The following is a 72,089-nucleotide window of genomic DNA, read 5'->3' as shown; positions in this document are numbered from 1 at the left end:
CGAATGTGATTTTCGATCAATCGAAAGTCGCGAATCAGGTTTTTTTAAAACACTGTTCTTGACTGATTCAAACACTTTTTCAAAAAGTTTTTCAAACTTTTCTTCTCTCTCTGACTAGGCAAGGCTCTACAATCAAATTTTTTGTCGTTTTCCTCCAAATTTTTTGCAAAGATTCTCTTTCCTTGAGCTGGTAAGTCTCTTTTGCCCTTCCTTTTTGAGTTTATTTTCATTTTTCATGCATTTTCTATTCAAATTTTTAGACCTTTTCTATTTGGGATTTGTGTTGATTCAAGCTCTATTTTATGAAATTGATCAATGGGTTTTTGTGGGGACATGATATAAACATGATTTTGATGGTTTAATTTGATCAATTTTAGGTTTTGTGAAAATTTGCATTTTCTAGGGCTTGTATTAATTCTGAATTGGGGATTTTGTTCAATTAGGTTGAAAATGATGAAATTGGCTTGTTGTTTTGATGTAATTATGCATTATAATCTGTGTTGTGTTCTGTAATGCTTAACTCATCAATTTGCTTCAAAATTTTCAAGTGGTTTTTCAAATTTTTGGGGTTTTTTTTTTTTGGTTAAAAACTCCATGCTCAAGCCAATTTTATGAAATTGAACTTATTTTAAACTTTTTTTACTGCATTAGTACATGCATCATGACATTGTAATTGTTCATGTATCATATAGATTTTTGCTCTATATATATATATATATATTTTTTTTTTTTTGTGCTAACTTGCAGTTTACCATTGGTTTTTGTTTTTTTTCTTTTTCTTTTTTCTTTTGGTCTCTTTTGTGTGTCTTTGTCCTTTCCTTAGCACTATGCCTAGGAAGACTAGGGCTCATAGGTCTGTCCCCACACCTACTCCTTCCCCTCATTCCTTTGACCGAGAGAAGTTTCCTAGTGAGAAAAACCAAGAAATTTATAAGAAGCTGAACCTTAGGAGAAAGATATGGTCTGAGCGTTCGGTCATTTTAGATGAGCTTGATCCTATCATTAGGGCAAACTTTAAGCGTCGGGGCTGGTTACCTCTGTTGGATGTTTCTGATCCTCCTCCTTCAGCTGCCCTGATTAAAGAGTTCTTCTCGAACATCTCTATTCGTGTCTATGATTCCAACACTTTAGTAAAGAGTTGGATACGAGGCATAGAATACACCATTAATCCTATGGTAGTGGCTGATGCTCTTGGGGTACCCTTGGTCTAGCACCCAGTCTACCCTTATGATGAGTCTCCTGTTTTGAGTGATGTCATGTCTTACATCATTGGGTCTTCTATCCAGTGGGGTTCTGATCCTAGGATCACATCTGCTGAGCTTTCTAAGTTGCATTATATCTTCTTTAGGATAGCGTGTCACTCTATTTGGCCCATTTCTCATCTTCACACCGTTCCTTTCGAGCGGTGTGTATTTTTGTACGCTCTTGTCACTAATGCTCCTATCAATTTTCCTCATTTGTTTCTTCGTTCTTTGAATGAAGTTTATAAGAGTTCATCTTCTTCACATGCTCTTGTTCATCCTATTTTTATTCATAGGATTTTACTTTATCTTGATCTTAGTGGTTTCCCTTCATCTGAGCATGTTCATGTGATTGCTCCTATAGGTGCGTCTTTTCTTAGGTAGAAGGCTGCTCACCTTTGAGCTGGCTCTAAACACCCTAGGTCTGAGCCTTCTGGTTCCGCACCTTCTCCTTCTTCTTCTACAGGTCCTGCTGGTGAGGCTGTTCCTGATCCTGATACTGCTGTTGTTGCTGATGTTCCTCCACCTCCATCGGATGACTTTGATATCCGTCGTACTTTGGAGATTGTCATGACCGTTCAGGCGGCTCATGGTCAGCTTTTGGTGGACTTATTTGACGAGATCCATGCGTTGCGAGCTGATCTGACACATCTTCGTTCATCCTCACCACCTCTTTTTGATGTTGGATTATGATTGCTCTTTGGCATTCCATCACAAAAAGGGGGAGTAGACTTTGTAGAGGAGTTTTGTAGTTAGGGGGAGAGTTTTTTTTTTTTTTTTTTTTTTTTGAGGAGCTAATGGAGATGTTAATTTGTATCTAGGCGCTTCACTTCGTATATCATTTTTGGGGATATTCATGTTAGAGGGAGTAACATGGTTTTTTGATATACATGATATATACATGATTCTTGTTTCTTTGGATTCACTATTTATTGATTTATATTTATGAGATTATTCATTGATATATATCTTTATTATGTGTTCTGTGAATCATACAAGAATGTTATACCTGTTTATTTAATATTTTCTGTCACATATGCGTTTATGCGTTTGTTGAGTATTTCAGGAATATACAGGTTGATTCAATTAAGCTGCTGTCTACACTTGCAACTGATGGATAGTAGTTATGATTGAATTTTAGTTTTTATGAGCATTATTTATGTAAAGGGCTTTCACTTGTAAACTATGAGCTTTTAGTTTGTGTTTTGTATCGGATTACTAAAGGGGGAGTTTATTAGGTTCTAAAGATTTAGAAATTTATGTATTTAGAACTCTATTGTGTAATATTGGCAAATCATGATCAAAACAATATGTTTAGTCTTGATTAGGCTTGCTCAAAGTTGTGTCTTTCATGTAAAGTTGGAATCGAGAGGCTGCAGATGCATTGGTGCATTTCGGTCTGGCTCGATCGATCGAAAGAAAGACTCGATCGATCGAATCTCGGGCAGAATGCTTTTCTGCAGAATTTTTCAGCTCAGCCCTAACTCATTAAACGTTTTGGGTTTTCTATTTTTACCATAGTTACTCCTGTTGTATTGTTGCTTATACTTTTTTGTTTTGTGTAAATCTCTTGTGAGATCTAGAGGAGTTTTTCTTTACACAAATCTTAGGGTTTTCAAGGTAGAGATAGTATCAACATCTTGATGATCAACTCGGTTGCTGCCATTGGAGCTTAAAGAATAACAAGCGTGGGTGCTTGTAGCTGATTGGAGAATCCAAGAAAAAGGAGTTCGTGGATTCGGAGCTTGCACGTGGTCGTGTCAGTAAGTTCTACTAGTGGGTAGCATTAGGAAGTCAAGCGGGGAGCTTGTAAGTCCTTTTGTATGAATTTCGATTCTTTCGCATAGTGGATTCAGGTTTACCTTGAGAATAGCTAGGTCAAATCCTCCCCAGGTTTTTACTGTGTGGTTTCCTGAGTGATCATATCTTGTGTTATTTATTATTCTACTGTTTTATATTCTTGATATGATTGTATGTTTGGGATAACCTAGAATTGCATAATTTGACTAAGTAACAACTTGGCAAATTAACTAAGTTAATCTGGTTAGTTTAAGGGGTCTAAAACCGTTCAAATTTAATTAATGAAAACCACTATGAATATAAAAGTAGGAAGCACCATGTCATCGTCCTCCAAAAATACCTAATAATTACTCCACATATTCAATATGTACAACATTATATTAATTATAACTTGTCACGTGGCTAGAATTATTAATCCATATCAATCTGCCAAATGTTAAGCTTGGAAGGGCTTTAGTTAGTTTCATTTTTTTTTTTTTTTTAAATTATAATGGGACGTCAGATCTAAACATTTCAAATGGAAAACCTTCAACGCTTTTGTTTAATCATTTTTTTTTTCTTTATAGAAAAGATTAGGTCAAAATGCAAAATTCACTTTCTAAGTTTCACCACTTTTCAATCCAATCCTATAAGTTTGCATTTTGTCATTTCAATATTCCGTTAGACATTCCATCCAAGTCTACTATTAGCCATGTCTAATTTTGTATTTAATTATATATTTGTTATATTAAAAAAAAAGATTTTCTAAAAAAAAAAAACTAGGAATTAACATCCCACCCACGTCAGAACTCTTCTTTCTATTCCCTATTCCCAAAACAACCAAAAGAAAAGTCCTAAAACCTCAATCAAACAATAATGAATTCATTCCTAAAAAAAAAAATAATGAATTCATATAGATCCACAAGCAACCTCGATGCTATATTTCTTCAGTCTCTGAATCCAATATGCCTCCACACCAATCTCTTTCCCTCTCAACCCTTAAACCCCAGCCCCAAGAAACTGCCAATGGCAACCATAGAGCTCAAATACTAAAAGAAGAAAGAACAATCAAGAGGGAGATTATCAAGGATTCGAGAAGCTTGACTTGTTGAAGCCCAACTTGGGATAATTTGTACCCATTGGTAAACACTAGATGTGCATTTCGTATCACGAGGATTCTAACTCCAATTGCAGAGTCTGGGAGTGGAACGGGCACGTGGTGTTTTACGACGACGAAAATGAGTACACGCAAGAGTATGTGTATGGGAATTACTTTGAGAGAATGATGATGATGAGGAAGGTGTTTGGGGACAAAAGCGATGAAGAAGATAAAAGCCATGAGGAATGGAATTTGGGATTAATTTCTATTTTTTATATTTAAATTAATGTTTTTTAATATAAGATATAAATAATTGAATAAAAATTAAATATAGTTAACGGCAGACATGGATGGTTTGTTAACAGAAGATTAACTTAAGGAGGATTGAAACTAAAAGGATTGAAATGATAAAATACAAACTTACATGACTAAAATGAAAGGTGGTGAAAGTTAGAGAGTGAATTTTACATTTTGGCCAAAAGATTATATTTCTCTTAAAGTTTATTACCATACACCAAATTATAAAATTGCGAACGAAGTCCTTAAATAGCCTTGCATGGTACAAACAATATTAGAGCATCTCTAATGGCTTATTTAAAGCCAATTTTAGAGCATCAACACCTCCAACAACTTCTTTATCCCTATTTTTTTAGAATAGAGTTGCTATAGTGCTTCTCTATAAGTAGAGAACACTGTAACTTTACTATTCATCCTTCAAATATTTTTTTCTATTATAATAATACAGTATTGAATAAAAAAATGCTGGAAGATGTATAGTGAACAGCTAAAAGGTAAAAGTTACTGTTCATTCTCCAAACAGTACAAAAATTTGGAGAATCTGCTAAAGATGCACTTAGTATTCTTCTAAAAAGTCGTGTATTTGCTTCTTAAATTGGAGGTGGTCATTGCTTATTTTCTTATTAATGTTGTGTCATGCTGTTTCCTTCGTGCATGGGCAGAAGTTACAGATACAATTAGGTGCATGCAAGAGTTTAAAGTGAACAACTAAAAGGAAGATTTAACCTAGAAAAAGACTATACATATATATATATATATATCCTCAGCGGCCTTCTTTGGCAGAACCAGCCCCTCTTTTCTTCTTTACTTGATATTTTTCATCTCTGATTCATTGCACCACTCTTTCAAAAATAATTCTATCATATCCCTTTTCAGCATTTGCAGCTTAATTAGGTAAAACTTCATCCAACCAGCCCCTCCATGATCTCCTGAGCTCCATAAACTCTCCTTCAATCTCATTTTCAAGGACACAAACAATGCCATTCTCAAGCAATATCTACACTTCCCATCATTTTGGCTTAGGTACGTAAAACTTTTATTTTACCATTTCCTTAAATTTTTGTCAAGTTCATGAGTTTGTGTACGCGTTTTTTATTTTATATATTTGTGTTGGTTGATTTTCTTTAATGGAGTTGGTAAAAAAAGTGGAGTGTGTGTACACTTTCCATCTTTCTTTGTATTTGTTTTGCACATTTGTCGAAGAAATAATCTGAATGGAATGCAAATGCAAGTGCTAGGGAATAGGGATGGCCAAACCCATTGGCTAATGGGTATCTGATTCGACCCGAAATTCTTGGTATTACCTGGATTGTTATATGGGTGGTCGCTGTGACAATTTTGCTATTGACCCAAAATTGTTTCTATAAATCCTTGATAATCGGTAGATGGTTTTAATTTTTAAAGCTTATAGTACAAAATTGCTTATGAGGTTTGCATGTTTCATGTTCATGATAGCCTTCTGAAATGATTGATTATTCAGGGTTGTGATATCTAATTGGAGCCATATTACAAGTCACATTTGGAATGCATGACTAGAATCTATTCTTTTGTACTTATTACTCCTCTTCCACTGGCATAAAAAATACCAGAATATACTTTTTATATTTTGCTTTGGAACGCCAACTCATCGCTTATGTGGTCTTAAATGATCAACGTGATAAAGACAATGTTAATTGTTAACATGGCAAATACTGTTTTAGTGGAAAATAAATAAAAATGATCAATTCTTCAAAAATAAAAGGAATACATAATATGATTAGGAGACTATGCTAAAATATAAATATGAACTTAATAATATTATTTTGCTTAATATGCTGACAGTTTAATTACTACTGGTACTGGGAAACTGGAATGACATGTATCTACCCTAAAATGACATGTAAAAATGAATGACATGTATAATCTATCCAAAGATGACATGTGAACACGTGACATTTAATCGTTCTATCTTAAGTTGATATGTGTATGCATGGACATGTGAACAATTTATTTTAGAGAACAAGATTAAACGACAATGCAAAACATGTGATTGCATGATAATTTCTAGGAAGATAAATTACATAGAGAATTAAATATAGCTAACCTTACGCCAAAGAATAGCATAGCATACCAAATGCAATCTTTACAATTAATTTTCCCAAAGCGTTTATCTCATACAAAAAGACACAAAGAAATAACAAGAAAATGTTTAACTCCATATAAAGTATGAAAACAAAGTCATTTGACAAATTTATTATTTTTAAAGTACGGTCTTTTTAGCTTTGGCAAAACAAGGATTAAAAATGAAATTTTGGTGACCGCAAGGGCCTTTGTGGAAATTTTGGAAAAAGTGGGTTCCAAATGCAAATTGTAATGGGAAGGTTAAAAATGTAATTTTGTGAAATTGGAAGGTTAAAAAGTGGGTTCCAAATGCAATTTCAGAAAGTTTTGGGGTCAAAAGGGTATTTTGGAATGTAGAAAGTCTTTAAAGCTTCAAACCAAAAGCTTAGGAAGGATCAAAAGAGAGTGAAATATAGGTGAGAAAATCTGGAGATAAGTTTTTAGTTTATAAACAATAGTCAGTAATTTTAAGCGTAGTAACCAATAGAATTTGTAATATGCAATAACTTTGAAAATTCAACATTGTAAAACTTTTTTACATCTTTTTTTTTTTTTTTTTGATAAGAAAGCACACACACACTTTATATTAAGTGTACGTTTCGTTTGCGCGTTGCGTCTGGCGTTTGCATTTTTACCTTCTTTTTTTTTTTTTTTTTTTTTTCCATACGTTTCCAGCTAAATTTTACCGTAGCAGTACTGTAGGGGCCACTGTTCATGCACAGTAGCCGCAAAGTTTAACTTTTAAGCACAAATTTTACTGTTCATAGACCCACAAATTTCACTTTTCAGCAACTTTTTCATTAAAAATGTGTCCCACGATACTATTCACACATTTAAAAATTATTTTGCTACAGTATTTTTCAGTTTTTAGCTGTATCCAAACGAATCCTAAATCAAATAACAGTAGAGTTTACATTATGAAGAATTGCTAATTCTAAGAAACTAGAGCAATTCTCCATCCAAATACACTGATGAACTATGCCTTTGGTATACTTTGCTAACAAATGAGCTGGAATATTTGCATTGCGTTTGACATGGGAAAAATTAACATTGTGAAACTCCACGACAGCAGATCTAATGCCCATAATCATCGCATCATTTGTGGCTAGAACAGATGAAGATTGACTCAATGCCCTAGAGACTATCAGTGAATCTCCCTCAATTATTAATTCAGAAACTCCAAGCACTTTTGCTAATTGTAGGCCAACATCGATAGCCTTAAATTCTGCTTCAAGAGGCCCCAACGGTGCATTAATAAGCTTGCTCATTGCTGTAACAAAACTACCGTCCCATTTCCTTACTATGACTCCGATTCCCACAAATTGTAAATTAGAAAATATTGCACCATCCACATTAAATTTCAGATACGGTGCAGGAGGCGGATTCCAACTCAGAACATGCTGTATAGGTTTCTCAACAGCCGGTAATAACTCCATTGCAGTTCGATATTCCTCTAGGTATTGCGATGCCCAGTGAAGAAGCTACCTTCCATCTTCACGCTTTCCGCCATGCCAAATCTCATTCATGTTACTCCACAACACCCAAGCACAGGTGACTATCAATTCAATATTTTTCGATTCACAGTTTTCATCCATCATTAAGCACCACATTATCTCCTTAAAAGAACTAAGCTGGTTAAGAACGTTGGGGAAAATCAGTTTTGATGAAGACCACATATCTTTAGCCCAGGTACATCTCCAGAAAAAATGAATAGAGTCCTCTGCCTCCACATTGCATTCATCACAAATATCAACCTGCAAAACATTTATTTTAACCAAGTTAGTTTTCAAAGGAAGAATGTCCCTACAAGCTCTCCAAGAAAAGTGCCTTATTTTATGAGGCACATTGATCTGCCATATTCTCTTCCAAAAGCTCCTGTCTTGACTGCCATCAGATGATGATCCCATGGACTGAACAAGAGACATTTGAGACGCCACCCAATAAGCATTTTTCACTAAAAAAACTCCATTAGAGCTCCAAGCCCAAATCTATTTGTCTTCAGGTAGATTAGTACTTATAGGAATGGCTTTAATGGCCTCTGCTTCACGCAGCAAAAACAGTGCATCAACAACCCCCACCTTCCAAGCAGCCTCTTCCTTGTCTATCAATTCACTAACCTTCATATCTTGTGGCATAAACAATCTTGGAGATGAAATCATAAAAGTTGAAGGCATGGGCATCCATTTATCACCCCAAATCTGAATACTATGACCATTACCAAGTCTCCATCTTGAACCATACTTGATAAGAGGTTGGGCAGCCATAATACTTCGCCAAGTAAAAGAAGGATTATTTCCCAAAGTAGCTTGTGAAAAGTCAAATGTGGGAAAATATTTAGTTTTTAAAACCTTGTACACCAATGAATCTTGACCCTGCTGAAGTCTCCACCCTTGCTTTGCCAATAAAGCCAAATTGAATTCTTTAAGCTTTTAAATCCCATCCCACCACAACTCTTTGGAGCGCATAATTTCTCCCAACTCATCCAAGCTATTTTCCTTTCATCATTTCTTTGCCCCCACCAAAAATTACGGATCATGCTAGTCAAATCCTCACATAAAGAGTTAGGCAATTTAAAGACACTCATAGTATATGTCGGAATTGCTTGGACCACAGCTTTTATCAACACTTCTTTACCCGCCTTAGACAATAACTTCTCTTTCCAACAGCAAGTTTCTCTTTAATTGTCCTTAATAGAATTAAAAGTGTTCTTTTTATTTCTTCCCACCAATGATGGCAAACCCAGATATTTTTCATGGTGCTTAATCACTTGGGCCCCAAACCTCTCCTTGATAATTTCTGAATATCAATAGGAGTATTACTACTAAAAAATAGGGAAGTTTTAGCATGATTTAATTGCCGTCCCAAAGCACCCTCATACACCCTCAACACCTTGAAGGGCATCACACTCCTCCAAGGACGCTTTACAAAATATCAAACTATCATCAGCAAAGAAAAGATGGGATATTTTAGGACCCCTACGACAAACTGTGACACCCCCAACCTCCCATTCTCCACCTCTTTGTTAATAAAGGCAGAAAGTTCTTCCGCACATAACAAGAACAGATAAGGAGATAGTGGATCACCCTGCCTAATTCCCTACTGGAACAATATGCCCTTTAGCACTCCATTAATCTCACCGAATAAGAAATAGTAGTAACACACTTCATAATCAAAGCACACCATTTACTATCAAAACCCAACTTGTGCATAATTTTTTCCAACCAACTCCACTTACCCTATCATAAGCCTTACTCATATCCAACTTTAGAGCCAAATCACCCACCCTTCCACTCTCTTNGACTTGTTCATCACGTTTTGGACTCCATAGGAAGAGTCCTATAAGGAAAAGACTTCCGCATCAAGGAAGGGATGTCAATCTCAAGCCACTATAAAAGCCCCAATACCCTCATAAGCCAAGGGACGCATAATTAACCCTCTCTAGCACTCTAGAGTTGTGAGCACTCTTTCTGACTTGACCTTCGGAGGGTATTTGGCCGGCACCACACCGGTGCTCTCTATTAGGTCCTCTTTTTTCTGTGCAGGTGTCGTCTCGAGGGTGCGAGCATTGTGCAACCCACTGTTGATATTTTCGGCATCATCATATATAATAGTTTAATAACCAACGCTGTTTGGGAAAAACCCCCAAAATTAGTAAACACCACTCACCTTTTAGTTGCAAAATAATGGAAATCAACCTCCCTTGAATCACAACAATTCAGTAGAATTAGAACCTAGAAATACCAAAAATAGATTCATCAATACACAATTTCCCACTTAAAAATCTATTTTCACACTTAAAATGATTTTATCCTAGACAATATTGATATATCTAAAATTCTCCCTTTATTCACCTAACTATCCAATTTACTATTGAAAGCCACGTATTGCCTTAATTTGTTGCTTAGCATTCCCTCTTGATGCATTGGATGTCCATTGACTCTAACATTATATATATATATATATAAATATATATATTCAACTTAACATTGAAGGCCACGTGAGATTGCTTTAATCTATCAATCTAGTGCTAGAATGCTCTCTTGATGCCGCTGGACATCTACTGACCTTAATATTATATATATATAAATATCAATCTAACATGGAAAGCCACGTACAAGCCTTATATCAATCTAGTTGCCTACTGTCCCTTTAATGTTGCGGACAAGGATTTAGACAATAATAGAAGTGTGATGGTTGATTGGTCAACCATTGAGGCTATATGTGAATGCAATAACCATAAGCACTCTTTTCACTTTAACATGATGACAAAGTCCAAGCCTAATACTCTATTTGGTTCAATTTCAAAGTCTGAGTTCCTTCCTGACATATTGACCAAATCTTTATCTAATACAATACAATCGGAGGAGCCCTTTTCTATAGTATAATGATAGTCTAGGTTCATATCAATTGCTAGCTATTGACTATTCAAACTTCTTAAATCTTGAGCATGAGAAAATCATACCTGAAGACTCCAACTCAACGCCACGGTGAAGAAAGAAAAAGTTCAATAGTCGGCTGAAGCAAAAAGGAAGCCTCCATCAGCAAAATACACTTGTGACTAAAGAGGAAGAAGGCTAGGGTTTTTAAGGCCCATATATTTACTTATGCTACCTCACTTGGGCTTTATATTCCAATTGTATTTATCTAATTTTTTAATATCTTAGGCCCAAACCAATTTAATCCATTTAATTGCATGCCTCATTTATAGTTTACATATAATAATTAAATAGGTGTTAAAATTTTGGGGTGTTACAACTTCGAAGTACAGATTTAAGCGGGAGTTGTGTGAGCACGATGACCGTATATGCTTTGAAGTAATGGGGCAATTTTCGTGTTTCGAGTACTATGCTAAGATAGCTTTCTCCAGCGGCAAGTACCTAATCTCGGCCTCATGTAGAGATTTACTCACATAGTAAACTGGCCTTTGCACACTTTGATCCACTCGTATTGGTACTAGACTTATAGCATAGGGAACCACGGCAATATAGGCAAACAAGACCTCATCCGGTTCAGGGCTAGATATAATTGGTGGCCAAGCCAAATAGTCTTTGAGTTGTTGAAAGGCCGAAGCACATTCTTCAGTCCATTCAAACTCTTTCCACTTGTTGATTAGTGAGAAGAAAGGTTTACACCTATCCAAGGACCGAGAGATGAATCGGTTCAGGGCAGCTGTCATCCCTGTTAACTTCTGAACCTCTTTCAGATTCCGAAGAGGCTGTAGATTTTGAATAGCCTTTATCTGATCGGAGTTAATCTCAATTCCCCTGTGTGTCACCATGTAACCCAAGAATTTGCCTAACCGTACACCAAATGAGCATTTGGAAGCGTTCAGACGTAACTTGTGCCTTCTTAGGATTTCAAAAGTGTTGTCGAAGTCCTTCACATGCTCAGAAACGACTTTGCTTTTTACCACCATGTTATCTATATAGACCTCAATACTTTTGCTTAACTGTGATTCAAACATCCTTGTCATCATTTGCTGGTAAGTAGAGCATGCATTTTTCAGACTGAATGACATCACTTTATAATGGTAATTACTAGTAGGGGTAACAAAAGCGGTCTTCTCCTGGTCTAATTTTATCAACTTGGCTCTGATAGCACTTGTTGGGAAATTTAGACCTCAGTTGATAAAATTAACAAGTTTTAAATCCAAGTTGTTAATTAGATTTATTATGAATCAAACTTGTTAAAACAAACAAACATCAATATCATGTCAATAATGAATGCAGCGGAAAAAATAAATAAGATAAGATATGATGACCTAGGAAAACCAATGAAACCAACCAGTTTCACAGTAAAAAACCTGGGGGGAAACCTTCCCAAAAAGCAATCCACTATAGTAAAGAGAAGTTTCAGATCTAGTACAAAACCTTTGTCCCTAGACTCTACAATCCAGTAGATGAACTCACAGCAGAAACCTTCTACCGCTTCAGAACCTTTGAACTTTTCAATATATGAACACCACCCTTTGATGTTGCATGGATCCCAATACGTGACTAACTCCTTTGCACAAATCCTAGTATGTGACTCACTCACCAACTTAAGGAAGAAGAATGTTGGCTGCAAAGTTCTTTACTTCATCAACAATGAAGATCAAGAAGCACTTGGTTACAAAACCCTAAGGCGCAAAGACGCAGTAACTTCTTTCAGAGAGAATAAGGTATCGGTCACATTTTGCATATATTTTTCTTGTATTCTCTTATGTGACGGCCTCTAAAATAAGCCTTATATAGGTCTAAGGTTGTGAGAAAAGAAACCCTACTCAAATACATAAGTCTGGCCCAAAAATAGAAATCTGAATTTCCGTAACCTCGACAGATAGCAGCTATTGAGCAGGTGTCGAGGTTTAATGAATCTCAACAGATACAGCTATCGAGAAGGTGTCGAGGGGACAGAAGCTTTCTTGATCGATCGACCAGCTATTGAGAAGCTATCGAGATTGCAATAAGAATCAGCTGAAGAGCTCGACAGATAGCCAAGTGTCGAGGAGCTATTGAGCAGCTATCAAGCTTTAAAATTCAGCACTTTCTCACTTGATTCTTGGACAGACTTGCATGGTTTTAACACTTGAACTTGAAACAAGGTTTCTTGAAGTATTAAACATATCCTAGATCTACCTAAATACAAGTAAAGTGCATTTTGTCAAATGATTAGCCAACTACATAAAATATATTGACATATGTTCTTAACAAGTGAACCACATATGTCTTAACAATATTGGTTTTGCATTAATTAGTCCTGACTTCGTACACTTTTATGTGATTTATGCAAGGGCACTACTAAATAGCAACACTAGGTCGCAATCCAGGATCATTAGAGATGGACAGATTCTCAACTTCCTTTTCAGTGATCCCATCCAATGCATATATCTAACTGTGATGCACCCATTCCACGAAGTTTCAAAGACTTCAGCAAGTCAAAATTGTATGTTTTTCTTCCCTAGGAAAAAAAAACTAGTATTTTATTAGGGCTGGTAGCGAAGCATGAAGTTCAGCCAAGCATTGAAAAATCCAATTTAGCAGTTGTTCTCTTGGTAGCTTTAAAAGTAGTTCTGCCTGCACAAAGGAAAAGATTTCAAAAAGAAACAGATTGTAAAACTAATCTGTCAAATCCAAAGAGCACTTCAGATGTAAAATTTCAGATGTAAAATTTTAGCATTATTAGTGATGCATAGCAATACAGATGGACTCTGTCAACTTCATGCATGTCAAAACCAATACTAGCAAGAAGGATGGGAAGAGTAAGGAGCCTCATGTCAAACAACACATTAGATGCATGGAGGAAAGTTGAACAATAATTAATTATGGGATTGCAAAGTTGACCATACAGCAAGATGATAACATCTGAATGCAAACTTTTTTTTTTTTTTTTAATCATCAAATCCTTCCTCTAACTGGGCAATTGAATAAAATTTATCATCATAGACTAAAGATGTCGGTTAAAATGCAACGTTGGCTTCTATTGTAGACTCTCAACTCTTTTATAGAACCCCCCCAAAAAAAAAAAAAAAAAATCTATTGCCGTTATACCAAAGAAGATCCTTCAAAATATAAAGTGATGGTTTCTTCATTTCTTTAGTGTCCAAAACAAAAGGATTAGTGACATTGGGAATTATCCTTGATTAGGGATTAACTGCATGGAAAAGGCAAGAGTATTAACGGTAAAAGTGTAAAACCACACATCACAAAGCCAAAAACCAAAAGAAGTAACATAAATTACCTTAATTAAGTCATCCTCTAGAACCAAAGAATTTCGGTGAACATCAGACACCATTGACTCTGTAATCAGCTTAAAAACCAGTTTAGTCATGTTTGTTTTCATACCGACCATCTTTCCTGAAGCATAGATTCTTTTTATCCCTAGATCTGCTGCCATCCTCCTCACATAAAGCTTCTTCAATAGAAGCTCCACGGAGTAAGGCTCTTTTCCATATTGGCGATGCAGATTTTCTGTAAATTGCATCAAACTCCAGATTTCATTCTCAGCAGCTTTCTCAGCTTCATTAATTATTTCCATAGGGTTCTCCAAATAATTTATGTACTCAGAAGGGAGATGAGGGTTTATATTTAGATCAACCTGGCATGAATAAATAGATACAAAAGGTATTAGAAACTAAAGCTTTAATATGCATCGATTCCCATTAGAGACTACTAGTAGGTTTGATTTTTCATGAATCCATAACAGAAATTGAGTTTATGATGAAACCTAAGTAGCTCTTCTTTCTTGTGGACAGTTAGGCTGTTTAAAATTAGAATATTTAGGCAGCCATTATTTCACTTAGGTGAATCAAAACCAACCAAAATGGATATCCTAAGAAAGAAGATATAATACAACACTGACTTCAGATGGCGCAACCCTACTGCTACATGTGCTTTTAATCGATCGTGAAGGATGAAGCTATTACTCTGTCATCTGCTGGGACTATGGTTTTAATGGCCTTCCTGTGTAATCATTTAATGTTGCAATAATAATTCTTACCTATTAATCATGGAGGATAAAGGGGAAACAAAATTCACTTTATCTTGTAGAAAATTTCTTTTTCCAGAACAAGGCAATTTTAGAATGAAAATATGCTCTCTGAAAAACGGGAATAGGGCACAGTTTGAAGAATAGCAAGAGGTCATTGTGCAGGCTGTCACCCTCAGTGATCATCGATCCACTGAGGAGACTAGGGAATTATATAATTTCAATATATTTCCAATTAAACTCACCCCCAGGTGAGCTTGGACTCAACTTCTTTTAAACAGAAGACCAATGTAAGAGTTCCTGGGAAACGATATTTAAACAAAAGAAATACCAATTATATTTCAGAACATCTTAAAAGTTATTGAACTTCATACTATCTGTGGCCATTCAACACAACTTCAAAATTTTCGGGGATGACCTGAAGACCCATTAAGATACGGTTTCATGTTTTAATCTAAATCAGAAACCAAAGTTCATTAGAATCGACTTCTAAAACCTTTGTTATTATGCTACAAAACAAAGTTTTAGGAGTTAAGAAGATGGATTTGATTACCCGTACACACTGGTAAGGAACTGAAGTAATACGATGCTCTTCATCCTGGGAATCAATGGAAACAGTATAAGTCCTATATTAGAGGCACAGCAAGTGAGCTGAGTGTACTAGATACTTAGAAAGCCAAGCCAACAAAAATAGTCATTCTTTTCAGCATACATGTTCACATATATCCATGCGCGCACCCATACAAAATTATAAAACTAGCAGGCTTGTCTGGTCATTAATAAAGTTGAAAAGCATTGTGATATACCATCACACATTTAGATGAGCAAAGCAGAGTGGAAATGGCAAAGCAACTAAAAGACACCAAAGTGGAAGCAAGAAGCTATTATTATTCACACAGCACATCAAACCGAATACTTCTTATAAAGTCAAAACATCTATGAGAGTGGAACATAAACTGGAGGTACCTTGACAAGCTCTCAAAGAGCATCTCAAGAAGAGATCAATGCCTACATTTCCAACATCACCTGTCTGTTGCTGGCCAAAGATGGTGCCAAAACCTCTAATACCCATGTCTCTCTCTGCAAGTTGAAAGCCTTGGCCAAGTTCACGGCATTCTTCTAGAGCAGCAAGCCTCTCCTTAAGCAAAAGCACAAATTGAACCTTTAGGCAATTACAAGTCAGGCAACACTATAAACTAGGAGCTGGTTGATGCACCTAGAAGAAGAAGACAATCANAAAAAAAAAAAAAAAAAAATCTATTGCCGTTATACCAAAGAAGATCCTTCAAAATATAAAGTGATGGTTTCTTCATTTCTTTAGTGTCCAAAACAAAAGGATTAGTGACATTGGGAATTATCCTTGATTAGGGATTAACTGCATGGAAAAGGCAAGAGTATTAACGGTAAAAGTGTAAAACCACACATAACAAAGCCAAAAACCAAAAGAAGTAACATAAATTACCTTAATTAAGTCATCCTCTAGAACCAAAGAATTTCGGTGAACATCAGACACCATTGACTCTGTAATCAGCTTAAAAACCAGTTTAGTCATGTTTGTTTTCATACCGACCATCTTTCCTGAAGCATAGATTCTTTTTATCCCTAGATCTGCTGCCATCCTCCTCACATAAAGCTTCTTCAATAGAAGCTCCACGGAGTAAGGCTCTTTTCCATATTGGCGATGCAGATTTTCTGTAAATTGAAACTTATTTTTCATTTAAGATTGAAAGGTTCTCAATTAAAATGTTCTGACATCAAGAAACATATACAATATTCAAGGAAAGCAGAAAGAACAGGACCTGATACAACTGTGCTAAGCCAAATTGTTGAACCTCCTGAACTATGATGGTGTTTGCATTTTGAATGTCAAGCCCACTTTCCACAATATTGCATGTAAGAATTTTAATTTCACCTTGTGCAAATTTCTCCATGGTTTCCTCAAGCTACTTTGAGTATTGCTGCAATAAGAGCACATGGCATGGTGCATGAACAACCAAAAAGGCAAAAACACTAGTTAGCCACACTAAACAGGTATGACATGATTAGCTGAAAACATATACAGAGCCATACGTTATCCCCAAATATATAAAGTTTCAATGCTGTATTCAAATTCCGGAGTTAGTGATGGTCAAAATTAATTATTTCTGAAGTTGGAAAATGATATGTCCATAACATTTTTATAACAAATTCAAAGTGGCAGATTGTTACTGGTTGTTATTGTTGGGTTAAAAAAGTCATCTCAGTACTAAATTCAAATTTGAACAAATAATAACTAATCACTCGTTATTTGCGGTAAAAATAATGTGGACGTAACACTTCTCTTACTCGAGGATCTTGACATGGAGAATTTAGTTGTTTGTTTGTTTAGTTGTATTAATTAATGATTAATTTCACAAAAAATCGTTCTTTTCTTTTCATCTCCTTCCCCAGCTGACCTGTAAAATTGAATTTAATACAAACAGTCATATCTGAAGCTAACAACATGGGTGGGCCGTGGGAAGTGGGCCTCAAGTAAAGTCTATGGCTACTTTTTTTCTCTTTTTAATTTTTTTTCATCCTAAAGCCGAAGACTCTGTGGCCCATGCAATTGCAAGTTTGCAAACCACTGACCACTCGTTGACAATCTCTCCTTCCCCTCGTGGCTCATAAAAAGGCAACCTTATGGTCCATTAATCAAGGACCAAATTTTCCTCTAATTTATGAAGGAGGAATCTCAATCAAACCCAATCCGTCATGCTAAAATGTACTTATGGAAAGTTTTTGTTTTTGTTTTCTTTGGAGAATCGATAGTAAACTTTATTAATTAATAATCATGTTATAATTAGAAAGAAGAAAATAGAGGTATTCTTCAAACCAAAAAATGGTCTCCTCTTTTTCTTTGGTAACACTAGTAAAAGCTACAGTAACTATTACAATTCAATAAAAAACTAATAAAAGAAACTAAATGAAAATTTTTACAAATTAGATTAATGTCTTCAAGTATCCACGAAAACTAAGTATCAAATTGTTTACCTACCCCAACATTCAAGAAACTCCTAAAGCATACTTCATTCCCAAATTCAGTTTTAGAGATTCAACTTTTCGAAGAAACAAGTTTAGTTTCTGTGAGAAATACAATTTGGGGATCTAAATCCTTCACTAAAGAGTAAAGATCTCCAAGATCCCAAGCCCACAACAATTTAGACTAGGAACTTTCATGTTGGGAAATGAGGCTGAAAGACTGCCCCAACAGAGGAAATTGGAACATGATCTTTATCCAACTCCGTTGCTCTCTTCTTCTCTAGATTCACCTCACAATTGCTGTCACTAATCATTTTGACAGAGGATGAACATTTTTTTTTTGAAATAGGTTCATTAACTCCCCTTCATCAAGCGAAGGAGATATATCTTTAGCCTCTCGAATAAGGGTGAGTTTGATTAAGCTTTTTGAAACTAGGCTTTTTGAAAAAGTGGAGTTTTCAAAAAGTGCATTATGAAAAAGTGTTTTTTCAAAAAGCTGAGTGTTTGGTAAAAGTTATTAAAAAATGTTTTTTAGAAAAGCTGAGTGTTTAACTAGCACTTATAAAAATGACAGTTTGAGGGATAAATTACTAAAAAAGACAATGTATATATAAGGGAGTTTATTTCATACTTAAATCAACTACTTTATATACTTACTAAATAATAATAATAATAATAATTGCCATCATTATTGTTATCACCATCATTATTATTGTCAGCATTGTTATAATTGCCATCATTAAAGTCACCACCATCATGATCATCACAATAATTTTTGTAATCCCCATCCATTAATAGTTCCATATAATAGCCACTCTCATGAGTACCATTATAATCATCTATATTTGTTTAGTCTATATAACAAAGTAACAAATAATCGATTCTCAAAAAAAAAAAAAAAAGGTAACATCATAACAGAAATTGAGTTTATGATGAAACCTAAGTAGCTCTTCTTTCTTGTGGACAGTTAGGCTGTTTAAAATTAGAATATTTAGGCAGCCATTATTTCACTTAGGTGAATCAAAACCAACCAAAATGGATATCCTAAGAAAGAAGATATAATACAACACTGACTTCAGATGGCGCAACCCTACTGCTACATGTGCTTTTAATCGATCGTGAAGGATGAAGCTATTACTCTGTCATCTGCTGGGACTATGGTTTTAATGGCCTTCCTGTGTAATCATTTAATGTTGCAATAATAATTCTTACCTATTAATCATGGAGGATAAAGGGGAAACAAAATTCACTTTATCTTGTAGAAAATTTCTTTTTCCAGAACAAGGCAATTTTAGAATGAAAATATGCTCTCTGAAAAACGGGAATAGGGCACAGTTTGAAGAATAGCAAGAGGTCATTGTGCAGGCTGTCACCCTCAGTGATCATCGATCCACTGAGGAGACTAAGGAATTATATAATTTCAATATATTTCCAATTAAACTCACCCCCAGGTGAGCTTGGACTCAACTTCTTTTAAACAGAAGACCAATGTAAGAGTTCCCGGGAAACGATATTTAAACAAAAGAAATACCAGTTATATTTCAGAACATCTTAAAAGTTATTGAACTTCATACTATCTGTGGCCATTCAACACAACTTCAAAATTTTCGGGGATGACCTGAAGACCCATTAAGATACGGTTTCATGTTTTAATCTAAATCAGAAACCAAAGTTCATTAGAATCGACTTCTAAAACCTTTGTTATTATGCTACAAAACAAAGTTTTAGGAGTTAAGAAGATGGATTTGATTACCCGTACACACTGGTAAGGAACTGAAGTAATACGATGCTCTTCATCCTGGGAATCAATGGAAACAGTATAAGTCCTATATTAGAGGCACAGCAAGTGAGCTGAGTGTACTAGATACTTAGAAAGCCAAGCCAACAAAAATAGTCATTCTTTTCAGCATACATGTTCACATATATCCATGCGCGCACCCATACAAAATTATAAAACTAGCAGGCTTGTCTGGTCATTAATAAAGTTGAAAAGCATTGTGATATACCATCACACATTTAGATGAGCAAAGCAGAGTGGAAATGGCAAAGCAACTAAAAGACACCAAAGTGGAAGCAAGAAGCTATTATTATTCACACAGCACATCAAACCGAATACTTCTTATAAAGTCAAAACATCTATGAGAGTGGAACATAAACTGGAGGTACCTTGACAAGCTCTCAAAGAGCATCTCAAGAAGAGATCAATGCCTACATTTCCAACATCACCTGTCTGTTGCTGGCCAAAGATGGTGCCAAAACCTCTAATACCCATGTCTCTCTCTGCAAGTTGAAAGCCTTGGCCAAGTTCACGGCATTCTTCTAGAGCAGCAAGCCTCTCCTTAAGCAAAAGCACAAATTGAACCTTTAGGCAATTACAAGTCAGGCAACACTATAAACTAGGAGCTGGTTGATGCACCTAGAAGAAGAAGACAATCATGAAAAAATCATACCAGGGCTTGATCAGTCAGTAGTGACTTATCTGGGTAAAATAAATGTGGATGGGCTTCCTTATCTGTCCGCCCAACTCTTCCACGCAACAATGGGGATTAAACAATTGACGACAGTATTAGCAGATATAAAAGATGATTAAAAAGAAGCAAGTCAGTCTCTTCTCTAGTGAGTGCACACCATTGCAGAAATACATAAATGACAAATCAAGCAAGCACTAGAAGTCCTATATAAATTTAAATATTCCATGAGAGAGGAGTATCTTTGATTTCCTCATACACACACATACCCCTATTAATATTCATACATACATAGGTTCCTTTTTCAAAAAGAAACTACCAAGTTTTTTTTTTTGGGTCTTGAAAACTATTATACCTGTCATATTTTTTCGTATAGAATTTCATGTTATTAAGAAACATACTGAATTCTTCTTAAAATTAAAAAATAAACAAACATACTGAATTAAGTCTCTAGGCTTATAGCCACACTGAACATTATATTGGTACTATGAAGAAAAATTCCTTAAAATTTTCATTTAAGATTGAAAGGTTCTCAATTAAAATGTTCTGACATCAAGAAACATATACAATATTCAAGGAAAGCAGAAAGAACAGGACCTGATACAACTGTGCTAAGCCAAATTGTTGAACCTCCTGAACTATGATGGTGTTCGCATTTTGAATGTCAAGCCCACTTTCCACAATATTTGCGCATATAAGAATTTTAATTTCACCTTGTGCAAATTTCTCCATGGTTTCCTCAAGCTGCTTTGAGTATTGCTGCAATAAGAGCACATGGCATGGTGCATGAACAACCAAAAAGGCAAAAACACTAGTTAGCCACACTAAACAGGTATGACATGATTAGCGGCAAACATATACAGAGCCATACGTTATCCCCAAATGTATAAAGTTTCAATGCTGTATTCAAATTCTGGAGTTAGTGATGGTCAAAATTAGTTATTTCTGAAGTTGGAAAATGATATGTCCATAACATTTTTACAATAAATTCGAAGTGGCAGATTGTTACTGATTGTTATTGTTGGGTTAAAAAAGTCATCTTAGTGCTAAATTCAAATTTGAGCCAATAATAACTAATCATTCATAATTTGCTATAAAAATATTGTAAATATAACACTTCTCTTGCTCGAGGATCTTGCCATGGGGAATTTAGTTGTTTGTTTGTTTAGTTGTATTAATTAATGATTAATTTAACGAAAAATCTTTCTTTTCTTTTCATCTCCTTCCCCAGCTGACCTGTAAAATTGAATTTAATACAAACAGTCATATCTGAAGCTAACAACATGGGTGGGCCGTTGGAAGTGGGCCTCAAGTAAAGTATATGGCTACTTTTTTTCTCTTTTTAATTTTTTTTCATCCTAAAACCGAAGACTCTGTGGCCCATGCAATTGCAAGTTTGCAGACCACTGACCACTCGTTGACAATCTCTCCTTCCCCTCGTGGCTCATAAAAATGCAACCTTATGGTCCATTAATCAAGGACCAAATTTTCCTCTAATTTATGAAGGAGGAATCTCAATCAAACCCAATCCGTCATGCTAAAAAGTACTTATGGAAAGTTTTTGTTTTTATTTTTTTTTGGAGAATCGATAGAAAACTTTATTAATTAATAATCACATTATAATTAGGAAGAAAAAAATAGGGGTATTCTTCAAATCAAAAAATGGTCTTCTCTTTCTCTTTGGTAACACTAGTAAAAGCTATAGTAACTATTACAATTCAATAAAAAACTAATAAAAGAAATTAAATGAAAATTTTTACAAATTAGATTAATGTCTTCAAGTATCCATGAAAACTAAGTATCAAATTGTTTACCTACCCCAACATTCAAGAAACTCCTAAAGCATACTTCATTCCCAAATTCAGTTTTAGAGATTCAACTTTTTGAAGAAACAAGTTTAGTTTCTGTGAGAAATACAATTTGGGGATCTAAATCCTTCACCAAAGAGTAAAGATCTCCAAGATCCCGAGTCCACAACAATTTAAACTAAGAACTTTCATGTTGGGAAATGAGGCTGAAAGACTGCCCCAATAGAGGAAATTGGAACATGATCTTTATCCAACTCCATTGCTCTCTTCTTCTCTAGATTCACCTCACTATTGCTGTCACTAATCACTTTGACAGAGGATGAACAATTTTTTTTTTTTTGAAATAGGTGCATCAGCTCCCCCTCATTTTGACAAAGGATGAACATTTTTTTTTTTGAAATAGGTGCATTAACTCCCCCTCATCAAGCGAATGAGATATATCTTTAGCCTCTCGAATAAGGGTGAGTTTGATTCAGCTTTTTGAAACTGGGCTTTTTGAAAAAGTGCAGTTTTCAAAAAGTGCAGTTTGAAAAAGTGTTTTTTCAAAAAGCTGAGTGTTTGGTAAAAGCTATTAAAAAGTGTTTTTTGGAAAAGCTGAGTATTTAACTAGCACTTATAAAAATGATAGTTTGAGGGATAAATTACTAAAAAAGACAATGTATATATAAGGGAGTTTATTTCATACTTAAATCAACTACTTCATATACTTACTAAATAATAATAATAATAATAATTGCCATCATTATTGTTATCACCATCATTATTATTGTCAGCATTGTTATAATTGCCATCATTAAAGTCACCACCATCATGATCATCACAATAATTTCTGTAATCCCCATCCATTAATAGTTCCATATAATAGCCACTCTCATGAGTACCATTATAATCATCCATATTTGTTTAGTCTATATAACAAAGTAACAAATAATCAATTCTCAAAAAAGAAAAAAGAAAAAAAAGTAACAAATAATCAACCATTGCTAATACTACTTTAATATAAATCAACATAATAATCAACAAAGTAAAAAAGGCAATAATGGGTCCGTATAAGTTACTTTATAGATGCAGACTTCATGAGTCTTAAGAAATCAAAATGAATTTGTTTTTACTCTATATTCACATTCACATTGTAGATAGATGATATACTAACTATATATTCTTGTAATACCAATATGCCATATAGGCATTTCCTGTACATCAAACAATTCAGAACATTAAGTACATAACCAACCACTTGACTGGAAACACGTTGCATACCAAGACAATTCAGAACATCAAGTACATAACACTTTAATGAAAATTTCAAATGTGTTTACATTACACATATATTAGTCCAAAGCTAATACTAAATATCACATAACTTAGTTTAAAGTTAATACAACATAGCTAAATCAACATAAAGCTAATATTAGTCCTAAGCTAACACAACATAAAGTTAATATTAGTCCTAAACTAATACAGAGTACCACATAAGGTTGGTCACATCTTTTGGTTCCAAATCATTCCTTGTAGCCACTCTAGCTGTGACTCTGGCTCCTTGAAAGTTAGGAACATCTCCCTACGTGACCTTTTCAGTAAGACATAGGAAGCTTGAACCACAAACGTACTTTTCACTCCAAGAAGTGGTCTCACAATCTCCATGACATTATCAATTGAACTTGGTGACTCTCGAGAAGTACCTTCAGACTTATTTTGATATATATTTATAATTGACTAATACGATCGTCCAACTTTGCAACTCCTCCTATCTTCTTCTTTTTCTTTTATGAGGGTATTGATTCACTTGTTCGCTTTTGTCCTGAACTACGTGATTGACTAGTATGTCCTTGCTGCAAACTATCAATGTCTAAACTCATGTCACATTGATTATCCTTAAATTCGGAGCTACTAGATGAATCACTAGCACCCTCCTATGGCATTGTTGGAGGGAGTGTATTTGAAGAAGGGGTCCATGCAACTACTCCAGTTGTTGCAACATCCCTAAACATTCTATCAAGTTGTTCTAGATTTTGTGGACCTTTCTATTGAAATTTTGTAGCTTTGGGTAATTCCTACAAAATGTAATTGTTATTTCACTCATAATACAATAATATAAAAAAACTATCTCCAACTAACTACATATTAATAAAATACTCAACTCACCTTCAACTTCCGGTCCCACCAATCATCACTAGCATCAATCGTTCCCTTTACTGCATCCCAACCTAAACCTGTGTCAAGATTCTTCAATTTTTCCCACACTCTCCAATAACCTTTTAATACATCCCACCTACTTTTTAATTGGTCCTTATCATAGTTTAGACTGGTCTCATCATAAAATTTGGTCACCAAATTGATCCAACCTTTGGTACTAAAGGCAACACCTTTTGTTCTATTCCCGGCTTCAATCTGTTCCACACGAAGGTTACAAAAAGTAGTTATCCAATTTGGATTATCCCATAATGCTCTAGCCTTTTTTGCCTCGGGGTTGGAAGTGGTGTTTTTACCCATCTATAGAGTTAAGCAACCATAAGAAATGCAAAAAATAGAATTCATAATATTCCAATCTAGTGAACTAGTTACAAACATGATCTAAAGTTAGGAGTGTGTAGGTGTACATGTGCATGGGGTGTTGATGGGGAGTGCGTGTGGTGCTGATGAGGCATGCGTGTGTTGCTGCATGGTGAGGCGCTACAGGGTGTGCGTGGATTGTTGATGTAGGGTGCGCCAGTTGCTGATGAGGCATGAGTGTACAACTGCAACCCAAAACGCAACTTTTTCCAAAAAGTTGCTTTTTATACGTAACCAAACGGGCTTTTTGTATTTGTAGTTTCAAAATGGGTTTTTTGGGTTGGGAAAGCTGAAACAATCAGACACTAAGTCTTTTTCATGTTCTCAAACTGTTAGCTGCAGGTACCTTTCCAAAGTTTGAAAATTTTGATATGTCTGAAACCTTTGATAGAAAATTACCATCAACTACCGATATCACACAATCCTCATACTCCATATCATCTACGTTCAAAATGAAGGGACGTATCCCATTATCTTGTGCCCAATTTTTAAAATCCATGGGCCTACCTTCTTTTAACCCAAAATTCTGTTCCTTATCCCTTTGATCCTTATAAAAAAAAACTCCATAGATTTTTCCAATTCATGAGAGCATCTCTAGCAGATTTTCCAAATTTTTGTACTGTTTGCAGATTGAATAGTGACTTTTACCTTTAGCTATTCACTTTTTAAAATACACTTTCCAACAGATTCTCTATCCCATTCTCTATCTCATTTGAATATTATTTCTTCATTCATTCTCTATTCTTTTTTTATCATCATTTATTCTTTCTATATTCATTCCAACAATAATATTTTTCAATGAAAAATGTCATATTCACGACATTTTTAGCAATACTTTCACAAGAATCACATCAAAATCTTACGTGGAAAGTTGTTATTAGTTCTAATTTGAACCTACTACTGAAATTATATTTTTACTCACCAATATTAGCTAATAACAATATGCTACTAAAAATTTATTGTGAAAATATTGTGGTAGCATTTCTAAATTAGATTTTTCCTTTGTTTGTTTCAACCCGGCCATACATTTCCTTTTTTTTTTTCTTTTTCTTTTCTCTTGATTTTTCTCCAACACACACGTATACCCATTATCTCCACCCTCTCCTTTTTTTTTCTCTACTTTCCAGTTTCCATTTCATTCCAGAAGCTCCCTCTCTCTTTCTTTCTCCAACTATCTTTCTCTACCCTTTTTTTTTTCTCCTTTTTCTACTTGATTCCAAAACATTAATCTAGCTCCCTTTGTGATAAGAAATGGAGAAAGAGGTAGAGAGAGAAAGAACATATGGGTTAGATGGCTCTGCTTCGCCACGCCTTCACTCTGCTCTCTATGTTGCCACGCCTTCCGCTCCGCCGCTGCTACTCGTCTTCCTCCCTAACCATTTCTTTGGACAGAAGAAGATTATGTAAACACTTACTCGAAATCTCACTTATCAGATTCCATTGTGGAAGACACAATTTTTTCTGAAGAATTCGCCATGATATATCTGATCCATGCATAATATCATGAAAAATGGATACAAATTTTTGGCTGCTACTTAGTATCGGCAATAGGTCTGAAAAAGTATCTAAAAATATCAAATTTAGATATTTGTACCCTGTCGAAGTAAGGAACCATGGCATATATGTTTGGAATAGATTCCATTTTGAGAGAGTTGAAAAAGCACTATCTCGTTGAAAGGTTCTATACATCTGCCCTTTCTCAAGGCATTTCTTTAGACAAAGACTCCGTTGCAGCCCAGATGGTAGATGGCTTGTGTCTTTTTTTTTTTTTTTTTTTTAGCTTTTATTGTTATGGTTTGATTAATTTTAAGATTATGTTTTTGAGTTGTATTTTGATTTGCTTGAGTTTTTAGAGATGTTTGAGAAAAAAAAAGCAACGAGAGAAAAAAAGAAGCAACGGCAACGAGAGAATGAGAGAATGAGAGAAAAAAAAAATCCGGAGGAGAGAGAAAGAATTGATATTAATAAGCAGTTGTATAATATTTTAATCCAAGAAATTCAATTGCTAATGTACAGTAGCCCATAGACTGATGAGCTACTTTCATAAGCTAAAAAATTTTTTGGGTATAGAGAATTTGTTGGAGCATGAACAGTGCAAGATTCTCCAAATTTTAGCCAACAAACCCAGATACAGCATCTGTTGGAAATGCTCTGAGAAGGCTCTTTATCTTTTACCTTATCCACCGAATCCTTCAAATCTTGCCTAATAGAATTACCCTCATCCATATCACATCTTTTTGTCTTTCCCGTGCAATTTTTGAAATTAAGTTAGGCTCCCTCTCCTTTGAAATAGGCTGCAAGTTTTCCCCGTGTTGATAGGGATTAACTTCGGCACCAATTTCTTCAACTGAATTCCAAGAATCCTGGAAATCACCCTTCTCTCTCATTGGACTGTTGCTCACTGGTGGCGACAGTAAGCCACGATCAGGCAACGGAATTCCAAACCCCAACAATGGAAGTTCAACAAAAATAGAAATGGTTCTAGCATCTAATTAAGAGCTCACACAATAAATATAGAGAGAATAACTTGGCAGTAGGATCTAGAACAACAGCTCTAGTCTGTAGGCAATTCCCTAGTTATATATGCGTCCATCCTGGATAAGTATATCAATGGAAAAAAAAAAAAAAAAAAAAAAATCTTCAATATGCCCCATGGAAAGCAAACCATTTTACTCAAATTGTTTTAAAGGGAAAATGTAGCCATTTTATTTAGTATTAACATTTCTAAAATTTTAAAATATTTGAGAATTGATCTATCTAATGAGACCTATTATTTAGTCTACCACCATAAATAATTAATTCATGAAACTTTTTAGCCATTTACGGTTTTATACTGTGCATTTAGGCCATTATTAGGCCGAACCATTTTCTCTTGCTTCCGCTCTGTATCTTCTTTAATTTATTAAAGAAAAAACACAAGGACTTCATAGTTCATAAGCCCCCAAAAAACAAATAAATAAGAAGATTTAGTCAAATTATCATGGTTTTTAAACAAAATATTAGTGAAGAACAAAAAAGAAACACACTTTATTTTTATTATTCTTGTCATATTGAGTATTCTGCTTGATTGTGATATATCTAACCAAAGAAAATAGTTTGGTTCTTTTAACTTGAGGATATAGTTCATACTTATTATTGATTTAGCAACTACAAATAGGGGTCAAACTTTCCTCATAAGGACAAATTACTTGTCGATGTCTTGCAATCTTTTTCTCATTAGCGTCACCAACCTGAATAGTTTCAATGGCTCTACTTTTGATATCATAAGAAATCCATCTCTGCATCAATTTTGACCATAGTGTTATTTTCCCTTTCTTGAGACATAAGAATTCATACCTACTAAAATAGTCGTTTGCACCATGTGGTTCAAAATCTTTTATCGAGACTCTATATTGAGATATCCATTGAAAATCCTCTAGCATGATGTATATCTCAAAATATTCCTTCTCGCGGTCAAATTTAACTAAACACAACCTTCCTTCCTGTTCTGCCAAGCAATTCAGATTGCAACTTAAAACTTTTGGAGGTAGACGGATAATTTGGAATGTTTCATCACTGACATCAAATGCTATAATCATATTCTGTGCCTCAGTATAACTAAACCAGAATAGAGTACCATTCAAATAGATTGCTTTCCCAAGACATTCGTATGGAGGACTACTTTCAATGATTCTCCATGAATTAGAAGGAGCACCCACGGTTATTACTGCAGCCTTGACTGGAATTGCGAATTTAAAACAATCTTGAAAAATTTTGACCACTTTATATTGCTTTGTTAAAGGACAATATCCAAACCCAATTTTATAACAACTGAGATGACGAGGTGGAAGAGTAACAAACTCTCCGGTGGTGGGATTAAATACATGAATATTGTTTTTGACATCGTCCAAGCAAATCAAACCGTTTATAGAACTATTGAATGTGAATCGGGGATAGATAGATAAGGTTTTTGTCATCAAAGTCTTAGTGCCACCTCTTATTTGTAAAGAAGATATGTCAAGGGAAAACACACCGGAAGAAATACAACGAAAGTTACAGCAAATGATCCCAAGAGAGGTTTCCTTTAAGCGTTTCAAGTATTTGTCCGCAAATTCAGTGATTAGTGCATACCAGGCCTTGCAAACCAACGTTAATCTGAGGACAAGATACAGTGGAAGCAGTGAGAATATGCGTAGAGTGGTATCTCCAGGGAGAGAATCATAATTCCTGCCTCCTTCCATCGTTGTTGTTGTGTTCTTCTTCTTGAGACTGATCAGGCGTATTCTCTGTTCGTAGAACTGCAATATAAGAAAAGGCTAAACTAGGGTTTAATTACCAAAGTCAGCCACAAAGGTATAATGTATAAACCCTCTTAAGGTTATTATACTGAATGCCGAAACCGACTCTCTAGTTTCGTTTCTTTGGTAAACTACACTTTTTACCAAAGTCAGCCACCGACCTTTTATTTAATTGTGTTTCGCGCTTGCTATGATAATATATATATATATATATTAGTTTAATGTCATAATTTTTTATTTATCCTAATTTGAGATTTATATGTTTAATAGTACACCTTTTGGTTTTTCTAAAACGTCTGAGAACATTTAAAAAATTGTTTCTCAAAAAAAGAGAAAAAGAGAACATTAAAAAAAATGCTGTAAAAAATAATAATAGAAGTTCTATTGTCTTCTAACTATTTACTCAAAAAAATAATAATAAAATTTGATATGAACGGTAATTAAGGCAAAACAAAAGATAGTGAACCAAACATCCATAAGCAAATTTTTTATGACATCTTTCTTATAGTTCACTTATCACAAAATGTCATAAAGTTATCAATTTACAATATATGTAGTCGAGAAAGTACAATACACAATATAATTCAATTGAAAAAGTAGTATATAAATTTTGTTCAGAGGCTTACTAATTTTGATAGGAAAACATCTGACAGTTGAGAAGAATTCAATATAAGAAATAATCGGCGTGGAAGAAGATAGTGTCGGTTTAAAAAATAGGACAAAAGAATGAAGAAGAAATTGAAAGAATATTGTGGGTTTGGGGTTTGTGGGATTTAATGTTCATATAATTTTTCTTTATGCATTCCACAACGGTGGAAAGGGGAAGAGATGAACAAATGAAACGAGAAGTTGCGATTGGTTTTTGCGTGGGTTTTTTTTTTTTTAATTTATAAATAGAATGTGGGAAATGGATAGTTATTAATTAATTAATTTATTATTATAGGAATGTGGGGTAGTGGGAACTTGGAACTGAGATTTTTTTTTTTCATATGAACGTTGGGTAGGTTTTTTGTTTTTAATTTTTGCAAAAATTAACTTTTCAAATTCTCTTAATATATAGAAAAGAGATAATAAATTTATATTTTACTGGGCAAGGCAACCATTTGTTTAAATTTAGACTAAATTGTAAATTGCACCCCTAAAATTTGCAGTAATTTTCATTTTTCCTGTAAACATTCAAAAATTTTATTTGCTCTCCTAACGTTAAGTATCATTTGGATTTGCTCCATTCCATTGATGTGTCATGTCTAGCTATTCGTTAAGCACTAAATTAATCAAAACATTTTCAAACATATAGGGTGTAATATCAAAACAAATACAAATATAGAGGGTGTTGTTGGTCTACTTAACAAACTATTTGGCAAAATGCATTGACGTACAAGAGAAAATTAAAATGATACCTAACATTAGTGGAGAAAAATGTTATGGGGAAAAATCAAATTACCCTAACTATAGGGATGTAATTATCAATTTAGTCTTAAATTTAACTAAAGAACCTAATATACTACACCTATGAAACTATAACTAAACCAAATATACATACATATAATTGCTTTATTTACTTATGTGCATTTTAAAATAATATGGTTTTTATTATTATTGTTATTAATTTTTGTGTTATAACTAAAATCATCTTCATTAAAAAGCACTTATTAGAAAGCATAGTACGCCAAGAACTTTTTAGCATAACTGGTTAACACTTTTTAGTGTTTTAATGGAGACCTTCAAGGTTCAAATTTTTTCTCCTTCATTATCACTATCGAATTATTAAAAAAAAAAAAAAAAAAAAGAAAGAAAGAAAGAAAGAAAGAAAGCATAGCACTCCTATGTTTGTATAGGAGTACAATGCAATTTATTATGACTAGCTCGTTCTTCAACACAAGGGGTCTCCTTAATCCAACTTATTTGGTATATTTTTATTAGACCATTTATAAATAATGCATCTGACACTTAACAGACACATATCATTGATTATGGACAAAATGGCTTATTTCAAAATGCCAAATAACATTCAGGGTCCAAATCCAAAATTTTGAACGAGGGGGCATAATCAAATGTCCCTTAACTTTTATGGGCGCATATCGTAATTGATTTTAAAAAAAAAAAAAATCAACTACAACTGTACAACAATGAATCACACCATTGAGATTATTATATGCCTTACTATTTTCAAGATTCCATGTATCCAAGTTTTATTAATCCAATACATCATAGATAATCTAGAACAAAACTTCTATACATTAAAATCATGACAAAAAGGGAGCATAAATACATATGCTTCTTTCAATGTGAAAGGCTACATGCCTACATCTTACAGAGTCCAGGATGTGTTAAACTTCTAGCCTATCTACATTCTTTTCACAGTGAAGTTGTTCCCTTTGAAGTAAAATTTAAAGCAGATCAGATAGAGTCCCATCCTGGGGCATAATCAAATGTCCCTTAACTTTTATGGGCGCATATTGTAATTGATTTAAAAAAAAAAAAAAAAAAAAAAAAATCAACAACAACTGTACAACAATGAATCACACCATTGAGATTATTATATGCCTTACTATTTTCAAGATTCCATGTATCCAAGTTTTATTAATCCAATACATCATAGATAATCTAGAACAAAACTTCTATACATTAAAATCATGACAAAAAGGGAGCATAAATACATATGCTTCTTTCAATGTGAAAGGCTATATGCCTACATCTTACAGAGTCCAGGATGTGTTAAACTTCTAGCCTATCTACATTCTTTTCACAGTGAAGTTGTTCCCTTTGAAGTAAAATTTAAAGCAGATCAGATAGAGTCCCATCCTCAGATATTCAGACTTGAGTCCTGCAAATTCAATGTAAGCCAGTCAGAAGCACTAATTATTGGGGAAAAAAACTGAAGAGTCTGCTCATTTAACTTCATTTGACATAGAAGAATCACCTTTGACTTAAAAACACTTCTTAGTTCTGTTCTGGCTGCGGTAGAAGGAATATGTTTATAATTTAAAGTATTATATTGGTTTTGCATTAATTAGTCCTGACTTCGTACACTTTTATGTGATTTATGCAAGGGCACTACTAAATTGCAACACTAGGTCGCAATCCAGGATCATCAGAGATGGACAGATTCTCAACTTCCTTTTCAGTGATCCCATCCAATGCATATATCTAACTGTGATGCACCCATTCCGCGAAGTTTCAAAGACTTCAGCAAGTCAAAAATTGTATGTTTTTCTTCCCTAGGAAAAAAAAAAAAAAAACTAGTATTTTATTAGGGCTGGTAGCGAAGCATGAAGTTCAGCCAAGCATTGAAAAATCCAATTTAACAGTTGATCTCTTGGTAGCTCTAAAAGTAGTTCTGCCTGCACAAAGGAAAAGATTTCAAAAAGAAACAGATTGTAAAACTAACTTGTCAAACCCAAAGAGCACTTCAGATGTAAAATTTTAGCATTAGTAGTGATGCATAGCAATACAGATGGACTCTGTCAACCTCATGCATGTCAAAACCAATACTAGCAAGGAGGATGGGATGAATAAGGAGCCTCATGTCACCAACACATTAGATGCAAGGAGGAAAGCTGGACAATAATTAATTATGGGATTGCAAATTTAACCATACAGCAAGATGATAACATCTGAATGCAAACCTTTTTTTTTTTTTAAAAAAAAAAAAAAAAAAATCTATTGCCGTTATACCAAAGAAGATCCTTCAAAATATAAAGTGATGGTTTCTTCATTTCTTTAGTGTCCAAAACAAAAGGATTAGTGACATTGGGAATTATCCTTGATTAGGGATTAACTGCATGGAAAAGGCAAGAGTATTAACGGTAAAAGTGTAAAACCACACATAACAAAGCCAAAAACCAAAAGAAGTAACATAAATTACCTTAATTAAGTCATCCTCTAGAACCAAAGAATTTCGGTGAACATCAGACACCATTGACTCTGTAATCAGCTTAAAAACCAGTTTAGTCATGTTTGTTTTCATACCGACCATCTTTCCTGAAGCATAGATTCTTTTTATCCCTAGATCTGCTGCCATCCTCCTCACATAAAGCTTCTTCAATAGAAGCTCCACGGAGTAAGGCTCTTTTCCATATTGGCGATGCAGATTTTCTGTAAATTGCATCAAACTCCAGATTTCATTCTCAGCAGCTTTCTCAGCTTCATTAATTATTTCCATAGGGTTCTCCAAATAATTTATGTACTCAGAAGGGAGATGAGGGTTTATATTTAGATCAACCTGGCATGAATAAATAGATACAAAAGGTATTAGAAACTAAAGCTTTAATATGCATCGATTCCCATTAGAGACTACTAGTAGGTTTGATTTTTCATGAATCCATAACAGAAATTGAGTTTATGATGAAACCTAAGTAGCTCTTCTTTCTTGTGGACAGTTAGGCTGTTTAAAATTAGAATATTTAGGCAGCCATTATTTCACTTAGGTGAATCAAAACCAACCAAAATGGATATCCTAAGAAAGAAGATATAATACAACACTGACTTCAGATGGCGCAACCCTACTGCTACATGTGCTTTTAATCGATCGTGAAGGATGAAGCTATTACTCTGTCATCTGCTGGGACTATGGTTTTAATGGCCTTCCTGTGTAATCATTTAATGTTGCAATAATAATTCTTACTTATTAATCATGGAGGATAAAGGGGAAACAAAATTCACTTTGTCTTGTAGAAAATTTCTTTTTCCAGAACAAGGCAATTTTAGAATGAAAATATGCTCTCTGAAAAACGGGAATAGGGCACAGTTTGAAGAATAGCAAGAGGTCATTGTGCAGGCTGTCACCCTCAGTGATCATCGATCCACTGAGGAGACTAAGGAATTATATAATTTCAATATATTTCCAATTAAACTCACCCCCAGGTGAGCTTGGACTCAACTTCTTTTAAACAGAAGACCAGTGTAAGAGTTCCAGGGAAAAGATATTTAAACAAAAGAAATACCAGTTATATTTCAGAACATCTTAAAAGTTATTGAACTTCATACTATCTGTGGCCATTAAACACAACTTCAAAATTTTCGGGGATGACCTGAAGACCCATTAAGATATGGTTTCATGTTTTAATCTAAATCAGAAACCAAAGTTCATTAGAATCGACTTCTAAAACCTTTGTTATTATGCTACAAAACAAAGTTTTATGAGTTAAGAAGATGGATTTGATTACCTGTACAGACTGGTAAGGAACTGAAATAACACGATGCTCTTCAACCTGGGAATCAATGGAAACAGTTTAAGTCCTATATTAGAGGCACAGCAAGTGAGCTGAGTGTACTAGATACTTAGAAAGCCCAGCCAACAAAAATAGTCATTCTATTCAGCATACATGTTCACATATATCCATGCACACACCCACACAAAATTATAAAACTAGCAGGCTTGTCTTGTCATTAATAAAGTTGAAAAGCATTGTGATATACCATCACTTAGACATTTAGATGTGCAAAGCATGGTGGAAATGGCAAAGCAACTAAAAGACACCAAAGTGGAAGCAAGAAGCTATTATTATTCACACAGCACATCAAACCAAATACTTCTTATAAAGTCAAAACATCTATGAGAGTGGAACATAAACTAGAGGTACCTTGGACAAGCTCTCAAAGAGCATCTCGAAGAAGAGATCAATGCCTACATTTCCAACATCACCTGTCTGTTGCTCGCCAAAGATGGTGCCAAAACCTCTAATACCCATGTCTCTCTCTGCAAGTTGAAAGCCTTGGCCAAGTTCACGGCATTCTTCTAGAGCAGCAAGCCTCTCCTAAAGCAAAGCACAAAATGAACCTTTAGGCAATTACAAGTCAGGCAACACTATAAACTAGGAGCTGGTTGATGCATCTAGAAGATGAAGACAATCATGAAAAAAGATTAAGAACAATCCACAAAGCTGGATTGTATAAGTACAGGTTCAGAACAAAAATCATACCAGTGCTTGATCAGTCAGAAGTGACTTATCTGGGTAAAATAAATGTGCATGAGCTTCCTTATCTGCCCGCCCTACTCTTCCACGCAACTATGGGGATTAAACAATTGACGACAGTATTAGCAGATATAAAAGATGATTAAAAAGAAGCAAGTCAGTATCTTCTCTAGTGAGTGCACACCATTGCAGAAATACATAAATGACAAATCAAGCAAGCACTAGAAGTCCTTTATACATTCAGACTTTATACATTTGATTAGTATCTTTGATTTCCTAATACACACACATACCCCTATTAATATTCATACATACATAGGTTCCTTTTTCAAAAAGAAAATACCAAGTTTTTTTTTTGGGTCTTGAAAACTATTATACCTGTCATACTTTTTCATATAGAATTTCAAGTTATTAAGCACATACTGAATTCTTCTTAAAAATTAAAAAATAAATAAACATACTGAATTAAGTCTCTAGGCTCATAGCCACACTGAACATTATATTGGTACTATGAGGAAAAATTCCCTAAAATTTTTCATTTAAGATTGAAAGGTTCTCACTTAAAATGTTCTGATATCAAGAAACATATACAATATTCAAGGAAAGCAGAAAGAACAGGACCTGATACAACTGTGCTATGCCAAATTGTTGAACCTCCTGAACTATGATGGTGTTTGCATTTTGAATGTCAAGCCCACTTTCCACAATATTTGTGCATATAAGAATTTTAATTTCACCTTGTGCAAATTTCTCCATGGTTTCCTCAAGCTGCTTTGAGTATTGCTGCAATAAGAGCACATGGCATGGTGCATGAACAACCAAAAAGGCAAAAACACTAGTTAGCCACACTAAACAGGTATGACATGATTAGCTGAAAACATATACAGAGCCATACATTATCCCCAAATGTATAAAGTTTCAATGCTGTATTCAAATTCCGGAGTTAGTGATGGTCAAAATTAATTATTTCTGAAGTTAGAAAGCCACAGGAGCAACTATGACAACTTTCTCAATAACAAACAAGATACACAATTATTGAATATTTGCCCGAGGATCTTTGGCAACAAGCACTATTTATGGACTTGTGCTGCAGCTTTCCACACACGATTCATAAGGCTGCTCGTCAAGTGTAAATAAAAAATAATATAAAGAACATTCTTGGGTAAGTTCCAAGATTGGTTGCAGCTATTGATGTGAAAAAATAAAAATGTTTGAAGGTGCATTCAGACATAAAAGTTATTAAACTTGCTTTCAGATTATTCATATCTGCCCATGGCAAGTTATTACAAAAGCAGCAAGCTTCGATCCTAGCAATGTCTACCCTTAAATATTAAACTTGAACACAACCTTTAAATGTGAAACATTATTTTCTAAATATTCCTGATGATTAAGGCATAGTTCAATTGTTTTTTATTCCATTATTCAATTGTTTCATATCCTACTAACTCACTTGAAATACAACATGTTATAAAAATGTAACTACCTTTCCATGTGCAATAGCTATTTCAACAGTTGGAAATGACTGTTCGAGAAATTCCATCACTTCTTCCAGTCCTGTTAGATTGTAATAGTCAGAAAACTTGTATATTGAGCTAAAGCATATAGCAAATGTAGAAGTATTGTTGGAGAAATAACTTTTTGACTTCATGTCTATGTATTCCATTGATTCCAAAGTTTGTTATTAAGTATAAAAATTTATATAAATTTATATAAAGAATTTTTCTCCTTTTGCTTGTGGCCTCTCTTTCTATAATTTAATAAATAAAACAAATGACTGTTAACACATGTATGGTAGAGTTCCCCACTGTATTGAATGGTCTACACAGACTGATATATGCATATGATTGATAATGGTAACAACATAACAATAATATACACATTCAACTGCCACTCTGCCAGGCACCCAGACGATAGAACAGAATAATTTTACAGCCCAGGAATTGATATGAAAAATAAACAAAGAAATGTCATAGTAAAAAAAGAATTTAGAAACAAAAAAAAAAAAAAAAAAAAAATCAGAACTGATTTGTCAGAAATCACCTTTGATACGAGGCAGAACATAAAAAACTTGGCCCCCGCGGTCCAGCTCATACTTGATGGCTGATATTACATTTTCCTTGCTATATGCTGAAAGGTGAGTTTTTATTGGTACTCTTTCTGGAGGTGGAGTTGAAATCAAACTGAAAAGGAGGAAACGAACTTACAACACTACCATTTAGAGAACCAGAAAGCTGTTATCCTTGACTATTAAAAAAATGTTTTTAGCAAGGTTATGTCCTAAGTCACAGCAAACAATCATATGAGTGTAATATCCACCTGAAACACATGTTGTACACCAAACATGCCCACATCATCATATACCATTCATTTCTTCATTTTCACATCAAATTTAACCCTTACATGTAGTAGAAAGTATGTAAATTCCTTCATAAAGTTTTCAAGAGACAATAAATTAATCTCATCACGGTTTTCTTAGAGAAACAACCCATCTTAACAAAGCTTAAATCCCAACTACCTCTAATAATGAAATTGTGAAAATATTACATATGTGAATAATTCAAAAAGGGTAAAAATGTCTATAAGATAAATTGTGATCTAAAATATCACCCTTATTTAGTGAATTTGCTGAATCTAATACCTCATTCTTGTATCAGTGCCCTTACTCATTGTCCAGTTGTACAAATAAATGATGAGATTCACATTGCATGAATGTTAATAAAATAAATGAGGGTTCTAGCAATCATAGAGAGAGAGAGAGAGAGAGAGATGCCATCCTACTACATCAGCTATCAACTGCCTTAACTTGCATCAAAACAAATAGAACTCTAACATCCGGATTAAATATCAGAAGAAGAACCACAGTGCAATCAAATATCTTATGATCTATATCTTCAGCAAGCTTGGTACCTTGCATCACGAAACCCAGTCAATGCTAAATAAAGGGTTCTTGGTATAGGCGTTGCTGAGAGGGTAAGAACATCAACTGAGGTTTTAAATGAAGCAATCTTCTCCTTCTGCTTGACACCAAACCTCTGTAAAGTAAATAAACATTGCAATTAATCAGGAGTGTAAATAAACATAGGTCAACAAGTAGAGGGTTTGTTATAAATTGAATTATTTGAAACTTGCAATGTTATTCCATTATTTCTTATATAGTGTAAAGGTAAAGGATTAACTGCAGGCTTCCTGTTACAAAAGTAGAGTTCCTTTTTGTGCAATTTTGTTCATCTTTCCTATAATTCCTTAAAATTTTAAAATTCAAACATGACTCTTGTCCTCTCTTTTTTTTTTTTTTTTTTTTTTCCTGTAGGCACGTCATGTGCACTGCCCATGTACTTTAGTTCCTCCTTTCCTTACAATAAAGTTAATTTTCATAAAAAGAAAGGGACAACTGCAAAAGAATTGAAAGAAGACCTGTTCCTCATCGACCACGAGAAGACCTAGATTATTATACATAACACGATTTCCAAGAAGCGAGTGAGTCCCAACAATAATGTCCAGTTGACCATCTTTAATCATGTGCAGGTGCTCCTCTTTCTCTGCTTTGGTCTGCATATTATCATAGTTCTGTTAAATCTCAAGCCTAAATGACAATGGCATATTATTCACGGAAAATTTTCCAAACTGTGCATTAGTCATGATTGCTTCACCTATAGAATAGACCAGGTAATGCAATTCAAGGGTGCAACTTCTTGTACATCGTCTATGCTACTATTTTAAGGCTTGAATATTACATAACAGTAATCAAAGAGTATAAAAACTGCTTAGTGTAAGAGACAAATTCCACCAACCTGAAACCTGCTCATGAGTCCAACCTTCATTTCAGGATACATAGAAAATCGCTCTGAAATAACCTCAAAATGTTGTTTGGCTAATACAATTGTAGGTGCTAGAACCATAGCTTGCTTCCCTGCTGAGACTACACAAAAGATGGCACGTAATGCAACTTCAGTTTTACCAAAGCCGACATCTCCACAAATTAATCGGTCCATCGGAGTTTCTCTCTCTGTCAAATCCTTCCCCACATCAATGAAAGCCTGTTATGAGGAAAATAATTTGAGAATGGAAGGAACAGAATCCATCCATTTTTGTAAATTTCAGAACTTTCTAATCTATTATTCTATCATGACACAAGAGGACTTCAGTTTTAATGTAAGCACCAAGACAGGAAAAAAAAAAAAAATTAATGATAACATAGTTCCAAATCAGCCAATCTCTGCAGTTTGCCATTAACTACAAGCCAGATGAAGATATATAGCAAAGAAAATTAACACTAATGATAGTAGTACTACCTGTTTTTGATCTGGTGTGGGTTCATAAGGAAATTGAGCTTCAAATTCAGCCATGGAAGGACTCGTTGGGTAGGGAGGCCTTCTTTGTTTTAGCCTATGTAGATACAGCTCCATCAAGTCAACAACCATTTTCTGAATCGCAACCTTTCCTTTAGTCTTTCGCCTCTCCCACACAGTCGTGTCATTCAATTTACTCAATGTCCGGGGCCTCTTTGTTTCATTCGGGCTAAAAATATAATGATATGGTGACACAACAAAAGCAAAAAAATATATAGAGATTGCCACAATATTGTCTAAACAATCATCAAAGTTCATAAATACTTCATTCATTGGGAAACTTTCCTAGCAGGCAATGACTCTAATTTCATGTTCAAACATACGATTAAACGTTCCACTGGTCTAGTAAGTAGATTCAACATAAACCACTCATTTTCTTTCTTTCACTCCTTTACAACTACTTGCATCCAAGTTCATTCTATACAACTGATAAAACAGTTTAGAAAGATACACAGAATCAATATATTATAGGATAAAACTAGGATACATGTCCCTCTAATTAAATTCAAACACATAACTGTATCAAATTTAATTCTCCTTGCAAAAGATGACACTGTTTGTATTGTGCTATATTGGTCAATGCAGACATATATTTGAATTTAATTGGTGAACCTAATGTGCTGCACCTAAAATGGATTTAAGGAAAACGTACAGATTATATCGATAGAGCAAACGAGAAGCCTGGGTGAGAGGAAGCTTAGCCATTCCATCTGCATATTCTATGAACACATACTCAACTGGGTTTGGAGAATCTTTAGGAACATCGAATTTAATACCCACAAATCTTCCAACACCCACTTTTTTATGCACAACATAGTCCCCAGAACGAAGACTATAAGGGTCCACTTTGTAACTGAACCCACCATTCTTTTTGGGCTGTCTATCTCCCTTGAGTTTTTGCAAGCCCCTCTGTTGCTGCTCCTTCACCAGCTGAATATACTTCTCGGCCTCCTTCGAGTCCATGACAGTTCTCGAAGCGTCTCGCTTGTTATAGTCACGGCGAATCCTCTCGTTTAGTAACGAAATGGGGTCTTGGTCGGGTTCGATTTTGTCTCTGGAGAGAGGGAGAGAGAAGTTATGGGTGTAGACAGCTTTGGTGAGTGAAAGTGAAAGTGAAAGTGAAAGTTTGGTTTTGAAGTGGCAAGGACACCTGAGACCCAATCGTGTCCATAGCTTTGGAGATGAGCTGAGTTTCTTCAAAACCAGAGGCCTGGAAATGTCGGGTACTGGGAGCAGAGAACAAGCCATTGAAGAAGAAGAGTGAGGTTAAATGGAGAATTTGGACATTGGAGAATTTGGATAAATCAGAGGTAGAGGTTTTGGAGGGGTTTTACTTTTCAATCAAGAAGTGGCATTTCAGTTATCTAATGTAAAAAAGTAGTAGAATTATCATTTATTATGTAACTTTGTTTATTGTTTTTGTATTTGGGGGGGCGGTGTGTGGTGGGTGGCATAAAGGTATCTAAGCATGTGATGTGGCTGTGTGTTGAAACATGAAAATGATAATAATACTGCTTGTGGGTTGTGAGCAAATTTTTCCTAGGTTGTAAACGTGCGGGTATTTCCTCAAAATAAAACATTTGATTTGAGAAATTGTATATATCTGTGTGTATTGGGCCTAAAACTAAAACCTGGTTTGGCTTAGTTTTCGTATTCATGGTCAGTTTGAGAATAGCTTATTTAGTTGAAATTGAAATTTTTTTTTTAAATATTATAGATAAAGGTAAAAATTAGCTGAAATAGTACCGTGACACTTATGAATAGTATCAAAAAGTGTAGTGGAACTTATGAATAGTAATAAAAATGAGCTAAATAATAAAATAAACTGAATTTATAATTTGTTCCCAATCGCAACCTCAAAGAACGAAATTAAAAAAATAAATAAAGAAAGAAAGAGTTTTGTTAAGCTGTGGTGGAATGGAATTTTTCAACCATTTCAATTGGAATGAAACAAAATCAATAACTTTGTTGCATTTTATGGACAACAAAAATTTATAATAATTTCCCAATAATCTTAAATTAGTTTTATCAACTTATACATAAGCTATTAGAAAATTCAAAAGTGTAAACTGTGGTGGGCTAAGCTCACGAGTGAGGTGATAGATTAATTTAAAAATATTATTTTTATTGAAATAAGAATGAGGTTGCCTCTCCAAGCTCTTACTCTGTTTATCTAATTTGTAGTTTTACGTTTATCCTTAAAAATTTTCATATATTAGTTGTAAAAATATATTGTCTTCCTCTTAATTGCTTAATATTCACCTACCATTTTTAAAGCTTTTCTTGATTATAAAATGGCAAGTGCTTAATTTAAATGTTTAAATTTATATGTTTAAACCAAAATGGGTTACCAAAAATTTGTAGCTCAAAACCTTAAAGTGTCAAGGACGGTCGTGGCTAGGGCTATCCACAGGAACCCATAACCGACCAACCCCGATGCAATCATCCAATCCATACGCAAAAACCGGCCAACCTAACATTGGTGATGGTCGGCGACGGGTCTTAGCCTCCAACAACTGAGACTGACGGGTCGATTGGCAGGTCTACTCTTCAAAATCAGATTCAAACCAATATGACCGGCCTATATATCGGAAACATGTCGATTTTTGCAGGTATGTGGAATTTCTGATAATTTATTGCTAGATATGTCGAGATCCAGCGAGATCTCAACAAATCCGACTAGATATCTTCAAGATCCAGCGAGTTCTTTTAGAAATCTCGCTAGATCCAACCATGTGTCAGCCAGATCTGGTAGATTTCGGCCATTCCAACATGTTTTGGCTATTTTCTTCTACCCCGAGTCCAACTGACCACCAACCAACACCAATTGATATTCGACTCGTTTGAACCGACTTATCTTATGGGTCGACGATGGGTTTAGATTTTGAAGACTCGAAGTGGTCGAGTCGGTTCTGTGTTGGGCACAAATCTTACTCGAATTGACCTGTGGATAGGCCTAGTCGTGGCTTAAAAATTTATCTCTAAAGGGTCATTTAGGTTCCAAACCTCTCATCTCACTTTGTAGTAAAAAATAATAATAAAATAAAATAAAAATCTTTAATTTATTTTTTTTCTTTTTAATTTGGCATGGTAAAATTACATTGGGCCTTGACCCGCACTCATCACGTGCATTCTCTTTGGCCCACTCCGCCCTTAGTTTTCTATGGGCATTTTTTTTTTTTGGTGTGTTTTTAAATAAGTCAATAGTTATAATGGATGAAGGAGTACTTAAAATTTGGACAATTTCAGTTAAAAATATCCAAATGTACTAATTGAGTTATAAAACTTTAGCTTTTCCCTACTAATTTAAGCACAAATAAAGATCATGTTACAAGAATAATAGGTGACTTACACTAGATGCCAAGCATGGATATAACCTTAATGTTGGCATTTGATATTTTTTTTTAAGGTACCAATTGCGAATTGGCATTTTGCATTACTCATTAACATTTTTTTTTTTTGGATGAGAAGATGTTTTACTCATTAACATGGAACACACAAATTTCAAGGATCTAATAGTTTTACAAATAAATAATTCCCAGACTAGCTTATAGAAATACATTTTGTTGTGAGAAAGAAGATGAAACAATAAGAAATCACTTGTTCATAGATGAGAGAGCTCAATAATAGAAACAAGTTTCTTGATCTAATATAGCCAAGTGATCAAACTTCTTGTTGTACGTGATCAAGTCACCCTTCTACATGCATGGCGCCCACAAAATCTGAAGAGCTATTGATAAAGCTGTGATCAGTATAATGCACTTGGACTGGAAAGAGGATATGCTTGCAGAGTTTGAACTTGAGCCCCTGGGACTAGGTCCACTAGGAGAACCTGAAACACAAGTATATTAATAGAGATTAGAAAAAAGTTTGCTCAAAATTTTGATGAAGTAATAGAAAACATAATGAGATGCATACTTGAAACTGAAAGGCAGGAGATGGGGTTGACATTTTGTCCACATCTTCCAGGTAACATCTGGGCCTGGTTCACATTGATACCAGCCTGCTCAGCTTTTCTGCTGCTCTTGATGCTTATCAAACTACACAAGCATTTTGGATTGGATTTGATCACAGATTTCAGAGGGTTACAACAACTGTCAGGTGGGTTTCGGGTTCCATTAAGGTAGTTTAGACAAGGAGTAAGCTGGTTTAGGCATGAAGTGTCTTGAGCCCGTCCATTTGGCGTCAAAATGGCCAAGGCTAGGAATGCAATCCCATAGTACAACCAAAGCAGCTTCATCTCCATGTTTGCTTCAATTTTTTATCAACTCCAGCACATATATATGTATGAGAGAGAGAGAGAGAGAGAGAGAGAGAGGTTTGAATATGATAGAAAGTTGGTGATCCAACTGGTTGCAGACTATTTGACTCTTATGATTCGGTGACTACTTTTTTAGGGACGTGGAGGCTGACATTTGATAGAGGCGGTGATAGTGGCTGTTGGATAGGTTAAGCTACTTTTCTAGACAAATTAATATACCTAGAAAAAAAGCTCATGTAAGGGGTGATTTGGTTGAGAGACAATACCATTTAGTTCTATCATTGCAAGACAAATAAGTGAAATTACTAAATCGAACGAGTTCTTGCCTCTTGGTTCTCACTTCTCACAACATGATTGAATCCTCTAGAATTATTAGGATAACCCTACCACAAAGTTTATAAAATCCCATCTATCCATTTTAAAAAGAGAAAATTAAAAGTTTCTGTGATCAATATTTAAAGAAATGACTACTATCACAATTTTATTATGATGTAAATTATTGGTAATGTGGCAAAAACAAATCCCTTAATTTCAAATGAACTGATAAATTTTTGGATAAAATACTATTTTGGTCTCTAAATTTTACTAAAAGTTTGTTTTTTGTCCCTAAACTTTAAAAAGTTCTTTTTTTATCTCTAAATTTTGTAAAGAGTTTTTGAATAGTATAAAGACAAAAATAAGGATAAAAAAGAATTTTTTAAATAGTTTAGAGATTAAAAACAAATTTTTTGTAAAGTTTAAGGACATAAATAAAACTCTTTCAATAGTTTTGGGACAAAATATGAATTTTTAAATAATTTAAGGGCAAAAAATGAACTTTTAAAAGTTTAAGAATGAAAAATAAACTTTTAGTAAAATTTAGGGATCTAAATATTATTTTACCCTAAATTTTTTAGAACTACATGGCGGATTACTTTGAAGACTCAATGGGAGTTTAATCCTCATTGCATACTTGGTCCTAGGCATGGTTTTGTTCCGTTAATGTCTGAAGTTTCAACTACACATTGTATTGAAACTAAAAATCTTTCTTCAACATATCGATGCAGTTGTTAGTACATACTAATTGATATGAGGCATGGTTTGCCAGTGAGTGACACCTAGTTCAAAGATGGCTTTTACAAATTTCAAGAGAGGTCTCACACCAAACCTTCCTGTTTTTGAAGGAATTATATCTATTCACAGATACATCATGCAAAATTGAAAGCCTAAAATAACTCATAAAGCTAAAACTCAATATATCTTTATATCAGCTATACAGATTGAAGAAGGTGCAGCAGAAGCAGGAAACGTTTGTATTGAAATACCAGCCACCTAAGATCCTATAACTTGCATTAAGCTTACATTCCTTCTCCCAAGATCAAGGCAATGGCCACCTCCCTATTCATCCATAGGAAACATAACCACCAGGATCATAAACGATTAAGTTTCTTCAAAGGACTAGACATAGTATATCATGCCAACTTCAATAAGACTAATGTGAGGAATGTTAAGCGCCACAGCAGGGCCCCTGCAATTCTTTCGAAGAAATGAATACCCAATATCAATCACAATCTTTTTTAAGTATGAGGAAGATCTCCTGGCCTTTACATATGAGTGCCCCAGTATATATGCAACCCCTGCTTCCTTTGCCTGAATCAAATCCATCAGCTCTTCCCGAACTGCAGGATCTATCCCAGGGCTTGGGGGTAAGTGAAACCTGACATGGCGCTTCCTGATTTGCGGGTTCTCATCATCATAAACCAATCGCAAACTCTGGAGGGTTGGAGACTTGCTGCTTTGGATAGAGATGCCCACATCAACATCCTCTTGCTCAGATACCATTAGGTTTGAGCTTGATTGCAAAGTTTTGGTGCTTATAACAGCCATCCGCCCGTCAAATGATGAACTCTCGGAGGCCGAGAACTGTGGTTCTACTGCTTCCCTATGGATGAACTCTGCAATGCTTTGTACAAGCTGGCTCTCAAAGTCTCCAATATCCCGATGTATGTCCTTATACCCATATCTCACTATGCACCTATACATACGATATGGTCTTGGGCAAACCCTGCCTATGAGGAAACGTTCATCTGGTGAGACATAAGGAACAGGAACTGATTTTACACAAACAAAAACTAATACGTTGTGAAATGCAGGGAGGTTTGTTACAAAGTGAGAAAATATTGCAGGGACTCCTGTTGCCAATTCAGAATATATGAGGCCTATCCCAGGCACACGGACAATACCAAGACTAGGGCCCAGGCCAAGTAACCATTTTAATGAAACTTTGTTGTGTAGATCAAAAGTGTACTTCTTGCGAGTACCATAGTGCCAGACATACATAACAATCGTAAAGACGAATGAAAGCACGAGGGGGACCCATCCTCCCTGAGGCACTTTCATTAAAGCTGCTGACAAGTATACACCCTCAATGAACCAGAAGAAAAAAAGGAATGCAGCAGCAAGAAAGACACTTTTCTGCCAAACGAATATTATGACAAGCGCCATGAGAAATGTTGTGACGAACATAACTGTCATGCAAGCAAGTCCTGGAAACCAAAAACCAAAAATGAATCAAAATCACATACAAGACAGTCATGGGGCTAATATAAAAACAGAGAAATCATCAAGGTATATATGCAGTAAACACACTTATTCGAGTCCCTTGAAATCTCAAATAAATCATCAAAACCTATGGCTTTGGTCTGGATCATTATCTGAGCTAGAGCTTGGCAGCAACAAAGAAATCTTCATGGTATATATGCATGCATATAATTACTTATTTATTTTCTTGTTTTGTATTTTTAATGAACATGCAATTGTATCATTTCTTCTGCTGTATATCTATTTGGTTATATGTATACTATTATTATATTAAGCCAACCTTCTCTGTGAAAAATACATGGGCACATACATCCACAAACAATTCAACAGCAACATCTATTGAATGAAAATTAGTCATACATACAAATCACAAATCTAAAGCCACATCCAATGAAGTCCCATCCTAATGGCTGAGGTAACTGACCAATTGACCACACACTGGTACCAAGAATGTATTTCACCAATAAACACATTTCGATGGTGCCTTTAGAGAAGAGAGAGGGATGGCAGTTGACAAGAGGACTTAATCAACACTAAGTTTATTAAAATTCTTTGTTATGACTAAAAAACAAAGTTATGAAGCATATTATATTAGGACATTACAACTAAAATAAAGAGCACAATGCACTCTAGCTCAAATAGCACCTACTCCCCCATAAGAACAAGGTCGTGGGTTCAAGACTAATTAAATTTATATTTAACTTGCCAATCCAGAGAGAGTGAGAGCTCTTTCAAATAATGACTTACCATAAGCATTTCCAATCATGGTTGTGTCCTGAAATCCAATAGTTATGGCAAGAGTAAGGATCATGAGTATCCAGTTTATTTCTGGGATGTAGATCTGCCCATATATATGTTTTGAGGTGTGCACAACTTTGACTCGGGGAAAGCAACCAAGGGCATGGCATTGTTTGATGATGGAGAAAGTAGCAGAAATAACAGCCTGACTACCAACAATTGCTGCAAGGGTGGCAATAACAAAGACAGGCCAGTATACAGATTCTGCAAGATAAGAAAGGATAGAAAACAAAATAAGACCAACTCGAGTTTAAAAACAGAATTCTGGTATTAGCATCACTTGATGTCAGAATGGACTAACCAGGTATTGACTCAAAAAAGCTTCTAGGAGTTTGGTCCAGATGTTGAGATAAGAAAGCAGCTTGACCCATGTATTGCACTACCAAACAGGGGTAAATAACAAATGCAAATGCAACCTGCACAGGCAAATACAAAATTCAAATGGCTCAACTATACAAATCTGCATGAAGAAGAGGCCTACATACTAAAATGAGTCGTGGTTATGTAGTCATATTCCTAGACTGAGTGCATCATTTTTCCAACCATCCTACAGAATGCTATAACAGTTGAACGTGAAAGTTATTCGAGTTTCAATAATTCGAGTTTCAATAAAGAGATCTGGCAAGTTGGAAAAGATCAAGTGAGCCCCTCACTCATGCAAGCAAATTGTAAAACCCATTTTTACAGCTTCCCATTCATGCCAATTTGTATCTTCTGTGCATAAAATACAGATCGAATCATAAACTAACCCTTATTGAGAAGGCAGTGAAATGACCAAGATCTGCAAACATAGCTTCAGTACCTGGTGAGACCCAGAAAAGCTAAGTCGTTAGTAGTGCATTAAATTTAGAGACATCCGACAATTAAAATGGCATTTTGAGGTAGCAAGAACTACTTGTATCTAATAAACAAAAAATACAACTTCAACTCAACCAGATTCACAAAGATGAGTTGCACCATTTGCTGCAAAAACCCAGTGAATATATCGTGCATGCCTTATAATATTCTAACAAATACCAGAACCAACATACCAGTTATAGATAGAAGAATCCCTCCCAGAGAAATCCAACCATCTTTGCCAGTCTCCCTAAAGAACTTGATAATATAATACGGGGATAATGCACGTACAACCTTTGGGTTCCAAGATATTGTGTTGTACAACCCAATGGAAAAAATCGATACCAACCAGATGATCACAACTGGTGCAAACATAAATGCTACCCTGTGGGTGCCAAAATGCTGCAGAGCAAACAGGCCCACCAATATTACACAGGCAATCAAGAGGAGTTCACCTACAAACAATAAGTAGCATAGCATGTCACAAACAAAAACTGTACATGAAGCCATAAGCGGCATTGATCAATAGGCATCATGAATTCTATAGTCGCAATATGTCAAGACAACTACTTACCATTATTTAATTTTGATTCTGCAACTTTTAGTCCCGATACTGCTGATAGAACTGCAAAACATGTGCAACACTCCTTAATTTCACAGGAAAAAAAAAATCATGAGTGGGTTTAAAATATAGTTTTATTAATCCCAGACAAGAAGTTTTCATAAGATATAGCAACAAACCAGTGGAAGATCCTATCAAATACTTATTTATCAGTATTAAAGCACAAGTACACCACTTTCCACACTGAGAAACAATGGAAAAGGCAATTAGCAATGAAATACAACCTGAACTCTAGATCTGATCATTTTTCTAGGAATCAGAGGAATGAATAAATCAGAAAGTCAATGATGCCCACAACCATCAATTATAGCTGTTTAAGCATTTACTAATCCCCATAATGAGATTACACCTAATATGAAAGAATTGGACATTTATAACCAGTATTCACCTGAGTTAGAATCAGCTCAGTGCTAGCCATGGTCCAAGTCATCTATATCCTTATGATAAATTCGATAACTAAGTCCATAATATGGGGGAGTTTTCCAGGGGAACATCTTTCCCTTGTCAATAGCTCAATGTAAATGACTTCGTGAAAGGTTGCAACATAAACTACATCTATTGTCTCTCTTATGCCTAGAAAAGGCATTTATGGAACCAAAAATATATAGATTCACATTCAACATCCAGAATGACACTGGACATGAAATGACATGTGGGGACCACTTCTGTAACTTACCTGAAATTGCAGGAGTCAGCACTCCATCACCTATGACCATGCAAGCACCAAATAATACCACGATTAATAGGGCTGTTCGTAGCCTTTTATACTTCTCCAAAAATCTCTTTAGTGGGGAAGATGCTATAGTATGTGATGATGGGCCATATTTATAGGCTGTGAGCTCCTCATCGGCTGCTTGTTGATTGGGAAGTAAGCTCAACTTTGCATGCCTGCAAAGCAGTGAGTAAAGAGCAAATGTCCCACCTGAAATCAGTTATAATATAATTAGAAGTGGTAGAGGCTTGATTCGTAGGTATTCAAATTAGATGTAATGAAAGGATTATATCCAGTTAAAAGTTTAATAATCACCACACCTTCACCATTATCATCTGCACTCAGTACGATAAAAACGTACTTGAGCAATGGTATCAATGTCAGCGCCCAGAATATTAAGGAAAATGCACCAAATATGGCATCCTCATTTAGATGTGTCTGCAACTTCCCTTTGAATATGCTTGTATAAACATACAGAGGTGAAGTGCTCAGGTCTCCATATACTACACCAAAGCTTTGATAAGCTAATATTAGATTCCTGGAGAAATTCACCCACGAAAGCTGCAAGGGCACAAAACTTTTATAAAGTTGAGTGAATTGCAGTTATAGAAAAAGAATCTGGTCATGATACAAGTGATGCCATATACAGTGGTATTTGAAAGCTAAAACTAATAATTTGGGAATCCAGTCATAAAACTTGTGGTGAATGTTAACTCTACATTGACAACGGCAATGCTAAAAAAACTAGAGTTGGGTTTAGGCTGTATGATAGAGACGTCAGAGCCAAGGTAGTACTTTACTATACAATACAGAGCAAATAATTAGTCAAACGATCACTGAAACAAATCAATAAGAAGATAGTTAAGTCTTTAGAAACACACCCCAAATACCACCTTAACGCATATAGCATTTAAGAAATATTTATAATAGGTCATTATGCATCAATAATTGTACCAAATGCAATACATGAATTCAGCAATCCACCTAGAAAATGTAAAAAATAAGAGGATAATTAAAGTCAAACTAATTATAATCATATATTATGCTTGAAAGCTAACATCAGGGCAAAATATAATACTATAAAACTAACATCACCCAATATGATAATTATAAAATTTATAACAACAGAAGATGAAGAAACTGAGTTGAAATATACATTAAAAAAAAAAAAAAAGGTTTATACCTTATCAGAAAAATCATCATTATCTCAAAAAATTTCGATCAAATACAAAACACACACACACACAATCAATCAATTCAACAAAACTTAACTCTGTATCCATTTAATTTAGCCATACAACAACGGAAAAAAAAAATGACCATGAAAAGATTTAACGAAAGAAAGCACGTAACAAACATTTTGGTCTGTGAGGTGTTTGTATTTATCCCAAGCTCAGAAATTTACAACAAGAATCCCAGATTTCAAGACCAAAAAACAAAAACACAAGTAAACTAGGAATTGGGATTTCAGAGAAAAAAAAATACTAACCGAGTATGGATTCCGAGGAATCGGAATTCCAGCTTCTGGCTCCATGGAGAAGAGGACAGCCAAACCTCGCTTTCGCTCTCTGTGTGTGTGTGTGTATATATGTGGGAGGAGAGAATCTCTATTCAGTTTGCTATGTGTTTGAATTTATGTCAAGCTGAGAAAGCAGTTTGAAGTTTCCGAAATCCTCTCTCTCATCAAATCTAATCCTTTCAATTAACTTTTAGCATATCCCGCTCTCTCTGTTTCTCTCTCTGTGTGTGTTGAGAGTCTCAACTTAGTACTACCAAAAAAAACTAGTTAAAACAAGTTAACAACAGCATGTCTAAACCTTATTGTATAAATAAATAATAATAAAAAGTCTAACAATCTTATCCATGTCACGCGTACGAGACGCGAGAGGCGCGTGTTCGTATCATTTTTCTCACGTGCTTCTCGTCTTTCTTTTTACTTTATATGACGTAACTACTTTTTTGACCGTTCTATTTTACCCCCAATATTTCTAAAGACCCTGTTGACTCAGTGATAATGAATTCGAATGTGGATGTGGTGATTTTTTTTTTTTTTTTTTTTTTAAAACGGAGTTGTGATTAAAAATTGTGACTTTCAAATCATTTAAATCCATTAAAAGAATGTTTTATAGTATTTGCATTGTTATGCAAAAATTTGTGTCTATTTTAGAATAAGAATTTATTTTTTATATTTTACATATTCACTTTTCAAAACACCTTTTATATTTATAAAAATAAAATAAAAAACACCTCTTATCCAATTATTTATTTTACACAACATTTCATTAATTTTTTTTAAATTATTTCTCTTTCTTCACACATAACAACATTATTCACTCTCTTTCTTCATCGTCAAAATACGTAAATAAAGAAATAAAAAACTAAATGCAAAATAAATAATATCGTGTAAATTTATATGATTATTGTAGTAACTATGTATTTTTACATAATTTTGCATGGCATGATGTGAGTGAATTTTAGGTTTGGTTGGTTACAATGTGGTGTTTTTTTTTTATTATACAAGCACTGATGGGAGTTCTCTTAGAGTTGTAAATAAGCCTAGCCTAATCAAATATTAAAAGTTCAGTCTTGTTCTTTTAATTTTATTATGAACATAAATTGAGCTTGAGTTAATCACTATACAAGATTACATGTTAACTTGATTCATTTTGTTATAAAAAAAACTCAAGTTTGTTCATAAATTACTTGCGCTCCATTTGTTTTGAAGTAAAATATTTTTCCGTAAAGTGTTTTTTCATTTTCAAATGTTTGTTTGCATGTAAATGTGATCAAACTTGTAAAATTTTTTTTGTTGACAATAAAATCCTTTGTAAAAAGTTGTAAATGTTTTACCTTTAAAAACTTAGTAAAACATTTTACAAAAACACACGGTAGTCCTCCCCCCATCTAATGGCTAGGTGGTGCCAGAGGTCTAGCAGTCAGAACAGCAGTCTGATTATCGAACTTTTGGCATTAACAACTTTGATGGTTGAGGGCCCGTTTAGTTGGAGATTTTTAGTATCATTATTTACCATGTTTCAAATAACATGTTTTATATGTGAAAAAACATAATTATGTATTTGGTATGTGTGTGTGTGTTTTTTTTTTTTTTTTAAAGCTAACAAACACAATACAATTTAATATTTTTTTGAAAAGAGAGAAGTCATGATGATGCCGTAAACTTTACCAGTGAGTTGCACGACGCTTGCACGCTCAAAACAACACCTGCACAACAAAAAGGAAAGGGCCTCACAGAGAGCACCGGTGTGGTGCCGGCCAAATACCCTCCGAAGGTCAAGTTAGAACTTCTTTTCAACTCTAGAGTGCTAGAGAGGGGTTAATTATGCGTACCTCGGCTTATGAGGGTATTGGGGCTTTTATAGTAGTAGAGGGTGGACCTTTCTTCCTTGGAGTAGAAGTCTTTTCCTTATAGGAATCCTTATGCGTAGATTGCGGAATCCTTTCCTTATAGGACTCTGATACTGGGCGTGGAATACAAGTTCACAACAAAAAGGAAAGGGCCTCACAGAGAGCACCGGTGTGGTGCCGGCCAAATACCCTCCGAAGGTCAAGTTAGAACTTCTTTTCAACTCTAGAGTGCTAGAGAGGGGTTAATTATGCGTACCTCGGCTTATGAGGGTATTGGGGCTTTTATAGTAGTAGAGGGTGGACCTTTCTTCCTTGGAGTAGAAGTCTTTTCCTTATAGGAATCCTTATGCGTAGATTGCGGAATCCTTTCCTTATAGGACTCTGATACTGGGCGTGGAATACAAGTAATTTCCCTAAGACCCATGCGTGACTACCAAGTTATGTTCTTTATGGAACCGTCAGCCTTTCAGCCGTCAGCCTGTACTTCCCTTCAGCTAAGTTACCGTCAGCCTTTATGCTTTGTTCAGCAGCCTAGGGGACTTCAGCCCGTCGGTTTTGTTTTAACCTAGTTAGCATGCATTCCTTCGCGCCTAGCATGTCATAGAGGACCCGTCAGCCAGAGCAAAAGCTGACAGGTTGGGCTCATGGTACCTGCGTGTAATTCTTCCATATCAAGTCAGTTCATGTGTTGTCTAATGAAGTAGGCCTCTTGGTTTTCAACATATTTATAAAAGTGTCATTAAGTAACATTATTTGAAAACTGAAAACTTGTAAGAAGAGTTTTTTAAATTCAGTGTTTAAACACCTTAAACTGGGCAACGTAACTCAAACACTTCAGTAAAAAACATCTTTACCAAACACGTTGTTTTTTTGGCCTACAGTTTTCAATATTTAAACACTGAAAACTATTGTTAAAATAACCTAACCAAACAAGCTTGAGCCGCTAGTTTTGGTGATTTGTGCTTGAAAAATTTTACACTTCACACCAAACACATTAAAATATTTTACTTAAAAACAAAAGCGGACTTAACTTCTTTTTTTTCATATATATAGAAAAATTAACAATGACAAAAATATTTTGAGTTCTTTTCAGCTTATTCATTTACAACCCTACATGTTCTCAAAACTCAAAAGGACAAAGCGGAGTCGTCTTGGTGTACGATGCAATCACAACCTTTGCGATTTGGCTATTGCTACCAAGCTCCACCAGACAATGGAAAATAAATTTGGCATCAACCTGACCTCCCATTGGGCATTTGTGAACTATTTTTTCTTCAAGCCCTATCATAATAACCCATAAAAATATATTAAAACTACATTATCAATAACGCACAATACACAGTAGCCCGCCATGACCACTGATGCTTTTGGTTTCAATGCACCTCCTTTCCAACATTCAATTATTTCACCATTGACTGACAATACAGACACATAGTTCTTTGACATTACACATAACTTCCACTTTCACTTCCTTTCAATCTATCTCTTTTCCAATTACAAATTCAATCAATTTCTTTTAGGACCATACTTGAATCAATACACATCACTTTCTTTTAGCTTTTAGGACCAATTACAAATTCAATCAATTTCTTTTAGGACCATACTTGAATCAGTACACATCACTTGTTAGGTATCAAATCCAAGTAGGAAAGTGTCGTATCATAAGCGTGTATTGGATTGGACATATTAAAAAATCGTACGATACAGACATTTGTATCATACAAATACAAAAAGGGTATTTAAATGTAAGGACGTAATGCTCAAAAAATTATTATCAAACAGGTTATAAATAGAGACTAGCTACTGGATAATTATTAAGACCAACAAAAAGCGGTATTCCTCTGTACATGTTTTTTTTTTTCTTTCTTTGATGCTTGTTCCGCGTCTCCATCTAATTATATGTTCTTATCTTCATGATGTGGAATTCAAGCATCAAATACGATATAAGGTTCAATAATTGCGGATCCTTAGAGAAAATCATGTTTACTTCAATTTCAATATATTATCCTGTCTCTATCTTTTCTCCCAAATATATATATATATATATATGAGAAATGATATGTTTACAACATTTTTACAACAAATCCTAAGTGACAGGTTGTTACTGGTTGTTATTATTGGAGCAAAAAAGTAATCTTAGTGTTTGGTTCAAATTTGAACTAATAACAACTAACCACTTGTGATTTATTGTGAAAATATTGTAAAAATATTGTGGACATAGCATCTCTCTCTCTCTCTCTCTCTCTCTCTCTATAGACACACAGTAGCCTCATCACATACATTTAGCGTGCGCCATGAGGCTTTTTTTTTTTTTTTTTTTTTTTTTTTTTTGTTTTTTTTTTTGGAAACCAAACTCAAATTCATTCATCCATGAATAGAAAGAGAATCCAAATACATGCCTCCAATGCTGGAGGAGGTGACTCTTCCAACCATACAGTATCCTCATCTACCTGCCTAACATAATGGGCTAAAGAGTATGCAACTGAATTCGCATTCAGCGAACACAGCGGTTAAGCTTGATTGTTGAAACTTGAATATTTGTGACAATATTCGTATAGGTTTAAATAAAATAAGTGTTTTAAGCCCCAAAAAAAAGTTTCTTTATTGTTATTATTATCATTACTAAATACCATTGAAATTAACTTGAACTCTGGCCTTTACTCCCCTTCCCCCCCTACAATAATTTATATTTTTAGAATGACCATCACATTAAGGGTCCGTTTGGATAGCACTTATTGTTGCTGAAAGTTGATAAAAACTGATTGTTGCTGAAAACACTGTAGCAAAATAATTTTTAAATGTGTGAATAGTATTGTGGGATCCACTTTTAATATTAAATATTGCGTGAACAGTGTGTAACAGTGCACGCACAGTGAATTTTGTCCCCAAAGTCAACAAGTGCGAAAAAAAAAAAAAAAAAAAAAAAAAAAAAGAGAGAAAACGCATAGAAGGAAAACGCGCTGCAACTAAACCTTCTATCCAAACCCATACTAAGAGTACGCAATGGTAATATTTGAGTAATTAACTTCCTAAACTTTATGTTAATGACAAATCTACAAATCAAATCTTCCGTTAATATTTTTTGTTAAAAATTAATAGATTTCATTACGTGATTTGCACATAGTTCTATTTGTCATTAATAATTTTGAAATGTCATTATTACTATCATACTATGTGTACATCATTCAAATGTTAGAGTGGGTTTCAGTTAGCTCAACTGATAAAGTCTCTGATAGTTGAATAAGAAATTTGGGGTTCAATCCCCGCTACACCAAAAACCGATTGGTATCTTGGTCTGATGTTAAAAAGCTATCATCAGGAACAAATGTCATAGGTTGAAACTGTCTCCAAAAAAAAAAATTAGGCTTTAAAATAAAATATTAACATAATGTTTAATTTATTATAGACCTAAAGATAAGGATTAATTGTTCCTATCGAAAATCCAAATACTAAATTGGCACCCATGTCAAAGTCCAAAAATCCAAAAGTGATATTTATAAAAATCTATGATTAACTTAGAGAGAGTTTCAATTAGCTTAATTGGTAAAGTTTTTAATAGTTGAATAAGAAATATGAGATTCAATCACATCTATCTCAAAAACTGATTAATATAATAGTATGATAATAAGTTAGCTAAACACATGATATACTGATTACATGACATGAAGTTGATAAATCTACACCAAAGATCCTGCCTTTTCATTTAAAAAAAAAACCAATACTCATTAAACCAACTCAAACAAAAAAATAAAATAAAATAAAGAATAATTCATGCAATCACTTCAATACTCAACATCAAACTATTGTACGGTTTGTACCAACTTTACCCATTTGTAACCCAGGTCTGACTACCGAATAGTGCCTAGTAGCCGTAGGCATTGCCTACAGTCACCAACATTACTCAATTGATACCTATCGACATGGTTATTTTTTCTACAAACTTAGACTAACTGATAGATGATCATTAACATTTTCTTTAAATTAATACTCACGTTACACGTATCAAAAAAAAAAAGAAAAAAATACTCACGTTACAGATAGCGTATACCCTGAAGCAAACATTCATGCACATAGGTTAGCAGCAGCACGAAGCAACCTGGAAAGGAAAAGACTCTTTGAGACTTGCCCTACTCTTTTTTGTTTTTAATAAATATTTCTCTCAGATATGATGAGCAATGCCCATGCGTGTTGAATATAACTAGTATTGTCACTATGTAACTACTATTTTAACTTTATAATATCTACTATTTTCAGTTCTACGGCGAAAAGAAACTGATATAATTAAACTCTTTTTTATTTTTGTTTATAAATTACCGCAGCACAAATAATTATATATATATATATATTAAACACTTGACCCTAATTTCTTTTTTTACCGCTTGAAAATACTCTTAACAATAGTTTGGCTTTTTTAAATATTAAAAAACAAGCCAACAACAAACTAATTTGATATAAAATCTAGAAGAAAAAATAGTAAGCCTAACAACAAAAATAGAAATTTGCTGATCTTAAACTTCAGAAAAAATCCATTTAGATTTAAGTTTTTAACAAATTTGAAAAAATGTAGCTTGTAAGATTGGTAATGAAGTTTTATATTTTGCAATGATTTCAAATATGAAGAATGCAATTGTAATATTTTATGTATTTACTTTTTCTTTTGTAACGTTGAGACTTGATATGTTCCAGAATTTTTTTATAGATTTTTTATAATTTATGTTTCTTACAAAAAAAATCCTAGAGCCACCACTGTCTAGTTATGGATTAAATTTCAATGACTATGATAGGTCCAACAGTACTATGCTCTATGGATTCCACAGGATAATATACCTACGTTTAACAAGGAAAAAACTTGATGACAACCCAGTAAAAATATATCTATAACTTTACTTAAAATGCCTACAAAATAGAACACTCTCTTACTAATCCATGTTTTCAAAACAAACTTATCCAAAAATTTAAAAAAAAAATTAAAAGGAAAATTATGAAACTAGACNAACGGGAGATTATTAGAATTTAATAATTAGGAAGAATAAATTGTGTGGGATTTGTTAGGTGAAATCAACTGCTCTAGATCCATTCTTATCATATTTTTACACTTTTAGATTTTACGCTTTGTTAATTTTTTTATTCATAGATTTATTTTTATTAAATAGTTTAATTTAATTCAAATAGTAGAACGTTCCATCTATTTTCGATTTTCCAAATAGTACTTAATTTAGTAAATTTCGATATTCAATAACATAGTTAATCCCTGTGGGTTCGACATTCGTTTTCTAAAAACACTTTACTACTTGTTACGATTCTGTGCGCTTGCAAATTATTTTACGCGAACATTGCACAATGGGAGGCCGGAGGTGTTGATCTTGTTGCTCAAGGACGAGGCATCGATCTTGATAAGTGGGTTTTGATCCATTTTTTATTCTATTGGGTTTGTTTTTCTGGTTTTTTGGTTGAGCTTGAGGCTGCCATGATAGTGATTGTGGGTGTGGGTCGGTGGTATCGGTGATTGTGGGTGTGGGTCGGTGGGTTGTGTGGATTCCGGTGTGATACCGGTGTGGATTGTGGGTGTGGGTCAGTAGGTTTGTTTTTTTACCTTTTTTTTTGTTGGATACTGGTGTCGATCTTGTTGCACAGTGGGAGGCCGGAGGCGTCGATCTTGAGAGAGATGGTGGCTGATGATGGTGGCTGTGTGGGTTGTGTTGGGTCTGTGAGAGAGATGACCGTGTTAAAGAAATAAATATTTTATTTGAATAAATATGTATAATAGACAAATTGATGTGGATGTTTTATAAAAATGAGAGTGTAAAATAAAAATAAAAAAGGTTTTAGATGTGCAAAATAATTTTTTTTTTTTTTTTTGCATCAACTGATGCAGCTGCTAACATTGTTATATTATGCAAACATTGACCTGAAGTTGAAGGAGGACCAAAAAGAAAGCTGACGCCAATGAAAAGCTGATGATCATGATATGCTATTGATAACCACCTTTCCCAGGATATACTCGTTGTACCAAACCAGATAACCTATATTCCATACTATTCAAAACTCTTTTCAATTTTTCCAAAATACCCTCAGATCCAATGGATTCTTTTTTTTATTTGGTAAATAGATCCAATGGATTCGAACCTACTAATGTCACCTTTGATGATTTGATCAAAGAAAAACAAAATAAACCGAAAAGAATAGAAAATAAAAAGAGGAACAATATCATAAAACCGGAATATACTTTTTGTGTACATTAATCAACCACCCACCAATCAAGTGAAGGTTAGGTGAAGCACAAAGACTATGATCCAATACCTTCTCAATCTCAACCACCATCACTTACCCCCCAAAAAATTTTCTTAAAAAAAAAAAAACCCTACCCCCAAAATAAATTAGATTATGTAGTCCCTCTCTGACTATGATGCCATTGCAGTGACCTATGAACCATAAAAATAATAATAATAATAATAATAATAATAATAATAATAATAATAATAACTATGCAATGCTCTTATTGGTAATAAACACTTTTATTCTTTTTTTATTAGGATTTTCATTAAACCAAATGGATAATTAAATTTCTATTAAACAACTACTTTTTTTTTCTTTTCTTTATATTTTTCTATTAAATTTGATAGATATTCTAAGGCATGAATTACTTTGCAACTTTACTATTGTTAATAAAAAAGAAAAGTGTTGCAGCAAAAATTTAAAAATAGTTAAAAGGAAAAAATGCATTTACCTAATAAAATATTAAAAATATAAATTTTAATTAGTTCAATTAATAATACTCTCTCTTATAATTTTTTTTTTTTTGGTTGAGAAACTTTTAAACTTGTGACGCCAGTTTCTAAGATATTTTACCATTTGAGTTAACTAAAACCAATAATACCTCTCATAATTTTTTAATATTTTACTAGTTAAGTTAGCTAAAACTCATAATACCTCTCATAATTTTTTGATAGAGTTTCAACTTAAAACGTTAACTTTTGATGATTGTATTTTTTTATCATCAAACTAAGACATTAATCTGTTTTTGGTGTAGGTAAAAATTAAACTCCAAATCTCTTATAATTGAATGTGAGAATAATGATAGAATCTTACTTATGTCAAATAAAAACCCATAATATTTTACTTTGATGATAAAAGATATATATATATATATATCTTATCATATATATATATATATGTTTCATTATTAAAAATAATACTAATAATAATATTAAAAAAAGTTACTAATCATTTAATCAAGCAAGCCAACACGTGCACTATAAAAATATAAAATGAACCTTTTTCGATTTTTCCTAAAAATACTATCAGTCAGATCCAACTGCAACTACATTTCAGGGCGGAGAGTCATAAACACCCAAAAAGACCATATTACCCCTTGCTAACCAGACTCTTATATTACTCATCACTCCTCACTATCCAAATCTTCGACAGTTTGATAGGTTTCACGCGCCGTAACAGTCTCTACACACACACAAAACACAATAATGTCTCCTCCTACTCTAGTACCTAACGGCGATATCGCCGCCGTCATCTCGGCCTCGTCTCCAGTTACCGGCCGATTCGCCGCCATATACAGCGAGGTCCAGAAGAGCCGTATCGACCACGCGCTTCCTCTCCCCTCTGTTCTCAGAAACTCCTTCAAGATCGTCGACGGTCCCGCTAGCTCCGCCGCCGGCAACCCAGGTCACTCTCGCAATTCCTACTTATTCGGATCCACCGAGTTTTCGCTGAATCCAAAAAACTTCGATTCCATTTGAGTCTCTGTTTCGCGCTTTTCTCTTTGATTTCAATGATAGTGTTCAGGCATTTGGTTATTGGATTTGAATGTGTTGCTTCGTATTTTTCTTCTTTTTCTTTTTCAGATGAGATCGCGAAGCTGTTTCCTCACGTGTTCGGGCAACCATCGTCATTGCTTGTACCAAGCGATTCCGATGTGTTCCGGCCGGATCAGAAGCTCAAAATCGGCGTCGTTTTGTCTGGAGGCCAAGCTCCCGGAGGCCACAATGTGATCTCTGGAATCTACGGTGAGGATCTCACTGAACCTGTCATTCGACGTCGTTTTATAAACTATTAGTTCGAATATTCGTTCGAATTATTGTAACTGTTTTGACTGTGTTACTGTGTATTGGTTGGTGGTGGTATAGATTACTTGCAGGACCGCGCGAAAGGAAGCACATTGTACGGGTTTAGAGGCGGCCCTGCTGGGATCATGAAGTGCAAATATGTGGAACTCGATGCAGACTACATTTACCCCTACAGAAATCAGGTGAGGCCTTTTCGTGTTATTCGAATTGATTTCGAGTGTTCGACTTAATTATTGCGCAAACAAATGTGATGCCTTTTGATTAGTATAATTTGATGTTATGTGAATTGTGCAAAAAAAATTGTTTTTGTAAACAATTATGCTGTGTGGAAATGCATATGTATTTGATAATAAGTTATATTGTGTATTGATGTGAATATGATGTGGTGATTTTAGGAGAGTCTGGCACCTTTTAGACTTGGACTTTAGTATAGATTTATATTCTAGTATTCTACTATAAAGGCTTAATCTTTGGGTTGGATACTTAAATATGGTATCAGAGCTTAGTTTGTTTGTTGGCTTTATGATCAATGTCTATTTGTGTAGTTAGGACCTAGTTGGCAAAGGTTGTATTGGAGAGTCCAACATTAGTTAGGTTTGGACTTTGGTATATGTCTATGTACTAGTTGGGCCGAGCTTAAGAATTAAGGTTTTGTGTATGTTGATTCTAATGTGTGCATTTGGATGCACTTTGCTTATTTCTTATTTGCTAAAAGCAACCTAGAAAAGGAGGGGGGAATTTTATTTTATTTTATTTTCAGTGTGAGGCCTGCTAGAATAAGCACAAAAAACTGGGTGTTTTGGGCTTGCCGAACAAACCTGTGCAAAAGTTTTATTCACTGTGTATGTAATTTAGCCATGAGCTATACATGCAGTCTTGCATGTTAAAGTTATAAGATAGTCATTTAATTTTCTTTCCTTTTCTTTTTATCAGGGAGGATTTGATATGATCTGCAGTGGGAGAGACAAGATTGAAACTCCAGAGCAGGTGAGTTTTTTTTTTTTTTTGGTCTGGTTTATTTATTAACTTTCTACTAAGTTTTTATGTGCTAAGACTAACTGATTGCAAATGGATATGATTTTCAGTTTAAACAGGCTGAAGAAACAGTATTGAAGCTTGATTTGGATGGACTTGTTGTTATTGGTGGGGATGACTCCAACACAAATGCCTGCCTCCTTGCTGAGAATTTCAGGTTATCTCAAGAGGAAATCTTGTTGAAATAATACGTTTTTATCTTGGAGTAATCTATGCTTGTTTATAAATTTGCATTTTAATTTCTTTTATTATAGGGAGATCTGCACTTTCATTTTAATCATGGTTTCAGAATGATGCCTAAAGTTATCAATATCACACTTAGGTGTCTCATGTTGAAAGCTGTTAGCTTGACATTAACTTAAAATGATTGCAAGCTTTGTAAAAAGACAAGTACCGTCCCTTAGTGCTTTCATGTCTCTCCTTCACTTTCTCTTTGTAACTCCAAAGTCAAGAAAGGAACATAAAATGCAACCATACTTATACCAAAAAAAAAAAAAACTCCAACTTGAAGAAAGTTGCCTGTTTTTGCCTTAGTTGTAGATTCCTCCTCATCAACTCCAGATAATTTTGGTCATTCACTGGCATTTTCCGTATGATATCTTATTCTAGCTCTTAGCAAGCAGCCCAGGGTTGAACTAACAGGGTTCTTTAGACTTTAGTATATTGCTGTAAAGTTCCCGTATAAAATCTTTCATTTCCCCATATAATTGTGTTAGTAATCTTTTTGTGAACTTGTCTTTTTTTATTTGTTCATTCAGGAGTAAAAATATGAAAACCCGGGTAATTGGATGCCCTAAGACCATTGATGGTGATTTGAAATGCAAAGAGGTTCCCACAAGTTTTGGGTTTGATACCGCTTGCAAGGTGATTATAAGTATAAAACAAAAATTTCCCCTTTGTTTTGTATATGTTTCATCTTTCATATTTTCATATTATTATATTAATTATATAGAAAAAAAAAAGTCATACCCATTACACAAAACTCTCACTTTTGTGGGAGCTTTGTATGTGATTTTTTTTTTCCCCTTACAACAAATGGTGAAGGGGGGAATTTGAACCCAAGTTCTCCATAAAAAAAACTGAGCAGTGTCACTGAGCCATGAGGCTCTTGGCAATTATACATGAACTCCGTAATGTAATGTGATCTCATTTTCTGGAAATTTATTTCTAAAATATCAACATGTTGTTAAAGTGAATGTTGTCATTATGAGGCACTTGGAAACTTTCATGTTCGTTCTCATAATAATTTGTTTTTATTTTCTTGCAGATTTATGCAGAAATGATTGGAAATGTCATGGTCGATGCCCGGTCAACTGGAAAATATTATCATTGTACGTATCATTTGTTTGAGGTTGTCACAAATAGCATCATATATTTTTTTTTCAGTACTGTGAAATCGCAATTGATTACACATCTATGAGTTGTAACCAACTCTTCCAATATCCTCTTATATTATCTCATCCATCAGTTGCCAAATGTATTGGTTCCTGTACGCTAATTACTACTAAATCATGTCTGTGCAGTTGTACGGCTTATGGGGCGTGCTGCTTCACACATTACGCTAGAGTGTGCTCTACAAACTCATCCAAATATTTCTATCATTGGAGAAGAGGTAGCTTCATAAATCTATTATGTTGCTTTGAAGCAACTTGTCTAGCCTGTTTAGTTGCTCATTACTTTTTCAAGAAAAGAGAAAAGAAACATTAGGCTCTTCTTCTATCTTTATGACAATCAAAGCATAAGACCTGACCGAGCCTGATGAAGACTTACGTGAAATAAAAAGGTTCGAGTTGCAATTTAAGGATTGTCAACAAATGGGTAAATCTGAGCTCCTGTTATTATTAGCAGACCAGACTAGATGAGGTTTCCTGGACATATTGACCTTTTCCTGACCCAAGTTGCATTACTTAATCTATTTAAATAGTTTTTAATTGCTTTAATACATAATTTATGTTATTTATTATTTTTATATATTTTTATTTCTTGAAAGTTTTTTTAAGCAGATTACCCTAATCTCAAAAAGGACTGCATTGAGATTTTTCCATCCCAATTTCTATCACACAGAACTTTGAGTTTTTTATCTGGCAAAACTTCTTTAAGATTCACAGCCTGTTATTCAATATCAACTGAGGATTGTTTGTTGCAGCTATTAAAAATAGTAGTCATCCCATACCTGGGCATTCCTTCTCCACAGAGATTGATGAGGGATGTGTAGAAATTGGTTGGAAACATATGGTTGGTTAAAGTTTAGGAGACACTTCTTTGAATTGACATATGCATATGATTCTAATTTGGATATTTCTCACTGCAGGTTGCGGCTAAGAAGCTGACATTGAAAAATGTGACTGACTACATTGTAGATGTAATCTCTAAACGTTCAGGACTTGGTTATAACTATGGTGTTATACTTATTCCTGAAGGTCTTATTGATTTCATTCCAGAGGTATTATTCTCGATCATGTAATCTAGTACTATGTCCTTTATCCCCCCCCTTCCCCCCCCCCCCCCCCTTCCTTTTTCTTTTTTTGACTGGAATCTGGATATTTGGGAAATCGATGAGCTACTGTTTTACTTGTACATAAATGAGAACATCAAGTTGTTGATATACTTTATATTATTTTATTTCTTTGACATTTGCAGGTACAGCAGCTTATCTCAGAACTGAATGAAATTTTGGCCCGTGATGTTGTAGATGAAGGTGGGCTATGGAAAAAGAAACTTGCCAATCAATCTCTACAACTTTTTGAATTTTTACCTGAAGCAATCCAGGAACAGTTGCTGCTTGAAAGAGATCCTCATGGAAATGTCCAGGTATCTGTTTTATGTATATTACTATATCTGTATATGATTCTCACCTATTTGGAGTTGTTGTAGTAATTGTTTTTATGTTATACCTGTTTAACCAGGTAGCTAAAATAGAAACAGAGAAAATGCTTATTCAAATGGTTGAAACTGAATTGGCGAAGAGGAAGCAGGAAGGTACATATAAAGGCGAATTCAAAGGGCAGTCCCACTTTTTCGGGTACTTATATTCTTTCCCTGAAAAAATGCTACCATTTCAAGTCACAGAGTTGAACATAATTTTTATGCCTTGATGGTGGGTCTGCATGTTGATGTATGTGATTTGGGCATCAGGCTTGGGGCTACCCTTGAAAAAACCTTATGGTCCTGACTCATATAGTAACTTAACATTCATAGTTTCTCCACATTTTGTGGGGCAATTGATATTGAGAAATTTTTTCCAAGATTAATGTCCAGGACATTGTTTGTTATCTTTTATGTAACTTCTGTGTAATTCTCTCTGTAGGTACGAAGGGAGATGCGGTTTGCCTACTAACTTTGATTCTAGCTACTGCTATGCATTGGGATATGGTGCAGGAGTTCTCCTTCACAGTGGAAAAACTGGGTTGATATCATCGGTCTGTGTTTCTATCTCTTTTTGCCTTACAACTTGATTGGGAGGGGGAAAGGGAAATAGGATGGATTTTTAAGGATATTGCATTTATTCCCCTGTTTGGTAGTTTTGTGAGACTTTCTATTCCATTTCATTCCTTTCAATGTAATCCGTCCAAAAGTAGGCGGAATGATCCATTACCCTCTTAAAAGAAAATAATGTTTTTACCCTCATTTCCTTAAAAACGCTAAAAAATAATAAGTTAGTAAGCCATGCAATGCATGGGAAAAATTCAACAAAAGAATATATTCATATATGATACACATTTATTTTAAAAGTATGAAAAAGGATATAAATATTTTGATTAGAATTTGTTTAGAGAAAATCAAACCCAATTTAATGAAAAATATATGGAATTTGATAATTATGGTAGTTATTAATAGGCATTTATTATGATTCTATTTGTATGTGAAACTATTGATTCTACCATTTGAAGGAAATATGATGTAATAAGATTTTAATGAAGAGTATAAATATAGGAGGTTTTATGTAGAATATAAAATTAAAACTCAATTAAAAAATATAGGACAAAACTCATACAATACTTTAGGTGCTGTTTTTTAGGTTCTCTTTTTATGATTCTGCCATGTGGCTGCTTAATTAAAAAATACATTTTCATCCCATGTGAAAAAAGCCACATGACAGAATTTTAAGAGAGAAATCTAAAAATCAGCACCTAAGTATTTTACTTAAGTCTTGCTCAAAAATATATATTAGAAAAATGACATGGAAATATGTGGGCTTTTGAAAGCCTATGTGGCCACATTAAAAAGTCAAAGAATTTCATTTGATATATATATATATATATATATATAATAGACATAATTCCCCCCCCCCTACTTTTTTTCTACCTTTTTCTTTGCTTTTGATTTCACATTTTGTTTGGTAGTTTATTTATTTTTTCCGTTTGATAGGGAGAAAATGATAACTAAGCCAAATCTTTGTACTTTGCATAATGTCTCCAGGTTGGGAATTTGGCTGCTCCTGTTGAAGAATGGACAGTTGGTGGGACGGCATTGACTTCATTAATGGATGTTGAGAGAAGACATGGTATTGTTAATGTTAACCTTTTCACTTCATCAAAATCTGCAGATATGATATATGAGAACTTTTCCTTTTCTCCCTTTCCCAGTGAATGTGCTGAACAGAATACACTATTCCATTACTCTTAATATATTCTGCAACCTGTTTAAACACTTTTTTTTTTCTTATTCTTTTTTAGCTAGCAGTAGTGTAACTGCCATTCTATGCAAGTAAAACACACGTTCTAGGGGAAAAGAATTATTTTCATTGAACTGTCATGGCAGAGTGTTTTATGGAGTCAGTTTATTAGTACCATGTTAAAGTTTTAGAAGTTTTGAAGAAAATTTTCTTGGCAAAGTATTTAGGATTTTGGGTCTATAGTTTCACATAGCATATCTTTCATTTAATTTATCATTTTTCTCAATAGTTCGAGCTCTTATTGAAGTTGAATTCATTTTCCAGGTAAGTTCAAGCCTGTGATCAAGAAGGCAATGGTGGAGCTCGATGGTAAGTGTTTTTGGCAAGCTTCTCATGATGTTCACTTACATATTAAGTTGTAAGGATCAGTTGTAGTATTTCTCTTTACACATGGTGGGCATTCGGTATATATATGCAATTTTCATCACTTGTGCTAATTTCTGAACCAAGAAAAAAGTGATCAGCAAGTTAATTAACATGATGAATTTTCAGGTGCACCTTTCAAGAAATTTGCGTCCTTGCGGGATGAGTGGGCAATCAAGAATTGCTATTTCAGTCCTGGTAGGTCATTAATTTTGAATTCATCAACCATCATTTTATGGCTCTCTGGAATATTGTCCCATCCAAATGCAAACAATTCATCATATTGCCTGCTATCTATTTTGTTTGCATTGACTAAAAATTGAGTGTCTAATTTAAATATGTAACTTCTGTCTTTAATGATTTTCATTGCAGGTCCTATCCAATTTAATGGCCCAGCATCACTTGCCGTTAATCACACATTACTCCTGGAACTTGGAGCTCAAGCTTAGGCATGTCGTTGAACTCATGCTTTGATGCAAGTTCATATATTTTAGAGGAACAAATTAAACCTACACTGTTGTGCATCTTTGGGATTTCTATCTTTTTGCTTTTGCTAGAGGAATTTTGAGAGTTGTATTTTTTTTTTTCCTTCTTTTTTTTTCTGTATTTTGAGATGATCTATCAGGTGGTTCTGCATCTGTTGGTAAAACTTGTTGGTGAAGCTACCTGGCACACCTCTCGGGCTACCTTGTTTGTGGGTGTTTTGTTGTCATAGTTCATAAGAAACTTCTGTTTTGCTACATGTTGAAAACACTATAGGCAGCAAATTTCACAATTTTTTCGTAACTTATAAAGCTGGTGAATTGTGATAGTGCAATATCACTTTCACCAAAACCACCACTTATAGAGCTTTTATTATACACTAATCACAATTTTTTTATCTCAATAGTCATGAAAAATATTGTGAAACTTGTTGTCTGTATCACAATTAGGCATCTCAATATCACTTTCATTGTAACCACCACTTATTGTTTCGAAGGTAGTAAGAATGCCTTCGGTGACATCCAATAGAAAGGATGGCAAATAAGGTGGTGAAGGAGCCATAAGGATTTCAAACAGAGCTAAGAAGTGAAATACTCTGTAAAACCGATCCACGACAACAGAAATGTGGTGAATGTTTAGCTAGTGGCAGATCTCATTAATCATGACACTAGAGTTTGCAAAACGTAAAACTGTAAAAGTAACCAACTGGTCCAACCCTTTTGATGCACAACTTGTACACAGTATAAAGAAAATGCATCTGGCGCCATTAGCCCGTTCTACTCACAGTAAGCTTTTCTCGTTGACCAAGAGATCAGATTCTCGTTCACCCACGGGACCGTTTTCCTCAGGGACCAAAGTATTAGATTCTCTCCCATGGACCGTTAGGAAACAATGGCGATCCTTATGATACATGAGAGACTGAAATTTTGCTACATAGTGGCATAGTCCCAAAGCTGTCTTTTTAGCCCGAGATTCCATGTCAGAGAGCACTCTTTGTAATGTAGAGACCAGAATCTTGGGAGCATCTATCTATTCTTGATTTGCCATTGCTACCAAGAAACTTGGGCCCTCTACTGATTACTCAGTGGGTTAAGAACTTGTATAGTTATAAACCCAAGCTGGTCTTTACATAAATTATTACGGAGGCTATAGACTTTTTCTTTTGTGTTTGTTGACATCCTATCAATTATACACCCCACTTGCTAGTTTCTCCCATCCTCTTGACTGGACCATTAGTCTATTACTACTCTAATTGTTGATGATATAATATATATCTTTTGAAGTCCTATTAGTTTTAAAACGAATCACACGTTAATAGAGTTGCCAATGTGACTACCCATTTTTAGCTGGGGACAGAGATGGTCAAGTACTACCTATTTCTAGCTCTACCTCTTATCTTGTAGTAAACCATATATATTCAGCCAAAAAAAACTAATACAATAGACATAAAATTGTCACAAACTTCAAATGGCGGCAGGATATGTTAAAAGGACTTCTATTGATATTAAGTTAGAAACTGTAGGGAATGGGTGTTCGGGAAGGAAAGGAGTTGTAAAGACTCCAATCAAGCAAATGGAAGGTTTGACAGATTTTACAGCGATTAGTTTGCTCCACTTTTTGTAAACTTGATAAACTAATCGCTGTAAAAACATACTTTGACTTGTCGCTGAAGGTCATGGTACCTGCAGATGCAAACTAAATTCTACTTCCAAAATCATGGATCAACCCATGAGGGTTGATTTCAAATACTTTGAAGATTAAGCTAAAAGCATGGTTTTCTTCTACAACTAAAATATTAGAGTTTTGGTAATAGTAATGAGTTTTGCTATATAATGGTGTTACCTGTTTGGATTGAGTATTGCTCATAATTTAAACTCAATTCTCATAACCCATTTCTCTAACTCTATTTTTTTATTCACTCTAGAAATAACTTATTTGGTTTCATATCTTGGTACATATCCTTTTTCTATAACTTTTATTTTTGCATAAAGTGATGGGGCTCATTGAAACCCATAACTCAAAACTTAAACATTTGAATTGTGTTTTCTATTTCAGTAGACCTTATATTTTTTGAGTTTTGAGTTATGAAAGCTGAGTTATATAACTAAGTTTTTATCAATCCAAATACCTAAAAACTCAATTTTTCATAGCCCACTCACGTATTCAACTCACTAGGTCTCACTCTAACACAGATAAAAGGTATGTTCTACTAAAAATTATGTGAGAATGTTTGTTCCTTCAGACTCTCTCAACAGTAATCTCGTAACTTTTGTAAGTCTTATTAGGTGCTATTATAAACAATAATTGGTGAGGTTGGTGACTACCTTCCCTATGAGAATGAGTTTGTTCTGACAACTTTCTGTCCCCTCAAATTGGTTGAGGGGATGTGCACCAGAGATGTCTTCCGAGGTGGCAGATTGAAGCTTCCCCTATCTTGTAGCATCAAATACAAATTTCACTATAGCTACAAATCATTAAAAGGTTAAGATGCTTTTGAAGTTTCTTGGGGATGCCTCTTATCTTGGGATGGGACTTCAAATGAGCTGAGATTCAATTGAAAGTTGAAACACTTCTTCAAGCAAATAAACAAGCATCACTATCCGAATAGTTCGGTTGTCACAGGCCAAAAACAAAAAACAAAAAACAAAAAATTCAGGTTGGTCCCTGCCTGTCGAGTCTCACTGTAAGGGAAGACTTTTTATCCCTTTATTAGCATACAGTGAAATATCAATTGTAAACGATTATGTTCCCATATTTGTATAGATGTGTTTGGATTTCAAGTTTTTGTTAAATGACTTTATTAAGTATTAATTCTGTATTGTAGAAATTGATAATTGATTTAATTCTTATTAATCTATGGATATGAAATTATTGGGGTAAGATATTATCCTTATTTATAATTGAAGTACTTTTGTTGAAGCTCAATTTATGTTTTTAAAATTCTTATGAAATGTTAAGAACTTTGTAATTCAACCAACATTTTTTGGTTTTTTCAATAGAGACATCTAAAGTTCAAATTCAATCACTTCTAAATACAATATTTAAAATTAAAAGAATCAATCCAATCCAAACATATGAAGCAATTTAAGTTGGTCACGATTATTCTTCAAATCCATGGATTTTAAATCCTCAAATCTACATGCAATTTTAGGACTTTTTGACTTGTAATAACTGTAAGTCATAAACTAAACGAGTCACGTACACACATTACTCGTTGGCAACATAAGAACCGGCTTATTGTCATCAATTTTTACAAGTGGCTCACATCTTCAGGTCCGGGATGATGCTTGGTATATAAGAACAGAAAAATAAGCTTGATCCCAAAAGAGTAGGGTCATTGAGAAGCTGAGTCTATGAAAGGATATCTAAGGAGGGCTTTATGAAGATTTGGAGGGCGATTTAGAATTAGAGGTCATTCATGACAGCAAGCTCAGCTTCATTCAAAAAGTTCTCTGTGCTGTGTAACCAAAGAATATATACATACATATTCATCCAAAAAAAAGGAAGAGAATATATACATACAATGAGAAAGAAAAAAGAAAAATCAAAGCCACGCCTAATGCAGTTCTAAACACTAAGTAGTATCTATATCCTGATATAATTTGTTGGCCTCCCCTCTATGTCCCAACATCAATTCTAAATAGTTTCTTCTCATTAAGAGAAACGGGTAATGCCATTGAGCTACAAAATTTTTTACCACTTCTTGTAATGTAATTTTACCAAATTATGGTCCCTTTTAATGGTTTAAAGTGAGCCACAAAAATTTTAGACAAGAGTGATGGAAAGACTGAACATAATTTTACCATATTATGCTCCCTTTGAATGGTTTAATTAAAGTGAGGATAAATTGGATATGCCATACACTAATGTTATTGAAGGAGCAAATCTCCTTCCTCCAATAACACATCCTTGCACCTTGTATTTCTAAGATGACAAGTCCCTTAAGCTTGACCAAAAAATTTAAAAAAAATAATCGATAGTTACAAAATTTATGACACTTTTAGGGTGGGCGGATACTTCTCCATTAGTGAACCTCATGTCATGAATTATTGCTCACAAAGTTGTCACCTAATCATCTTACTGGTTAATCTAGAGAGTCGGTCCCTGATAATACTTTGAGCTCCTGTAGTAGCTGGAAAAGAGAGAAAGTCTGAAACTTGGCTGTTTTGCCACATAAAATTGGCTGCTTGTGCCTTGCAACCACTCTAAAAGCTTTGATGCAGCTTAAAGGATGGTCACTTTTTCTTAGCAAGACAGCACGGCTTTGCTTTATCTTTTGAGACTTTACATCCAAAGTTCTATGAATCACATGCTTCTGATTTGGCACTGTAATATACTCTTGCTACCTATTGTGAATGGTCACGTGTGCCTCACCTTTTAGATTTATGGGTTTGCTCTATCCATCTTTTTCTACATATTTTAATAATATACTTTAGACTATACAAAGTCTTAAAATATGTTATAAACTTATAATGACACCTGCTTCTTTATACTATAAAGTTCTTTTTGATAAATTTATACTATAAAGTACTTTAGATAGAGTTCATGTTCATGTCACTTAAATATAAAGCCAAGAGAGTTGCATAGTTTTGCACTAAGATTGAAACATCCCACATGGTCGGTAAGAGCATAATTACCTTTCATGCAACTTGAACCTATCATTACCAAGGGGAAGTAGACACCAAAAGTTGTATTCGATTTTATCTTTTGGACCATTGGATAAAGTTACTAAATTAAAAATTATACATTCAATGAGAAGATGACAAAAAGGGTTTGCCACCTCATTTCTTTTCTATGGTCACTAAGAAGGTTACATTATATATAATTTCATATAGTTTAATGATAAAAATGGATTGGATAAGTTTTGAGAAAAGAAAATGTGATAACCCAAGGCAACAACATATATGTATACAAAGTCTTA

At 34.4% G+C, this 72,089-nt stretch overlaps 5 protein-coding genes across 6 annotated transcripts; 1 reads left to right on the top strand and 4 right to left on the bottom strand.

Annotated features, from left to right (window-relative positions):
- Window positions 1-7,409: 7,409 nt before the first annotated feature.
- LOC112027793 (uncharacterized) lies at window positions 7,410-7,952 on the bottom strand. Its single transcript, XM_024060442.1, has one exon. The coding sequence runs from the start codon at window positions 7,950-7,952 to the stop codon at window positions 7,410-7,412; it is 543 nt and encodes a 180-aa protein (XP_023916210.1).
- Window positions 7,953-31,604: 23,652 nt separating this feature from the next.
- On the bottom strand, window positions 31,605-40,846 carry LOC112008418 (ATP-dependent DNA helicase At3g02060, chloroplastic). Of its 2 annotated transcripts, none has more exons than XM_065781684.1 (14): window positions 40,008-40,846; window positions 39,299-39,524; window positions 38,798-39,022; window positions 38,421-38,555; window positions 37,914-38,038; window positions 37,047-37,186; window positions 36,490-36,560; window positions 35,628-35,789; window positions 35,013-35,099; window positions 34,674-34,847; window positions 34,257-34,301; window positions 32,957-33,313; window positions 32,012-32,432; window positions 31,605-31,915 (listed from the first exon to the last, which is right to left on the bottom strand). In XM_065781684.1, exons 1-13 carry the CDS (start codon window positions 40,601-40,603, stop codon window positions 32,331-32,333), a joined length of 2,445 nt encoding a protein of 814 aa, XP_065637756.1. In that variant the 5' UTR covers window positions 40,604-40,846; the 3' UTR covers window positions 31,605-31,915; window positions 32,012-32,330. The 2 variants fall into 2 exon arrangements, with proteins under 2 accessions (XP_065637756.1, XP_065637755.1); XM_065781683.1 differs by having other exon boundaries at window positions 38,798-39,043; window positions 40,008-40,842.
- Window positions 40,847-42,660: 1,814 nt separating this feature from the next.
- On the bottom strand, window positions 42,661-44,037 carry LOC112008421 (non-specific lipid transfer protein GPI-anchored 30). Its single transcript, XM_024040753.2, has 2 exons — window positions 43,274-44,037; window positions 42,661-43,187 (listed from the first exon to the last, which is right to left on the bottom strand). Exons 1-2 carry the CDS (start codon window positions 43,599-43,601, stop codon window positions 43,054-43,056), a joined length of 462 nt encoding a protein of 153 aa, XP_023896521.1. The 5' UTR covers window positions 43,602-44,037; the 3' UTR covers window positions 42,661-43,053.
- Window positions 44,038-44,714: 677 nt separating this feature from the next.
- On the bottom strand, window positions 44,715-50,967 carry LOC112008422 (potassium transporter 4). Its single transcript, XM_024040754.2, has 9 exons — window positions 50,655-50,967; window positions 49,486-49,726; window positions 49,130-49,375; window positions 48,406-48,456; window positions 48,026-48,286; window positions 47,744-47,796; window positions 47,296-47,410; window positions 46,944-47,198; window positions 44,715-46,141 (listed from the first exon to the last, which is right to left on the bottom strand). The coding sequence occupies exons 1-9, from the start codon at window positions 50,697-50,699 to the stop codon at window positions 45,054-45,056; spliced, it is 2,355 nt and encodes a 784-aa protein (XP_023896522.1). The 5' UTR covers window positions 50,700-50,967; the 3' UTR covers window positions 44,715-45,053.
- Window positions 50,968-59,908: 8,941 nt separating this feature from the next.
- On the top strand, window positions 59,909-67,471 carry LOC112032769 (pyrophosphate--fructose 6-phosphate 1-phosphotransferase subunit beta). Its single transcript, XM_024065527.2, has 16 exons — window positions 59,909-60,211; window positions 60,391-60,552; window positions 60,673-60,794; window positions 61,546-61,599; window positions 61,698-61,804; window positions 62,406-62,511; window positions 62,915-62,978; window positions 63,171-63,259; window positions 63,959-64,090; window positions 64,288-64,458; window positions 64,554-64,669; window positions 64,955-65,066; window positions 66,067-66,151; window positions 66,587-66,631; window positions 66,815-66,883; window positions 67,058-67,471. Exons 1-16 carry the CDS (start codon window positions 60,013-60,015, stop codon window positions 67,132-67,134), a joined length of 1,710 nt encoding a protein of 569 aa, XP_023921295.2. The 5' UTR covers window positions 59,909-60,012; the 3' UTR covers window positions 67,135-67,471.
- The last annotated feature ends 4,618 nt before the right edge of the window (window positions 67,472-72,089 follow it).

This window comes from Quercus suber, unplaced genomic scaffold (genome assembly GCF_002906115.3).
Source record: "Quercus suber isolate HL8 unplaced genomic scaffold, Cork oak 2.0 scaffold_275, whole genome shotgun sequence".
Taxonomy (NCBI): domain Eukaryota; kingdom Viridiplantae; phylum Streptophyta; class Magnoliopsida; order Fagales; family Fagaceae; genus Quercus; species Quercus suber.
The sequence above is the reverse complement of the archived record's forward strand: the minus strand, read 5'-3'. Positions and strand labels throughout refer to the sequence as shown.

Bases quoted from the DNA above. Each gene is read 5' to 3' on its own strand.
- LOC112027793 (XM_024060442.1), bottom strand. From the start codon at position 7,952: ATGGAGTTATTACCGGCTGTTGAGAAACCTATACAGCATGTTCTGAGT.
- LOC112008418 (XM_065781683.1), bottom strand. From the start codon at position 40,603: ATGGCTTGTTCTCTGCTCCCAGTACCCGACATTTCCAGGCCTCTGGTT. The intron at 39,525-40,007 runs GTACGTTTTCCT...TTATATTTTTAG, and splicing joins TTGCTCTATCGATATAATCT to CCCGAATGAAACAAAGAGGC. The intron at 38,556-38,797 runs GTTGGTGGAATT...GATAATATGCAG, and splicing joins GACTCATGAGCAGGTTTCAG to ACCAAAGCAGAGAAAGAGGA.
- LOC112008421 (XM_024040753.2), bottom strand. From the start codon at position 43,601: ATGGAGATGAAGCTGCTTTGGTTGTACTATGGGATTGCATTCCTAGCC. The intron at 43,188-43,273 runs GTATGCATCTCA...CTTGTGTTTCAG, and splicing joins CTCCTGCCTTTCAGTTTCAA to GTTCTCCTAGTGGACCTAGT.
- LOC112008422 (XM_024040754.2), bottom strand. From the start codon at position 50,699: ATGGAGCCAGAAGCTGGAATTCCGATTCCTCGGAATCCATACTCG. The intron at 49,727-50,654 runs GTTAGTATTTTT...GTGCCCTTGCAG, and splicing joins TTCCTCGGAATCCATACTCG to CTTTCGTGGGTGAATTTCTC. The intron at 47,411-47,743 runs GTTAGTTTATGA...TTGCCTGTGCAG, and splicing joins TCACTGCCTTCTCAATAAGG to GTTGCATTTGCATTTGTTAT.
- LOC112032769 (XM_024065527.2), top strand. From the start codon at position 60,013: ATGTCTCCTCCTACTCTAGTACCTAACGGCGATATCGCCGCCGTCATC. The intron at 64,091-64,287 runs GTATTATTCTCG...TGACATTTGCAG, and splicing joins TTATTGATTTCATTCCAGAG to GTACAGCAGCTTATCTCAGA. The intron at 64,459-64,553 runs GTATCTGTTTTA...CTGTTTAACCAG, and splicing joins ATCCTCATGGAAATGTCCAG to GTAGCTAAAATAGAAACAGA.